This window comes from Anas acuta, chromosome 37 (genome assembly GCF_963932015.1).
Source record: "Anas acuta chromosome 37, bAnaAcu1.1, whole genome shotgun sequence".
NCBI classification, from domain to species: domain Eukaryota; kingdom Metazoa; phylum Chordata; class Aves; order Anseriformes; family Anatidae; genus Anas; species Anas acuta.
The window spans coordinates 1-63,458 of record NC_089015.1 but is presented as its reverse complement, the minus strand read 5'-3'; the positions used below and the strand labels follow the sequence as shown (position 1 = coordinate 63,458).

Here is a 63,458-nt window from a genome sequence, read left to right as displayed (position 1 = left end):
GGCCCCAGCCGGCCTCACCTGGGACCACCAGCCTCTGCTTATTGCTGCAGGGGAGGCATTTAAGGGCAGGCCCTTCTGTCTGCTGCTTGGACCTCAGTTGTGGTCCAGTGCCCTATGCTTCTCCCTGCACCTTTGGGTGCTGTGGGAGTGGCTGTGATGGTTGAAGAACTCCTTACTCTCATCTTTGGGTGCTCCAGGACAAGCAGTGGTTGGAGAACTCCTTACACACACCTTTGAGTGCTGTAGGAACTTGTGCTGGTTGGGAAACACCTAACCCACAACATCGAGTGTCCCAGGATAACACCCACATTGGAGAACTCACTGCCAACACCTTTGGGTGGTGTGGAGCCATGCACTGCTTGAAGTCCATGCCCATAGTCACTTCTGACTCCCTCTCCCCATAACGAAGTCCCTGTCCTGGTTCTCCCCAGAAGATTTCCCCCCGCTGTGGGCTGGAGTTGGCGCAGAGGGCTCCCTACCGGCTTTGGTCTCGATGCTGCTCTCGACGGAACTGCAGGTGGTGCCCGTGTATCCCGGGAGACACACACATTGGCCATTAACCCAAGTGCCTCCATTTTTGCAGATATCTGGAAAAGAGCAGGTGAGGTGGGGCTGGAAGGTGTGAGGAGAGGAACCTGCCCTGGAGGCAGCCAAGGGTGGGAGGGTGTGGTACCTGGGGTGGTAGAGCTGGTGGCTGGGCTTGTGGTGGCCTTGGTGGTGGTCATAGTGGTGGTTGTGGCTGGGCGCGTAGTGGTGGTGGTCGGCTTCGTAGTGGTGGTGGTGAGCATGGTGGTGGTAGTCGGGTGTGTAGTGGCAGTGGTCGGGTGAGTGGTGATCATCGTTGGGTGCGTGGTGGTTCTGGGGAGTGTGGTTGTGGTGGGGTGCGTAGTGGTGGTCAGCTGGTTGTTGGTGGTGGGGGGCATGGTAATGGTACTGTTTGGGTGGGTGTTGTTGGTAGTGGCTGTTTGTGTGGTGGTGGGGAGTGTGGTGGTGCTGATAGGCTGGGTGGTGGTGGTGGGGAGCTTGATGGTGGTCATGGGGTGTGTGATAGTAATAGTGGTGGTGGCTGGGTGCGTTTTGGTGGTGGGGAGTGTGGTGGTGTGGGTTGGCTGGGTGTTGGTGGTGTTGGCTTGCTGCGTGGAGGTGAGGAGCGTGGTGGTGGAGGTGGGGATTGTGGTGGTGGTGGTTGGGAGCATGGTGGTGAGGAGTGTGGTTGTTGTGGTGGAAAGTGCGGTGGTGATGGGGAGCGTGGTGGTGGTGCTGGTTGGCTGGGAGTTGGTGGCTGGGTGCGCGGTGGTGGTGGTCAGTGTGGTGGTGGGGAGAGTGCTGGTGGCAGTAGGAAGAGTGAAGGAGGTTGGAAGCATGGTGGTGGTAATTGGGTGTGTGGTGGTCAGAGCTGAGGATGAGGCAAAGGAGTCAGAAGTTGGGCTAGTAACGGAGGAGGTCGAGATCAAGGTGGTAATCAAGGTAGTAGGGCTCGAGGAGGTAGCAGAGGATGCTGGAGTGGAGGCTGCTGAGGAGGAGGTCGGGTTGGTGGTGGTTGTGGAGGAGCTGGAGGCTATGGCTGAGGATGTTGGAGTTGAGGCCGTGTGCGAGGATGTTGGAGTAGAGGCGGTGAGCGAGGAGGTTGAGGTGGAGGCCGTGTACGTGGAGGACGGGCTCGAGGGGGCGAGAGTGGTTTGCAGACTTGAGGAGGTTGCAGAGGATGTGGCTGTGGAGGCCGTGGGCGAGGTTGTTGGAGTGGAGGCGGTGACAGAGGAGGTGGAAGTCGAGGCGGTGGGCGAGGAGGCCGAGCTGGAGGCGGTGGGAGTGGAGGACGGTGTCGAGGCCGTGAGAGAAGATTGCGGAGTGGAGGCGGTGACTGAGGTGGAGGCTGTGGAAGCCGAGGCAGTGACCGAGGCGGTGAGAGGCGAGGTTGTTGGGGTGGAGGCCGGGCTCGAGGAGGTAGCAGAGGATGCTGGAGTGGAGGCTGCTGAGGAGGAGGTCGGGTTGGTGGTGGTTGTGGAGGAGCTGGAGGCTATGGCTGAGGATGTTGGAGTTGAGGCCGTGTGCGAGGATGTTGGAGTAGAGGCGGTGAGCGAGGAGGTTGAGGTGGAGGCCGTGTACGTGGAGGACGGGCTCGAGGGGGCGAGAGTGGTTTGCAGACTTGAGGAGGTTGCAGAGGATGTGGCTGTGGAGGCCGTGGGCGAGGTTGTTGGAGTGGAGGCGGTGACAGAGGAGGTGGAAGTCGAGGCGGTGGGCGAGGAGGCCGAGCTGGAGGCGGTGGGAGTGGAGGACGGTGTCGAGGCCGTGAGAGAAGATTGCGGAGTGGAGGCGGTGACTGAGGTGGAGGCTGTGGAAGCCGAGGCAGTGACCGAGGCGGTGAGAGGCGAGGTTGTTGGGGTGGAGGCCGGGCTCGAGGAGGTAGCAGAGGATGCTGGAGTGGAGGCTGCTGAGGAGGAGGTCGGGTTGGTGGTGGTTGTGGAGGAGCTGGAGGCTATGGCTGAGGATGTTGGAGTTGAGGCCGTGTGCGAGGATGTTGGAGTAGAGGCGGTGAGCGAGGAGGTTGAGGTGGAGGCCGTGTACGTGGAGGACGGGCTCGAGGGGGCGAGAGTGGTTTGCAGACTTGAGGAGGTTGCAGAGGATGTGGCTGTGGAGGCCGTGGGCGAGGTTGTTGGAGTGGAGGCGGTGACAGAGGAGGTGGAAGTCGAGGCGGTGGGCGAGGAGGCCGAGCTGGAGGCGGTGGGAGTGGAGGACGGTGTCGAGGCCGTGAGAGAAGATTGCGGAGTGGAGGCGGTTGCCGAGGAGATGGAGGTGGAGGCGGTGACTGAGGTGGAGGCTGTGGAAGCCGAGGCAGTGACCGAGGCGGTGAGAGGCGAGGTTGTTGGGGTGGAGGCCGGGCTCGAGGAGGTAGCAGAGGATGCTGGAGTGGAGGCTGCTGAGGAGGAGGTCGGGTTGGTGGTGGTTGTGGAGGAGCTGGAGGCTATGGCTGAGGATGTTGGAGTTGAGGCCGTGTGCGAGGATGTTGGAGTAGAGGCGGTGAGCGAGGAGGTTGAGGTGGAGGCCGTGTACGTGGAGGACGGGCTCGAGGGGGCGAGAGTGGTTTGCAGACTTGAGGAGGTTGCAGAGGATGTGGCTGTGGAGGCCGTGGGCGAGGTTGTTGGAGTGGAGGCGGTGACAGAGGAGGTGGAAGTCGAGGCGGTGGGCGAGGAGGCCGAGCTGGAGGCGGTGGGAGTGGAGGACGGTGTCGAGGCCGTGAGAGAAGATTGCGGAGTGGAGGCGGTTGCCGAGGAGATGGAGGTGGAGGCGGTGACTGAGGTGGAGGCTGTGGAAGCCGAGGCAGTGACCGAGGCGGTGAGAGGCGAGGTTGTTGGGGTGGAGGCCGGGCTCGAGGAGGTAGCAGAGGATGCTGGAGTGGAGGCTGCTGAGGAGGAGGTCGGGTTGGTGGTGGTTGTGGAGGAGCTGGAGGCTATGCCTGAGGATGTTGGAGTTGAGGCCGTGTGCGAGGATGTTGGAGTAGAGGCGGTGAGCGAGGAGGTTGAGGTGGAGGCCGTGTACGTGGAGGACGGGCTCGAGGGGGCGAGAGTGGTTTGCAGACTTGAGGAGGTTGCAGAGGATGTGGCTGTGGAGGCCGTGGGCGAGGTTGTTGGAGTGGAGGCGGTGACAGAGGAGGTGGAAGTCGAGGCGGTGGGCGAGGAGGCCGAGCTGGAGGCGGTGGGAGTGGAGGACGGTGTCGAGGCCGTGAGAGAAGATTGCGGAGTGGAGGCGGTTGCCGAGGAGATGGAGGTGGAGGCGGTGACTGAGGTGGAGGCTGTGGAAGCCGAGGCAGTGACCGAGGCGGTGAGAGGCGAGGTTGTTGGGGTGGAGGCCGGGCTCGAGGAGGTAGCAGAGGATGCTGGAGTGGAGGCTGCTGAGGAGGAGGTCGGGTTGGTGGTGGTTGTGGAGGAGCTGGAGGCTATGCCTGAGGATGTTGGAGTTGAGGCCGTATGCGAGGATGTTGGAGTAGAGGCGGTGAGCGAGGAGGTTGAGGTGGAGGCCGTGTACGTGGAGGACGGGCTCGAGGGGGCGAGAGTGGTTTGCAGACTTGAGGAGGTTGCAGAGGATGTGGCTGTGGAGGCCGTGGGCGAGGTTGTTGGAGTGGAGGCGGTGACAGAGGAGGTGGAAGTCGAGGCGGTGGGCGAGGAGGCCGAGCTGGAGGCGGTGGGAGTGGAGGACGGTGTCGAGGCCGTGAGAGAAGATTGCGGAGTGGAGGCGGTGACTGAGGTGGAGGCTGTGGAAGCCGAGGCAGTGACCGAGGCGGTGAGAGGCGAGGTTGTTGGGGTGGAGGCCGGGCTCGAGGAGGTAGCAGAGGATGCTGGAGTGGAGGCTGCTGAGGAGGAGGTCGGGTTGGTGGTGGTTGTGGAGGAGCTGGAGGCTATGCCTGAGGATGTTGGAGTTGAGGCCGTGTGCGAGGATGTTGGAGTAGAGGCGGTGAGCGAGGAGGTTGAGGTGGAGGCCGTGTACGTGGAGGACGGGCTCGAGGGGGCGAGAGTGGTTTGCAGACTTGAGGAGGTTGCAGAGGATGTGGCTGTGGAGGCCGTGGGCGAGGTTGTTGGAGTGGAGGCGGTGACAGAGGAGGTGGAAGTCGAGGCGGTGGGCGAGGAGGCCGAGCTGGAGGCGGTGGGAGTGGAGGACGGTGTCGAGGCCGTGAGAGAAGATTGCGGAGTGGAGGCGGTTGCCGAGGAGATGGAGGTGGAGGCGGTGACTGAGGTGGAGGCTGTGGAAGCCGAGGCAGTGACCGAGGCGGTGAGAGGCGAGGTTGTTGGGGTGGAGGCCGGGCTCGAGGAGGTAGCAGAGGATGCTGGAGTGGAGGCTGCTGAGGAGGAGGTCGGGTTGGTGGTGGTTGTGGAGGAGCTGGAGGCTATGGCTGAGGATGTTGGAGTTGAGGCCGTGTGCGAGGATGTTGGAGTAGAGGCGGTGAGCGAGGAGGTTGAGGTGGAGGCCGTGTACGTGGAGGACGGGCTCGAGGGGGCGAGAGTGGTTTGCAGACTTGAGGAGGTTGCAGAGGATGTGGCTGTGGAGGCCGTGGGCGAGGTTGTTGGAGTGGAGGCGGTGACAGAGGAGGTGGAAGTCGAGGCGGTGGGCGAGGAGGCCGAGCTGGAGGCGGTGGGAGTGGAGGACGGTGTCGAGGCCGTGAGAGAAGATTGCGGAGTGGAGGCGGTGACTGAGGTGGAGGCTGTGGAAGCCGAGGCAGTGACCGAGGCGGTGAGAGGCGAGGTTGTTGGGGTGGAGGCCGGGCTCGAGGAGGTAGCAGAGGATGCTGGAGTGGAGGCTGCTGAGGAGGAGGTCGGGTTGGTGGTGGTTGTGGAGGAGCTGGAGGCTATGCCTGAGGATGTTGGAGTTGAGGCCGTGTGCGAGGATGTTGGAGTAGAGGCGGTGAGCGAGGAGGTTGAGGTGGAGGCCGTGTACGTGGAGGACGGGCTCGAGGGGGCGAGAGTGGTTTGCAGACTTGAGGAGGTTGCAGAGGATGTGGCTGTGGAGGCCGTGGGCGAGGTTGTTGGAGTGGAGGCGGTGACAGAGGAGGTGGAAGTCGAGGCGGTGGGCGAGGAGGCCGAGCTGGAGGCGGTGGGAGTGGAGGACGGTGTCGAGGCCGTGAGAGAAGATTGCGGAGTGGAGGCGGTTGCCGAGGAGATGGAGGTGGAGGCGGTGACTGAGGTGGAGGCTGTGGAAGCCGAGGCAGTGACCGAGGCGGTGAGAGGCGAGGTTGTTGGGGTGGAGGCCGGGCTCGAGGAGGTAGCAGAGGATGCTGGAGTGGAGGCTGCTGAGGAGGAGGTCGGGTTGGTGGTGGTTGTGGAGGAGCTGGAGGCTATGGCTGAGGATGTTGGAGTTGAGGCCGTGTGCGAGGATGTTGGAGTAGAGGCGGTGAGCGAGGAGGTTGAGGTGGAGGCCGTGTACGTGGAGGACGGGCTCGAGGGGGCGAGAGTGGTTTGCAGACTTGAGGAGGTTGCAGAGGATGTGGCTGTGGAGGCCGTGGGCGAGGTTGTTGGAGTGGAGGCGGTGACAGAGGAGGTGGAAGTCGAGGCGGTGGGCGAGGAGGCCGAGCTGGAGGCGGTGGGAGTGGAGGACGGTGTCGAGGCCGTGAGAGAAGATTGCGGAGTGGAGGCGGTGACTGAGGTGGAGGCTGTGGAAGCCGAGGCAGTGACCGAGGCGGTGAGAGGCGAGGTTGTTGGGGTGGAGGCCGGGCTCGAGGAGGTAGCAGAGGATGCTGGAGTGGAGGCTGCTGAGGAGGAGGTCGGGTTGGTGGTGGTTGTGGAGGAGCTGGAGGCTATGCCTGAGGATGTTGGAGTTGAGGCCGTGTGCGAGGATGTTGGAGTAGAGGCGGTGAGCGAGGAGGTTGAGGTCGAGGCCGTGTACGTGGAGGACGGGCTCGAGGGGGCGAGAGTGGTTTGCAGACTTGAGGAGGTTGCAGAGGATGTGGCTGTGGAGGCCGTGGCCGAGGTTGTTGGAGTGGAGGCGGTGACAGAGGAGGTGGAAGTCGAGGCGGTGGGCGAGGAGGCCGAGCTGGAGGCGGTGGGAGTGGAGGACGGTGTCGAGGCCGTGAGAGAAGATTGCGGAGTGGAGGCGGTTGCCGAGGAGATGGAGGTGGAGGCGGTGACTGAGGTGGAGGCTGTGGAAGCCGAGGCAGTGACCGAGGCGGTGAGAGGCGAGGTTGTTGGGGTGGAGGCCGGGCTCGAGGAGGTAGCAGAGGATGCTGGAGTGGAGGCTGCTGAGGAGGAGGTCGGGTTGGTGGTGGTTGTGGAGGAGCTGGAGGCTATGCCTGAGGATGTTGGAGTTGAGGCCGTGTGCGAGGATGTTGGAGTAGAGGCGGTGAGCGAGGAGGTTGAGGTGGAGGCCGTGTACGTGGAGGACGGGCTCGAGGGGGCGAGAGTGGTTTGCAGACTTGAGGAGGTTGCAGAGGATGTGGCTGTGGAGGCCGTGGGCGAGGTTGTTGGAGTGGAGGCGGTGACAGAGGAGGTGGAAGTCGAGGCGGTGGGCGAGGAGGCCGAGCTGGAGGCGGTGGGAGTGGAGGACGGTGTCGAGGCCGTGAGAGAAGATTGCGGAGTGGAGGCGGTTGCCGAGGAGATGGAGGTGGAGGCGGTGACTGAGGTGGAGGCTGTGGAAGCCGAGGCAGTGACCCAGGCGGTGAGAGGCGAGGTTGTTGGGGTGGAGGCCGGGCTCGAGGAGGTAGCAGAGGATGCTGGAGTGGAGGCTGCTGAGGAGGAGGTCGGGTTGGTGGTGGTTGTGGAGGAGCTGGAGGCTATGGCTGAGGATGTTGGAGTTGAGGCCGTGTGCGAGGATGTTGGAGTAGAGGCGGTGAGCGAGGAGGTTGAGGTGGAGGCCGTGTACGTGGAGGACGGGCTCGAGGGGGCGAGAGTGGTTTGCAGACTTGAGGAGGTTGCAGAGGATGTGGCTGTGGAGGCCGTGGGCGAGGTTGTTGGAGTGGAGGCGGTGACAGAGGAGGTGGAAGTCGAGGCGGTGGGCGAGGAGGCCGAGCTGGAGGCGGTGGGAGTGGAGGACGGTGTCGAGGCCGTGAGAGAAGATTGCGGAGTGGAGGCGGTGACTGAGGTGGAGGCTGTGGAAGCCGAGGCAGTGACCGAGGCGGTGAGAGGCGAGGTTGTTGGGGTGGAGGCCGGGCTCGAGGAGGTAGCAGAGGATGCTGGAGTGGAGGCTGCTGAGGAGGAGGTCGGGTTGGTGGTGGTTGTGGAGGAGCTGGAGGCTATGCCTGAGGATGTTGGAGTTGAGGCCGTGTGCGAGGATGTTGGAGTAGAGGCGGTGAGCGAGGAGGTTGAGGTCGAGGCCGTGTACGTGGAGGACGGGCTCGAGGGGGCGAGAGTGGTTTGCAGACTTGAGGAGGTTGCAGAGGATGTGGCTGTGGAGGCCGTGGCCGAGGTTGTTGGAGTGGAGGCGGTGACAGAGGAGGTGGAAGTCGAGGCGGTGGGCGAGGAGGCCGAGCTGGAGGCGGTGGGAGTGGAGGACGGTGTCGAGGCCGTGAGAGAAGATTGCGGAGTGGAGGCGGTTGCCGAGGAGATGGAGGTGGAGGCGGTGACTGAGGTGGAGGCTGTGGAAGCCGAGGCAGTGACCGAGGCGGTGAGAGGCGAGGTTGTTGGGGTGGAGGCCGGGCTCGAGGAGGTAGCAGAGGATGCTGGAGTGGAGGCTGCTGAGGAGGAGGTCGGGTTGGTGGTGGTTGTGGAGGAGCTGGAGGCTATGCCTGAGGATGTTGGAGTTGAGGCCGTGTGCGAGGATGTTGGAGTAGAGGCGGTGAGCGAGGAGGTTGAGGTGGAGGCCGTGTACGTGGAGGACGGGCTCGAGGGGGCGAGAGTGGTTTGCAGACTTGAGGAGGTTGCAGAGGATGTGGCTGTGGAGGCCGTGGGCGAGGTTGTTGGAGTGGAGGCGGTGACAGAGGAGGTGGAAGTCGAGGCGGTGGGCGAGGAGGCCGAGCTGGAGGCGGTGGGAGTGGAGGACGGTGTCGAGGCCGTGAGAGAAGATTGCGGAGTGGAGGCGGTGACTGAGGTGGAGGCTGTGGAAGCCGAGGCAGTGACCGAGGCGGTGAGAGGCGAGGTTGTTGGGGTGGAGGCCGGGCTCGAGGAGGTAGCAGAGGATGCTGGAGTGGAGGCTGCTGAGGAGGAGGTCGGGTTGGTGGTGGTTGTGGAGGAGCTGGAGGCTATGCCTGAGGATGTTGGAGTTGAGGCCGTGTGCGAGGATGTTGGAGTAGAGGCGGTGAGCGAGGAGGTTGAGGTCGAGGTCGTGTACGTGGAGGACGGGCTCGAGGGGGCGAGAGTGGTTTGCAGACTTGAGGAGGTTGCAGAGGATGTGGCTGTGGAGGCCGTGGCCGAGGTTGTTGGAGTGGAGGCGGAAGTCGAGGCGGTGGGCGAGGAGGCCGAGCTGGAGGCGGTGGGAGTGGAGGACGGTGTCGAGGCCGTGAGAGAAGATTGCGGAGTGGAGGCGGTTGCCGAGGAGATGGAGGTGGAGGCGGTGACTGAGGTGGAGGCTGTGGAAGCCGAGGCAGTGACCGAGGCGGTGAGAGGCGAGGTTGTTGGGGTGGAGGCCGGGCTCGAGGAGGTAGCAGAGGATGCTGGAGTGGAGGCTGCTGAGGAGGAGGTCGGGTTGGTGGTGGTTGTGGAGGAGCTGGAGGCTATGCCTGAGGATGTTGGAGTTGAGGCCGTGTGCGAGGATGTTGGAGTAGAGGCGGTGAGCGAGGAGGTTGAGGTGGAGGCCGTGTACGTGGAGGACGGGCTCGAGGGGGCGAGAGTGGTTTGCAGACTTGAGGAGGTTGCAGAGGATGTGGCTGTGGAGGCCGTGGCCGAGGTTGTTGGAGTGGAGGCGGTGACAGAGGAGGTGGAAGTCGAGGCGGTGGGCGAGGAGGCCGAGCTGGAGGCGGTGGGAGTGGAGGACGGTGTCGAGGCCGTGAGAGAAGATTGCGGAGTGGAGGCGGTGACTGAGGTGGAGGCTGTGGAAGCCGAGGCAGTGACCGAGGCGGTGAGAGGCGAGGTTGTTGGGGTGGAGGCCGGGCTCGAGGAGGTAGCAGAGGATGCTGGAGTGGAGGCTGCTGAGGAGGAGGTCGGGTTGGTGGTGGTTGTGGAGGAGCTGGAGGCTATGCCTGAGGATGTTGGAGTTGAGGCCGTGTGCGAGGATGTTGGAGTAGAGGCGGTGAGCGAGGAGGTTGAGGTCGAGGTCGTGTACGTGGAGGACGGGCTCGAGGGGGCGAGAGTGGTTTGCAGACTTGAGGAGGTTGCAGAGGATGTGGCTGTGGAGGCCGTGGCCGAGGTTGTTGGAGTGGAGGCGGTGACAGAGGAGGTGGAAGTCGAGGCGGTGGGCGAGGAGGCCGAGCTGGAGGCGGTGGGAGTGGAGGACGGTGTCGAGGCCGTGAGAGAAGATTGCGGAGTGGAGGCGGTTGCCGAGGAGATGGAGGTGGAGGCGGTGACTGAGGTGGAGGCTGTGGAAGCCGAGGCAGTGACCGAGGCGGTGAGAGGCGAGGTTGTTGGGGTGGAGGCCGGGCTCGAGGAGGTAGCAGAGGATGCTGGAGTGGAGGCTGCTGAGGAGGAGGTCGGGTTGGTGGTGGTTGTGGAGGAGCTGGAGGCTATGCCTGAGGATGTTGGAGTTGAGGCCGTGTGCGAGGATGTTGGAGTAGAGGCGGTGAGCGAGGAGGTTGAGGTCGAGGCCGCGTACGTGGAGGACGGGCTCGAGGGGGCGAGAGTGGTTTGCAGACTTGAGGAGGTTGCAGAGGATGTGGCTGTGGAGGCCGTGGCCGAGGTTGTTGGAGTGGAGGCGGTGACAGAGGAGGTGGAAGTCGAGGCGGTGGGCGAGGAGGCCGAGCTGGAGGCGGTGGGAGTGGAGGACGGTGTCGAGGCCGTGAGAGAAGATTGCGGAGTGGAGGCGGTGACTGAGGTGGAGGCTGTGGAAGCCGAGGCAGTGACCGAGGCGGTGAGAGGCGAGGTTGTTGGGGTGGAGGCCGGGCTCGAGGAGGTAGCAGAGGATGCTGGAGTGGAGGCTGCTGAGGAGGAGGTCGGGTTGGTGGTGGTTGTGGAGGAGCTGGAGGCTATGCCTGAGGATGTTGGAGTTGAGGCCGTGTGCGAGGATGTTGGAGTAGAGGCGGTGAGCGAGGAGGTTGAGGTGGAGGCCGTGTACGTGGAGGACGGGCTCGAGGGGGCGAGAGTGGTTTGCAGACTTGAGGAGGTTGCAGAGGATGTGGCTGTGGAGGCCGTGGGCGAGGTTGTTGGAGTGGAGGCGGTGACAGAGGAGGTGGAAGTCGAGGCGGTGGGCGAGGAGGCCGAGCTGGAGGCGGTGGGAGTGGAGGACGGTGTCGAGGCCGTGAGAGAAGATTGCGGAGTGGAGGCGGTTGCCGAGGAGATGGAGGTGGAGGCGGTGACTGAGGTGGAGGCTGTGGAAGCCGAGGCAGTGACCGAGGCGGTGAGAGGCGAGGTTGTTGGGGTGGAGGCCGGGCTCGAGGAGGTAGCAGAGGATGCTGGAGTGGAGGCTGCTGAGGAGGAGGTCGGGTTGGTGGTGGTTGTGGAGGAGCTGGAGGCTATGGCTGAGGATGTTGGAGTTGAGGCCGTGTGCGAGGATGTTGGAGTAGAGGCGGTGAGCGAGGAGGTTGAGGTGGAGGCCGTGTACGTGGAGGACGGGCTCGAGGGGGCGAGAGTGGTTTGCAGACTTGAGGAGGTTGCAGAGGATGTGGCTGTGGAGGCCGTGGGCGAGGTTGTTGGAGTGGAGGCGGTGACAGAGGAGGTGGAAGTCGAGGCGGTGGGCGAGGAGGCCGAGCTGGAGGCGGTGGGAGTGGAGGACGGTGTCGAGGCCGTGAGAGAAGATTGCGGAGTGGAGGCGGTGACTGAGGTGGAGGCTGTGGAAGCCGAGGCAGTGACCGAGGCGGTGAGAGGCGAGGTTGTTGGGGTGGAGGCCGGGCTCGAGGAGGTAGCAGAGGATGCTGGAGTGGAGGCTGCTGAGGAGGAGGTCGGGTTGGTGGTGGTTGTGGAGGAGCTGGAGGCTATGCCTGAGGATGTTGGAGTTGAGGCCGTGTGCGAGGATGTTGGAGTAGAGGCGGTGAGCGAGGAGGTTGAGGTGGAGGCCGTGTACGTGGAGGACGGGCTCGAGGGGGCGAGAGTGGTTTGCAGACTTGAGGAGGTTGCAGAGGATGTGGCTGTGGAGGCCGTGGGCGAGGTTGTTGGAGTGGAGGCGGTGACAGAGGAGGTGGAAGTCGAGGCGGTGGGCGAGGAGGCCGAGCTGGAGGCGGTGGGAGTGGAGGACGGTGTCGAGGCCGTGAGAGAAGATTGCGGAGTGGAGGCGGTGACTGAGGTGGAGGCTGTGGAAGCCGAGGCAGTGACCGAGGCGGTGAGAGGCGAGGTTGTTGGGGTGGAGGCCGGGCTCGAGGAGGTAGCAGAGGATGCTGGAGTGGAGGCTGCTGAGGAGGAGGTCGGGTTGGTGGTGGTTGTGGAGGAGCTGGAGGCTATGCCTGAGGATGTTGGAGTTGAGGCCGTGTGCGAGGATGTTGGAGTAGAGGCGGTGAGCGAGGAGGTTGAGGTCGAGGTCGTGTACGTGGAGGACGGGCTCGAGGGGGCGAGAGTGGTTTGCAGACTTGAGGAGGTTGCAGAGGATGTGGCTGTGGAGGCCGTGGCCGAGGTTGTTGGAGTGGAGGCGGAAGTCGAGGCGGTGGGCGAGGAGGCCGAGCTGGAGGCGGTGGGAGTGGAGGACGGTGTCGAGGCCGTGAGAGAAGATTGCGGAGTGGAGGCGGTTGCCGAGGAGATGGAGGTGGAGGCGGTGACTGAGGTGGAGGCTGTGGAAGCCGAGGCAGTGACCGAAGCGGTGAGAGGCGAGGTTGTTGGGGTGGAGGCCGGGCTCGAGGAGGTAGCAGAGGATGCTGGAGTGGAGGCTGCTGAGGAGGAGGTCGGGTTGGTGGTGGTTGTGGAGGAGCTGGAGGCTATGCCTGAGGATGTTGGAGTTGAGGCCGTGTGCGAGGATGTTGGAGTAGAGGCGGTGAGCGAGGAGGTTGAGGTGGAGGCCGTGTACGTGGAGGACGGGCTCGAGGGGGCGAGAGTGGTTTGCAGACTTGAGGAGGTTGCAGAGGATGTGGCTGTGGAGGCCGTGGGCGAGGTTGTTGGAGTGGAGGCGGTGACAGAGGAGGTGGAAGTCGAGGCGGTGGGCGAGGAGGCCGAGCTGGAGGCGGTGGGAGTGGAGGACGGTGTCGAGGCCGTGAGAGAAGATTGCGGAGTGGAGGCGGTTGCCGAGGAGATGGAGGTGGAGGCGGTGACTGAGGTGGAGGCTGTGGAAGCCCAGGCAGTGACCGAGGCGGTGAGAGGCGAGGTTGTTGGGGTGGAGGCCGGGCTCGAGGAGGTAGCAGAGGATGCTGGAGTGGAGGCTGCTGAGGAGGAGGTCGGGTTGGTGGTGGTTGTGGAGGAGCTGGAGGCTATGCCTGAGGATGTTGGAGTTGAGGCCGTGTGCGAGGATGTTGGAGTAGAGGCGGTGAGCGAGGAGGTTGAGGTCGAGGTCGTGTACGTGGAGGACGGGCTCGAGGGGGCGAGAGTGGTTTGCAGACTTGAGGAGGTTGCAGAGGATGTGGCTGTAGAGGCCGTGGCCGAGGTTGTTGGAGTGGAGGCGGTGACAGAGGAGGTGGAAGTCGAGGCGGTGGGCGAGGAGGCCGAGCTGGAGGCGGTGGGAGTGGAGGACGGTGTCGAGGCCGTGAGAGAAGATTGCGGAGTGGAGGCGGTGACTGAGGTGGAGGCTGTGGAAGCCGAGGCAGTGACCGAGGCGGTGAGAGGCGAGGTTGTTGGGGTGGAGGCCGGGCTCGAGGAGGTAGCAGAGGATGCTGGAGTGGAGGCTGCTGAGGAGGAGGTCGGGTTGGTGGTGGTTGTGGAGGAGCTGGAGGCTATGCCTGAGGATGTTGGAGTTGAGGCCGTGTGCGAGGATGTTGGAGTAGAGGCGGTGAGCGAGGAGGTTGAGGTCGAGGCCGTGTACGTGGAGGACGGGCTCGAGGGGGCGAGAGTGGTTTGCAGACTTGAGGAGGTTGCGGAGGATGTGGCTGTGGAGGCCGTGGCCGAGGTTGTTGGAGTGGAGGCGGTGACAGAGGAGGTGGAAGTCGAGGCGGTGGGCGAGGAGGCCGAGCTGGAGGCGGTGGGAGTGGAGGACGGTGTCGAGGCCGTGAGAGAAGATTGCGGAGTGGAGGCGGTGACTGAGGTGGAGGCTGTGGAAGCCGAGGCAGTGACCGAGGCGGTGAGAGGCGAGGTTGTTGGGGTGGAGGCCGGGCTCGAGGAGGTAGCAGAGGATGCTGGAGTGGAGGCTGCTGAGGAGGAGGTCGGGTTGGTGGTGGTTGTGGAGGAGCTGGAGGCTATGCCTGAGGATGTTGGAGTTGAGGCCGTGTGCGAGGATGTTGGAGTAGAGGCGGTGAGCGAGGAGGTTGAGGTGGAGGCCGTGTACGTGGAGGACGGGCTCGAGGGGGCGAGAGTGGTTTGCAGACTTGAGGAGGTTGCAGAGGATGTGGCTGTGGAGGCCGTGGCCGAGGTTGTTGGAGTGGAGGCGGTGACAGAGGAGGTGGAAGTCGAGGCGGTGGGCGAGGAGGCCGAGCTGGAGGCGGTGGGAGTGGAGGACGGTGTCGAGGCCGTGAGAGAAGATTGCGGAGTGGAGGCGGTGACTGAGGTGGAGGCTGTGGAAGCCGAGGCAGTGACCGAGGCGGTGAGAGGCGAGGTTGTTGGGGTGGAGGCCGGGCTCGAGGAGGTAGCAGAGGATGCTGGAGTGGAGGCTGCTGAGGAGGAGGTCGGGTTGGTGGTGGTTGTGGAGGAGCTGGAGGCTATGCCTGAGGATGTTGGAGTTGAGGCCGTGTGCGAGGATGTTGGAGTAGAGGCGGTGAGCGAGGAGGTTGAGGTCGAGGCCGTGTACGTGGAGGACGGGCTCGAGGGGGCGAGAGTGGTTTGCAGACTTGAGGAGGTTGCAGAGGATGTGGCTGTGGAGGCCGTGGCCGAGGTTGTTGGAGTGGAGGCGGTGACAGAGGAGGTGGAAGTCGAGGCGGTGGGCGAGGAGGCCGAGCTGGAGGCGGTGGGAGTGGAGGACGGTGTCGAGGCCGTGAGAGAAGATTGCGGAGTGGAGGCGGTGACTGAGGTGGAGGCTGTGGAAGCCGAGGCAGTGACCGAGGCGGTGAGAGGCGAGGTTGTTGGGGTGGAGGCCGGGCTCGAGGAGGTAGCAGAGGATGCTGGAGTGGAGGCTGCTGAGGAGGAGGTCGGGTTGGTGGTGGTTGTGGAGGAGCTGGAGGCTATGCCTGAGGATGTTGGAGTTGAGGCCGTGTGCGAGGATGTTGGAGTAGAGGCGGTGAGCGAGGAGGTTGAGGTCGAGGCCGTGTACATGGAGGACGGGCTCGAGGGGGCGAGAGTGGTTTGCAGACTTGAGGAGGTTGCAGAGGATGTGGCTGTGGAGGCCGTGGCCGAGGTTGTTGGAGTGGAGGCGGTGACAGAGGAGGTGGAAGTCGAGGCGGTGGGCGAGGAGGCCGAGCTGGAGGCGGTGGGAGTGGAGGACGGTGTCGAGGCCGTGAGAGAAGATTGCGGAGTGGAGGCGGTGACTGAGGTGGAGGCTGTGGAAGCCGAGGCAGTGACCGAGGCGGTGAGAGGCGAGGTTGTTGGGGTGGAGGCCGGGCTCGAGGAGGTAGCAGAGGATGCTGGAGTGGAGGCTGCTGAGGAGGAGGTCGGGTTGGTGGTGGTTGTGGAGGAGCTGGAGGCTATGCCTGAGGATGTTGGAGTTGAGGCCGTGTGCGAGGATGTTGGAGTAGAGGCGGTGAGCGAGGAGGTTGAGGTCGAGGCCGTGTACGTGGAGGACGGGCTCGAGGGGGCGAGAGTGGTTTGCAGACTTGAGGAGGTTGCAGAGGATGTGGCTGTGGAGGCCGTGGCCGAGGTTGTTGGAGTGGAGGCGGTGACAGAGGAGGTGGAAGTCGAGGCGGTGGGCGAGGAGGCCGAGCTGGAGGCGGTGGGAGTGGAGGACGGTGTCGAGGCCGTGAGAGAAGATTGCGGAGTGGAGGCGGTGACTGAGGTGGAGGCTGTGGAAGCCGAGGCAGTGACCGAGGCGGTGAGAGGCGAGGTTGTTGGGGTGGAGGCTGGGCTCGAGGAGGTAGCAGAGGATGCTGGAGTGGAGGCTGCTGAGGAGGAGGTCGGGTTGGTGGTGGTTGTGGAGGAGCTGGAGGCTATGCCTGAGGATGTTGGAGTTGAGGCCGTGTGCGAGGATGTTGGAGTAGAGGCGGTGAGCGAGGAGGTTGAGGTCGAGGCCGTGTACGTGGAGGACGGGCTCGAGGGGGCGAGAGTGGTTTGCAGACTTGAGGAGGTTGCAGAGGATGTGGCTGTGGAGGCCGTGGCCGAGGTTGTTGGAGTGGAGGCGGTGACAGAGGAGGTGGAAGTCGAGGCGGTGGGCGAGGAGGCCGAGCTGGAGGCGGTGGGAGTGGAGGACGGTGTCGAGGCCGTGAGAGAAGATTGCGGAGTGGAGGCGGTGACTGAGGTGGAGGCTGTGGAAGCCGAGGCAGTGACCGAGGCGGTGAGAGGCGAGGTTGTTGGGGTGGAGGCCGGGCTCGAGGAGGTAGCAGAGGATGCTGGAGTGGAGGCTGCTGAGGAGGAGGTCGGGTTGGTGGTGGTTGTGGAGGAGCTGGAGGCTATGCCTGAGGATGTTGGAGTTGAGGCCGTGTGCGAGGATGTTGGAGTAGAGGCGGTGAGCGAGGAGGTTGAGGTGGAGGCCGTGTACGTGGAGGACGGGCTCGAGGGGGCGAGAGTGGTTTGCAGACTTGAGGAGGTTGCAGAGGATGTGGCTGTGGAGGCCGTGGCCGAGGTTGTTGGAGTGGAGGCGGTGACAGAGGAGGTGGAAGTCGAGGCGGTGGGCGAGGAGGCCGAGCTGGAGGCGGTGGGAGTGGAGGACGGTGTCGAGGCCGTGAGAGAAGATTGCGGAGTGGAGGCGGTGACTGAGGTGGAGGCTGTGGAAGCCGAGGCAGTGACCGAGGCGGTGAGAGGCGAGGTTGTTGGGGTGGAGGCCGGGCTCGAGGAGGTAGCAGAGGATGCTGGAGTGGAGGCTGCTGAGGAGGAGGTCGGGTTGGTGGTGGTTGTGGAGGAGCTGGAGGCTATGCCTGAGGATGTTGGAGTTGAGGCCGTGTGCGAGGATGTTGGAGTAGAGGCGGTGAGCGAGGAGGTTGAGGTGGAGGCCGTGTACGTGGAGGACGGGCTCGAGGGGGCGAGAGTGGTTTGCAGACTTGAGGAGGTTGCAGAGGATGTGGCTGTGGAGGCCGTGGCCGAGGTTGTTGGAGTGGAGGCGGTGACAGAGGAGGTGGAAGTCGAGGCGGTGGGCGAGGAGGCCGAGCTGGAGGCGGTGGGAGTGGAGGACGGTGTCGAGGCCGTGAGAGAAGATTGCGGAGTGGAGGCGGTGACTGAGGTGGAGGCTGTGGAAGCCGAGGCAGTGACCGAGGCGGTGAGAGGCGAGGTTGTTGGGGTGGAGGCCGGGCTCGAGGAGGTAGCAGAGGATGCTGGAGTGGAGGCTGCTGAGGAGGAGGTCGGGTTGGTGGTGGTTGTGGAGGAGCTGGAGGCTATGCCTGAGGATGTTGGAGTTGAGGCCGTGTGCGAGGATGTTGGAGTAGAGGCGGTGAGCGAGGAGGTTGAGGTGGAGGCCGTGTACGTGGAGGACGGGCTCGAGGGGGCGAGAGTGGTTTGCAGACTTGAGGAGGTTGCAGAGGATGTGGCTGTGGAGGCCGTGGGCGAGGTTGTTGGAGTGGAGGCGGTGACAGAGGAGGTGGAAGTCGAGGCGGTGGGCGAGGAGGCCGAGCTGGAGGCGGTGGGAGTGGAGGACGGTGTCGAGGCCGTGAGAGAAGATTGCGGAGTGGAGGCGGTGACTGAGGTGGAGGCTGTGGAAGCCGAGGCAGTGACCGAGGCGGTGAGAGGCGAGGTTGTTGGGGTGGAGGCTGGGCTCGAGGAGGTAGCAGAGGATGCTGGAGTGGAGGCTGCTGAGGAGGAGGTCGGGTTGGTGGTGGTTGTGGAGGAGCTGGAGGCTATGCCTGAGGATGTTGGAGTTGAGGCCGTGTGCGAGGATGTTGGAGTAGAGGCGGTGAGCGAGGAGGTTGAGGTCGAGGCCGTGTACGTGGAGGACGGGCTCGAGGGGGCGAGAGTGGTTTGCAGACTTGAGGAGGTTGCAGAGGATGTGGCTGTGGAGGCCGTGGCCGAGGTTGTTGGAGTGGAGGCGGTGACAGAGGAGGTGGAAGTCGAGGCGGTGGGCGAGGAGGCCGAGCTGGAGGCGGTGGGAGTGGAGGACGGTGTCGAGGCCGTGAGAGAAGATTGCGGAGTGGAGGCGGTGACTGAGGTGGAGGCTGTGGAAGCCGAGGCAGTGACCGAGGCGGTGAGAGGCGAGGTTGTTGGGGTGGAGGCCGGGCTCGAGGAGGTAGCAGAGGATGCTGGAGTGGAGGCTGCTGAGGAGGAGGTCGGGTTGGTGGTGGTTGTGGAGGAGCTGGAGGCTATGCCTGAGGATGTTGGAGTTGAGGCCGTGTGCGAGGATGTTGGAGTAGAGGCGGTGAGCGAGGAGGTTGAGGTCGAGGCCGTGTACGTGGAGGACGGGCTCGAGGGGGCGAGAGTGGTTTGCAGACTTGAGGAGGTTGCAGAGGATGTGGCTGTGGAGGCCGTGGCCGAGGTTGTTGGAGTGGAGGCGGTGACAGAGGAGGTGGAAGTCGAGGCGGTGGGCGAGGAGGCCGAGCTGGAGGCGGTGGGAGTGGAGGACGGTGTCGAGGCCGTGAGAGAAGATTGCGGAGTGGAGGCGGTGACTGAGGTGGAGGCTGTGGAAGCCGAGGCAGTGACCGAGGCGGTGAGAGGCGAGGTTGTTGGGGTGGAGGCCGGGCTCGAGGAGGTAGCAGAGGATGCTGGAGTGGAGGCTGCTGAGGAGGAGGTCGGGTTGGTGGTGGTTGTGGAGGAGCTGGAGGCTATGCCTGAGGATGTTGGAGTTGAGGCCGTGTGCGAGGATGTTGGAGTAGAGGCGGTGAGCGAGGAGGTTGAGGTCGAGGCCGTGTACGTGGAGGACGGGCTCGAGGGGGCGAGAGTGGTTTGCAGACTTGAGGAGGTTGCAGAGGATGTGGCTGTGGAGGCCGTGGCCGAGGTTGTTGGAGTGGAGGCGGTGACAGAGGAGGTGGAAGTCGAGGCGGTGGGCGAGGAGGCCGAGCTGGAGGCGGTGGGAGTGGAGGACGGTGTCGAGGCCGTGAGAGAAGATTGCGGAGTGGAGGCGGTGACTGAGGTGGAGGCTGTGGAAGCCGAGGCAGTGACCGAGGCGGTGAGAGGCGAGGTTGTTGGGGTGGAGGCCGGGCTCGAGGAGGTAGCAGAGGATGCTGGAGTGGAGGCTGCTGAGGAGGAGGTCGGGTTGGTGGTGGTTGTGGAGGAGCTGGAGGCTATGCCTGAGGATGTTGGAGTTGAGGCCGTGTGCGAGGATGTTGGAGTAGAGGCGGTGAGCGAGGAGGTTGAGGTCGAGGCCGTGTACGTGGAGGACGGGCTCGAGGGGGCGAGAGTGGTTTGCAGACTTGAGGAGGTTGCAGAGGATGTGGCTGTGGAGGCCGTGGCCGAGGTTGTTGGAGTGGAGGCGGTGACAGAGGAGGTGGAAGTCGAGGCGGTGGGCGAGGAGGCCGAGCTGGAGGCGGTGGGAGTGGAGGACGGTGTCGAGGCCGTGAGAGAAGATTGCGGAGTGGAGGCGGTTGCCGAGGAGATGGAGGTGGAGGCGGTGACTGAGGTGGAGGCTGTGGAAGCCGAGGCAGTGACCGAGGCGGTGAGAGGCGAGGTTGTTGGGATGGAGGCCGGGCTCGAGGAGGTAGCAGAGGATGCTGGAGTGGAGGCTGCTGAGGAGGAGGTCGGGTTGGTGGTGGTTGTGGAGGAGCTGGAGGCTATGCCTGAGGATGTTGGAGTTGAGGCCGTGTGCGAGGATGTTGGAGTAGAGGCGGTGAGCGAGGAGGTTGAGGTCGAGGCCGTGTACGTGGAGGACGGGCTCGAGGGGGCGAGAGTGGTTTGCAGACTTGAGGAGGTTGCAGAGGATGTGGCTGTGGAGGCCGTGGCCGAGGTTGTTGGAGTGGAGGCGGTGACAGAGGAGGTGGAAGTCGAGGCGGTGGGCGAGGAGGCCGAGCTGGAGGCGGTGGGAGTGGAGGACGGTGTCGAGGCCGTGAGAGAAGTTTGCGGAGTGGAGGCGGTTGCCGAGGAGATGGAGGTGGAGGCTGTGGAAGCCGAGGCAGTGACCGAGGCGGTTAGAGGCGAGGTTGTTGGGGTGGAGGCCGGGCTCGAGGAGGTAGCAGAGGATGCTGGAGTGGAGGCTGCTGAGGAGGAGGTCGGGTTGGTGGTGGTTGTGGAGGAGCTGGAGGCTATGCCTGAGGATGTTGGAGTTGAGGCCGTGTGCGAGGATGTTGGAGTAGAGGCGGTGAGCGAGGAGGTTGAGGTTGAGGCCGTGTACGTGGAGGACGGGCTCGAGGGGGCGAGAGTGGTTTGCAGACTTGAGGAGGTTGCAGAGGATGTGGCTGTGGAGGCCGTGGCCGAGGTTGTTGGAGTGGAGGCGGTGACAGAGGAGGTGGAAGTCGAGGCGGTGGGCGAGGAGGCCGAGCTGGAGGCGGTGGGAGTGGAGGACGGTGTCGAGGCCGTGAGAGAAGATTGCGGAGTGGAGGCGGTTGCCGAGGAGATGGAGGTGGAGGCGGTGACTGAGGTGGAGGCTGTGGAAGCCGAGGCAGTGACCGAGGCGGTGAGAGGTGAGGTTGTTGGGGTGGAGGCCGGGCTCGAGGAGGTAGCAGAGGATGCTGGAGTGGAGGCTGCTGAGGAGGAGGTCGGGTTGGTGGTGGTTGTGGAGGAGCTGGAGGCTATGCCTGAGGATGTTGGAGTTGAGGCCGTGTGCGAGGATGTTGGAGTAGAGGCGGTGAGCGAGGAGGTTGAGGTCGAGGCCGTGTACGTGGAGGACGGGCTCGAGGGGGCGAGAGTGGTTTGCAGACTTGAGGAGGTTGCAGAGGATGTGGCTGTGGAGGCCGTGGCCGAGGTTGTTGGAGTGGAGGCGGTGACAGAGGAGGTGGAAGTCGAGGCGGTGGGCGAGGAGGCCGAGCTGGAGGCGGTGGGAGTGGAGGACGGTGTCGAGGCCGTGAGAGAAGATTGCGGAGTGGAGGCGGTGACTGAGGTGGAGGCTGTGGAAGCCGAGGCAGTGACCGAGGCGGTGAGAGGCGAGGTTGTTGGGGTGGAGGCCGGGCTCGAGGAGGTAGCAGAGGATGCTGGAGTGGAGGCTGCTGAGGAGGAGGTCGGGTTGGTGGTGGTTGTGGAGGAGCTGGAGGCTATGCCTGAGGATGTTGGAGTTGAGGCCGTGTGCGAGGATGTTGGTGTAGAGGCGGTGAGCGAGGAGGTTGAGGTCGAGGCCGTGTACGTGGAGGACGGGCTCGAGGGGGCGAGAGTGGTTTGCAGACTTGAGGAGGTTGCAGAGGATGTGGCTGTGGAGGCCGTGGGCGAGGTTGTTGGAGTGGAGGCGGTGACAGAGGAGGTAGAAGTCGAAGCGGTGGGCGAGGAGGCCGAGCTGGATGCGGTGGGAGTGGAGGACGGTGTCGAGGCCGTGAGAGAAGATTGCGGAGTGGAGGCGGTTGCCGAGGAGATGGAGGTGGAGGCGGTGACTGAGGTGGAGGCTGTGGAAGCCGAGGCAGTGACCGAGGCGGTGAGAGGCGAGGTTGTTGGGGTGGAGGCCGGGCTCGAGGAGGTAGCAGAGGATGCTGGAGTGGAGGCTGCTGAGGAGGAGGTCGGGTTGGTGGTGGTTGTGGAGGAGCTGGAGGCTATGCCTGAGGATGTTGGAGTTGAGGCCGTGTGCGAGGATGTTGGAGTAGAGGCGGTGAGCGAGGAGGTTGAGGTGGAGGCCGTGTACGTGGAGGACGGGCTCGAGGGGGCGAGAGTGGTTTGCAGACTTGAGGAGGTTGCAGAGGATGTGGCTGTGGAGGCCGTGGGCGAGGTTGTTGGAGTGGAGGCGGTGACAGAGGAGGTGGAAGTCGAGGCGGTGGGCGAGGAGGCCGAGCTGGAGGCGGTGGGAGTGGAGGACGGTGTCGAGGCCGTGAGAGAAGATTGCGGAGTGGAGGCGGTTGCCGAGGAGATGGAGGTGGAGGCGGTGACTGAGGTGGAGGCTGTGGAAGCCGAGGCAGTGACCGAGGCGGTGAGAGGTGAGGTTGTTGGGGTGGAGGCCGGGCTCGAGGAGGTAGCAGAGGATGCTGGAGTGGAGGCTGCTGAGGAGGAGGTCGGGTTGGTGGTGGTTGTGGAGGAGCTGGAGGCTATGCCTGAGGATGTTGGAGTTGAGGCCGTGTGCGAGGATGTTGGAGTAGAGGCGGTGAGCGAGGAGGTTGAGGTCGAGGCCGTGTACGTGGAGGACGGGCTCGAGGGGGCGAGAGTGGTTTGCAGACTTGAGGAGGTTGCAGAGGATGTGGCTGTGGAGGCCGTGGCCGAGGTTGTTGGAGTGGAGGCGGTGACAGAGGAGGTGGAAGTCGAGGCGGTGGGCGAGGAGGCCGAGCTGGAGGCGGTGGGAGTGGAGGACGGTGTCGAGGCCGTGAGAGAAGATTGCGGAGTGGAGGCGGTGACTGAGGTGGAGGCTGTGGAAGCCGAGGCAGTGACCGAGGCGGTGAGAGGCGAGGTTGTTGGGGTGGAGGCCGGGCTCGAGGAGGTAGCAGAGGATGCTGGAGTGGAGGCTGCTGAGGAGGAGGTCGGGTTGGTGGTGGTTGTGGAGGAGCTGGAGGCTATGCCTGAGGATGTTGGAGTTGAGGCCGTGTGCGAGGATGTTGGAGTAGAGGCGGTGAGCGAGGAGGTTGAGGTCGAGGCCGTGTACGTGGAGGACGGGCTCGAGGGGGCGAGAGTGGTTTGCAGACTTGAGGAGGTTGCAGAGGATGTGGCTGTGGAGGCCGTGGCCGAGGTTGTTGGAGTGGAGGCGGTGACAGAGGAGGTGGAAGTCGAGGCGGTGGGCGAGGAGGCCGAGCTGGAGGCGGTGGGAGTGGAGGACGGTGTCGAGGCCGTGAGAGAAGTTTGCGGAGTGGAGGCGGTTGCCGAGGAGATGGAGGTGGAGGCTGTGGAAGCCGAGGCAGTGACCGAGGCGGTTAGAGGCGAGGTTGTTGGGGTGGAGGCCGGGCTCGAGGAGGTAGCAGAGGATGCTGGAGTGGAGGCTGCTGAGGAGGAGGTCGGGTTGGTGGTGGTTGTGGAGGAGCTGGAGGCTATGCCTGAGGATGTTGGAGTTGAGGCCGTGTGCGAGGATGTTGGAGTAGAGGCGGTGAGCGAGGAGGTTGAGGTTGAGGCCGTGTACGTGGAGGACGGGCTCGAGGGGGCGAGAGTGGTTTGCAGACTTGAGGAGGTTGCAGAGGATGTGGCTGTGGAGGCCGTGGCCGAGGTTGTTGGAGTGGAGGCGGTGACAGAGGAGGTGGAAGTCGAGGCGGTGGGCGAGGAGGCCAAGCTGGAGGCGGTGGGAGTGGAGGACGGTGTCGAGGCCGTGAGAGAAGATTGCGGAGTGGAGGCGGTTGCCGAGGAGATGGAGGTGGAGGCTGTGGAAGCCGAGGCAGTGACCGAGGCGGTGAGAGGCGAGGTTGTTGGGGTGGAGGCCGGGCTCGAGGAGGTAGCAGAGGATGCTGGAGTGGAGGCTGCTGAGGAGGAGGTCGGGTTGGTGGTGGTTGTGGAGGAGCTGGAGGCTATGCCTGAGGATGTTGGAGTTGAGGCCGTGTGCGAGGATGTTGGAGTAGAGGCGGTGAGCGAGGAGGTTGAGGTGGAGGCCGTGTACGTGGAGGACGGGCTCGAGGGGGCGAGAGTGGTTTGCAGACTTGAGGAGGTTGCAGAGGATGTGGCTGTGGAGGCCGTGGGCGAGGTTGTTGGAGTGGAGGCGGTGACAGAGGAGGTGGAAGTCGAGGCGGTGGGCGAGGAGGCCGAGCTGGAGGCGGTGGGAGTGGAGGACGGTGTCGAGGCCGTGAGAGAAGATTGCGGAGTGGAGGCGGTGACTGAGGTGGAGGCTGTGGAAGCCGAGGCAGTGACCGAGGCGGTGAGAGGCGAGGTTGTTGGGGTGGAGGCCGGGCTCGAGGAGGTAGCAGAGGATGCTGGAGTGGAGGCTGCTGAGGAGGAGGTCGGGTTGGTGGTGGTTGTGGAGGAGCTGGAGGCTATGCCTGAGGATGTTGGAGTTGAGGCCGTGTGCGAGGATGTTGGAGTAGAGGCGGTGAGCGAGGAGGTTGAGGTCGAGGCCGTGTACGTGGAGGACGGGCTCGAGGGGGCGAGAGTGGTTTGCAGACTTGAGGAGGTTGCAGAGGATGTGGCTGTGGAGGCCGTGGCCGAGGTTGTTGGAGTGGAGGCGGTGACAGAGGAGGTGGAAGTCGAGGCGGTGGGCGAGGAGGCCGAGCTGGAGGCGGTGGGAGTGGAGGACGGTGTCGAGGCCGTGAGAGAAGATTGCGGAGTGGAGGCGGTGACTGAGGTGGAGGCTGTGGAAGCCGAGGCAGTGACCGAGGCGGTGAGAGGCGAGGTTGTTGGGGTGGAGGCCGGGCTCGAGGAGGTAGCAGAGGATGCTGGAGTGGAGGCTGCTGAGGAGGAGGTCGGGTTGGTGGTGGTTGTGGAGGAGCTGGAGGCTATGCCTGAGGATGTTGGAGTTGAGGCCGTGTGCGAGGATGTTGGAGTAGAGGCGGTGAGCGAGGAGGTTGAGGTGGAGGCCGTGTACGTGGAGGACGGGCTCGAGGGGGCGAGAGTGGTTTGCAGACTTGAGGAGGTTGCAGAGGATGTGGCTGTGGAGGCCGTGGCCGAGGTTGTTGGAGTGGAGGCGGTGACAGAGGAGGTGGAAGTCGAGGCGGTGGGCGAGGAGGCCGAGCTGGAGGCGGTGGGAGTGGAGGACGGTGTCGAGGCCGTGAGAGAAGATTGCGGAGTGGAGGCGGTGACTGAGGTGGAGGCTGTGGAAGCCGAGGCAGTGACCGAGGCGGTGAGAGGAGAGGTTGTTGGGGTGGAGGCCGGGCTCGAGGAGGTAGCAGAGGATGCTGGAGTGGAGGCTACTGAGGAGGAGGTCGGGTTGGTGGTGGTTGTGGAGGAGCTGGAGGCTATGCCTGAGGATGTTGGAGTTGAGGCCGTGTGCGAGGATGTTGGAGTAGAGGCGGTGAGCGAGGAGGTTGAGGTTGAGGCCGTGTACGTGGAGGACGGGCTCGAGGGGGCGAGAGTGGTTTGCAGACTTGAGGAGGTTGCAGAGGATGTGGCTGTGGAGGCCGTGGCCGAGGTTGTTGGAGTGGAGGCGGTGACAGAGGAGGTGGAAGTCGAGGCGGTGGGCGAGGAGGCCGAGCTGGAGGCGGTGGGAGTGGAGGACGGTGTCGAGGCCGTGAGAGAAGATTGCGGAGTGGAGGCGGTGACTGAGGTGGAGGCTGTGGAAGCCGAGGCAGTGACCGAGGCGGTGAGAGGCGAGGTTGTTGGGGTGGAGGCCGGGCTCGAGGAGGTAGCAGAGGATGCTGGAGTGGAGGCTGCTGAGGAGGAGGTCGGGTTGGTGGTGGTTGTGGAGGAGCTGGAGGCTATGCCTGAGGATGTTGGAGTTGAGGCCGTGTGCGAGGATGTTGGAGTAGAGGCGGTGAGCGAGGAGGTTGAGGTGGAGGCCGTGTACGTGGAGGACGGGCTCGAGGGGGCGAGAGTGGTTTGCAGACTTGAGGAGGTTGCAGAGGATGTGGCTGTGGAGGCCGTGGCCGAGGTTGTTGGAGTGGAGGCGGTGACAGAGGAGGTGGAAGTCGAGGCGGTGGGCGAGGAGGCCGAGCTGGAGGCGGTGGGAGTGGAGGACGGTGTCGAGGCCGTGAGAGAAGATTGCGGAGTGGAGGCGGTGACTGAGGTGGAGGCTGTGGAAGCCGAGGCAGTGACCGAGGCGGTGAGAGGCGAGGTTGTTGGGGTGGAGGCCGGGCTCGAGGAGGTAGCAGAGGATGCTGGAGTGGAGGCTGCTGAGGAGGAGGTCGGGTTGGTGGTGGTTGTGGAGGAGCTGGAGGCTATGCCTGAGGATGTTGGAGTTGAGGCCGTGTGCGAGGATGTTGGAGTAGAGGCGGTGAGCGAGGAGGTTGAGGTGGAGGCCGTGTACGTGGAGGACGGGCTCGAGGGGGCGAGAGTGGTTTGCAGACTTGAGGAGGTTGCAGAGGATGTGGCTGTGGAGGCCGTGGCCGAGGTTGTTGGAGTGGAGGCGGTGACAGAGGAGGTGGAAGTCGAGGCGGTGGGCGAGGAGGCCGAGCTGGAGGCGGTGGGAGTGGAGGACGGTGTCGAGGCCGTGAGAGAAGATTGCGGAGTGGAGGCGGTGACTGAGGTGGAGGCTGTGGAAGCCGAGGCAGTGACCGAGGCGGTGAGAGGCGAGGTTGTTGGGGTGGAGGCCGGGCTCGAGGAGGTAGCAGAGGATGCTGGAGTGGAGGCTGCTGAGGAGGAGGTCGGGTTGGTGGTGGTTGTGGAGGAGCTGGAGGCTATGCCTGAGGATGTTGGAGTTGAGGCCGTGTGCGAGGATGTTGGAGTAGAGGCGGTGAGCGAGGAGGTTGAGGTCGAGGCCGTGTACGTGGAGGACGGGCTCGAGGGGGCGAGAGTGGTTTGCAGACTTGAGGAGGTTGCAGAGGATGTGGCTGTGGAGGCCGTGGCCGAGGTTGTTGGAGTGGAGGCGGTGACAGAGGAGGTGGAAGTCGAGGCGGTGGGCGAGGAGGCCGAGCTGGAGGCGGTGGGAGTGGAGGACGGTGTCGAGGCCGTGAGAGAAGATTGCGGAGTGGAGGCGGTGACTGAGGTGGAGGCTGTGGAAGCCGAGGCAGTGACCGAGGCGGTGAGAGGCGAGGTTGTTGGGGTGGAGGCCGGGCTCGAGGAGGTAGCAGAGGATGCTGGAGTGGAGGCTGCTGAGGAGGAGGTCGGGTTGGTGGTGGTTGTGGAGGAGCTGGAGGCTATGCCTGAGGATGTTGGAGTTGAGGCCGTGTGCGAGGATGTTGGAGTAGAGGCGGTGAGCGAGGAGGTTGAGGTCGAGGCCGTGTACGTGGAGGACGGGCTCGAGGGGGCGAGAGTGGTTTGCAGACTTGAGGAGGTTGCAGAGGATGTGGCTGTGGAGGCCGTGGGCGAGGTTGTTGGAGTGGAGGCGGTGACAGAGGAGGTGGAAGTCGAGGCGGTGGGCGAGGAGGCCGAGCTGGAGGCGGTGGGAGTGGAGGACGGTGTCGAGGCCGTGAGAGAAGATTGCGGAGTGGAGGCGGTTGCCGAGGAGATGGAGGTGGAGGCGGTGACTGAGGTGGAGGCTGTGGAAGCCGAGGCAGTGACCGAGGCGGTGAGAGGCGAGGTTGTTGGGGTGGAGGCCGGGCTCGAGGAGGTAGCAGAGGATGCTGGAGTGGAGGCTGCTGAGGAGGAGGTCGGGTTGGTGGTGGTTGTGGAGGAGCTGGAGGCTATGCCTGAGGATGTTGGAGTTGAGGCCGTGTGCGAGGATGTTGGAGTAGAGGCGGTGAGCGAGGAGGTTGAGGTCGAGGCCGTGTACGTGGAGGACGGGCTCGAGGGGGCGAGAGTGGTTTGCAGACTTGAGGAGGTTGCAGAGGATGTGGCTGTGGAGGCCGTGGCCGAGGTTGTTGGAGTGGAGGCGGTGACAGAGGAGGTGGAAGTCGAGGCGGTGGGCGAGGAGGCCGAGCTGGAGGCGGTGGGAGTGGAGGACGGTGTCGAGGCCGTGAGAGAAGATTGCGGAGTGGAGGCGGTGACTGAGGTGGAGGCTGTGGAAGCCGAGGCAGTGACCGAGGCGGTGAGAGGCGAGGTTGTTGGGGTGGAGGCCGGGCTCGAGGAGGTAGCAGAGGATGCTGGAGTGGAGGCTGCTGAGGAGGAGGTCGGGTTGGTGGTGGTTGTGGAGGAGCTGGAGGCTATGCCTGAGGATGTTGGAGTTGAGGCCGTGTGCGAGGATGTTGGAGTAGAGGCGGTGAGCGAGGAGGTTGAGGTTGAGGCCGTGTACGTGGAGGACGGGCTCGAGGGGGCGAGAGTGGTTTGCAGACTTGAGGAGGTTGCAGAGGATGTGGCTGTAGAGGCCGTGGCCGAGGTTGTTGGAGTGGAGGCGGTGACAGAGGAGGTGGAAGTCGAGGCGGTGGGCGAGGAGGCCGAGCTGGAGGCGGTGGGAGTGGAGGACGGTGTCGAGGCCGTGAGAGAAGATTGCGGAGTGGAGGCGGTGACTGAGGTGGAGGCTGTGGAAGCCGAGGCAGTGACCGAGGCGGTGAGAGGCGAGGTTGTTGGGGTGGAGGCCGGGCTCGAGGAGGTAGCAGAGGATGCTGGAGTGGAGGCTGCTGAGGAGGAGGTCGGGTTGGTGGTGGTTGTGGAGGAGCTGGAGGCTATGCCTGAGGATGTTGGAGTTGAGGCCGTGTGCGAGGATGTTGGAGTAGAGGCGGTGAGCGAGGAGGTTGAGGTCGAGGCCGTGTACGTGGAGGACGGGCTCGAGGGGGCGAGAGTGGTTTGCAGACTTGAGGAGGTTGCAGAGGATGTGGCTGTGGAGGCCGTGGCCGAGGTTGTTGGAGTGGAGGCGGTGACAGAGGAGGTGGAAGTCGAGGCGGTGGGCGAGGAGGCCGAGCTGGAGGCGGTGGGAGTGGAGGACGGTGTCGAGGCCGTGAGAGAAGATTGCGGAGTGGAGGCGGTGACTGAGGTGGAGGCTGTGGAAGCCGAGGCAGTGACCGAGGCGGTGAGAGGCGAGGTTGTTGGGGTGGAGGCCGGGCTCGAGGAGGTAGCAGAGGATGCTGGAGTGGAGGCTGCTGAGGAGGAGGTCGGGTTGGTGGTGGTTGTGGAGGAGCTGGAGGCTATGCCTGAGGATGTTGGAGTTGAGGCCGTGTGCGAGGATGTTGGAGTAGAGGCGGTGAGCGAGGAGGTTGAGGTCGAGGCCGTATACGTGGAGGACGGGCTCGAGGGGGCGAGAGTGGTTTGCAGACTTGAGGAGGTTGCAGAGGATGTGGCTGTAGAGGCCGTGGCCGAGGTTGTTGGAGTGGAGGCGGTGACAGAGGAGGTGGAAGTCGAGGCGGTGGGCGAGGAGGCCGAGCTGGAGGCGGTGGGAGTGGAGGACGGTGTCGAGGCCGTGAGAGAAGATTGCGGAGTGGAGGCGGTGACTGAGGTGGAGGCTGTGGAAGCCGAGGCAGTGACCGAGGCGGTGAGAGGCGAGGTTGTTGGGGTGGAGGCCGGGCTCGAGGAGGTAGCAGAGGATGCTGGAGTGGAGGCTGCTGAGGAGGAGGTCGGGTTGGTGGTGGTTGTGGAGGAGCTGGAGGCTATGCCTGAGGATGTTGGAGTTGAGGCCGTGTGCGAGGATGTTGGAGTAGAGGCGGTGAGCGAGGAGGTTGAGGTCGAGGCCTTGTACGTGGAGGACGGGCTCGAGGGGGCGAGAGTGGTTTGCAGACTTGAGGAGGTTGCAGAGGATGTGGCTGTGGAGGCCGTGGCCGAGGTTGTTGGAGTGGAGGCGGTGACAGAGGAGGTGGAAGTCGAGGCGGTGGGCGAGGAGGCCGAGCTGGAGGCGGTGGGAGTGGAGGACGGTGTCGAGGCCGTGAGAGAAGATTGCGGAGTGGAGGCGGTGACTGAGGTGGAGGCTGTGGAAGCCGAGGCAGTGACCGAGGCGGTGAGAGGCGAGGTTGTTGGGGTGGAGGCCGGGCTCGAGGAGGTAGCAGAGGATGCTGGAGTGGAGGCTGCTGAGGAGGAGGTCGGGTTGGTGGTGGTTGTGGAGGAGCTGGAGGCTATGCCTGAGGATGTTGGAGTTGAGGCCGTGTGCGAGGATGTTGGAGTAGAGGCGGTGAGCGAGGAGGTTGAGGTCGAGGCCGTGTACGTGGAGGACGGGCTCGAGGGGGCGAGAGTGGTTTGCAGACTTGAGGAGGTTGCAGAGGATGTGGCTGTGGAGGCCGTGGCCGAGGTTGTTGGAGTGGAGGCGGTGACAGAGGAGGTGGAAGTCGAGGCGGTGGGCGAGGAGGCCGAGCTGGAGGCGGTGGGAGTGGAGGACGGTGTCGAGGCCGTGAGAGAAGATTGCGGAGTGGAGGCGGTGACTGAGGTGGAGGCTGTGGAAGCCGAGGCAGTGACCGAGGCGGTGAGAGGCGAGGTTGTTGGGGTGGAGGCCGGGCTCGAGGAGGTAGCAGAGGATGCTGGAGTGGAGGCTGCTGAGGAGGAGGTCGGGTTGGTGGTGGTTGTGGAGGAGCTGGAGGCTATGCCTGAGGATGTTGGAGTTGAGGCCGTGTGCGAGGATGTTGGAGTAGAGGCGGTGAGCGAGGAGGTTGAGGTGGAGGCCGTGTACGTGGAGGACGGGCTCGAGGGGGCGAGAGTGGTTTGCAGACTTGAGGAGGTTGCAGAGGATGTGGCTGTGGAGGCCGTGGCCGAGGTTGTTGGAGTGGAGGCGGTGACAGAGGAGGTGGAAGTCGAGGCGGTGGGCGAGGAGGCCGAGCTGGAGGCGGTGGGAGTGGAGGACGGTGTCGAGGCCGTGAGAGAAGATTGCGGAGTGGAGGCGGTTGCCGAGGAGATGGAGGTGGAGGCGGTGACTGAGGTGGAGGCTGTGGAAGCCGAGGCAGTGACCGAGGCGGTGAGAGGCGAGGTTGTTGGGATGGAGGCCGGGCTCGAGGAGGTAGCAGAGGATGCTGGAGTGGAGGCTGCTGAGGAGGAGGTCGGGTTGGTGGTGGTTGTGGAGGAGCTGGAGGCTATGGCTGAGGATGTTGGAGTTGAGGCCGTGTGCGAGGATGTTGGAGTAGAGGCGGTGAGCGAGGAGGTTGAGGTCGAGGCCGTGTACGTGGAGGACGGGCTCGAGGGGGCGAGAGTGGTTTGCAGACTTGAGGAGGTTGCAGAGGATGTGGCTGTGGAGGCCGTGGCCGAGGTTGTTGGAGTGGAGGCGGTGACAGAGGAGGTGGAAGTCGAGGCGGTGGGCGAGGAGGCCGAGCTGGAGGCGGTGGGAGTGGAGGACGGTGTCGAGGCCGTGAGAGAAGTTTGCGGAGTGGAGGCGGTTGCCGAGGAGATGGAGGTGGAGGCTGTGGAAGCCGAGGCAGTGACCGAGGCGGTTAGAGGCGAGGTTGTTGGGGTGGAGGCCGGGCTCGAGGAGGTAGCAGAGGATGCTGGAGTGGAGGCTGCTGAGGAGGAGGTCGGGTTGGTGGTGGTTGTGGAGGAGCTGGAGGCTATGCCTGAGGATGTTGGAGTTGAGGCCGTGTGCGAGGATGTTGGAGTAGAGGCGGTGAGCGAGGAGGTTGAGGTCGAGGCCGTGTACGTGGAGGACGGGCTCGAGGGGGCGAGAGTGGTTTGCAGACTTGAGGAGGTTGCAGAGGATGTGGCTGTGGAGGCCGTGGCCGAGGTTGTTGGAGTGGAGGCGGTGACAGAGGAGGTGGAAGTCGAGGCGGTGGGCGAGGAGGCCGAGCTGGAGGCGGTGGGAGTGGAGGACGGTGTCGAGGCCGTGAGAGAAGATTGCGGAGTGGAGGCGGTGACTGAGGTGGAGGCTGTGGAAGCCGAGGCAGTGACCGAGGCGGTGAGAGGCGAGGTTGTTGGGGTGGAGGCCGGGCTCGAGGAGGTAGCAGAGGATGCTGGAGTGGAGGCTGCTGAGGAGGAGGTCGGGTTGGTGGTGGTTGTGGAGGAGCTGGAGGCTATGCCTGAGGATGTTGGAGTTGAGGCCGTGTGCGAGGATGTTGGAGTAGAGGCGGTGAGCGAGGAGGTTGAGGTCGAGGCCGTGTACGTGGAGGACGGGCTCGAGGGGGCGAGAGTGGTTTGCAGACTTGAGGAGGTTGCAGAGGATGTGGCTGTGGAGGCCGTGGCCGAGGTTGTTGGAGTGGAGGCGGTGACAGAGGAGGTGGAAGTCGAGGCGGTGGGCGAGGAGGCCGAGCTGGAGGCGGTGGGAGTGGAGGACGGTGTCGAGGCCGTGAGAGAAGATTGCGGAGTGGAGGCGGTTGCCGAGGAGATGGAGGTGGAGGCGGTGACTGAGGTGGAGGCTGTGGAAGCCGAGGCAGTGACCGAGGCGGTGAGAGGCGAGGTTGTTGGGGTGGAGGCCGGGCTCGAGGAGGTAGCAGAGGATGCTGGAGTGGAGGCTGCTGAGGAGGAGGTCGGGTTGGTGGTGGTTGTGGAGGAGCTGGAGGCTATGCCTGAGGATGTTGGAGTTGAGGCCGTGTGCGAGGATGTTGGAGTAGAGGCGGTGAGCGAGGAGGTTGAGGTCGAGGCCGTGTACGTGGAGGACGGGCTCGAGGGGGCGAGAGTGGTTTGCAGACTTGAGGAGGTTGCAGAGGATGTGGCTGTAGAGGCCGTGGCCGAGGTTGTTGGAGTGGAGGCGGTGACAGAGGAGGTGGAAGTCGAGGCGGTGGGCGAGGAGGCCGAGCTGGAGGCGGTGGGAGTGGAGGACGGTGTCGAGGCCGTGAGAGAAGATTGCGGAGTGGAGGCGGTGACTGAGGTGGAGGCTGTGGAAGCCGAGGCAGTGACCGAGGCGGTGAGAGGCGAGGTTGTTGGGGTGGAGGCCGGGCTCGAGGAGGTAGCAGAGGATGCTGGAGTGGAGGCTGCTGAGGAGGAGGTCGGGTTGGTGGTGGTTGTGGAGGAGCTGGAGGCTATGCCTGAGGATGTTGGAGTTGAGGCCGTGTGCGAGGATGTTGGAGTAGAGGCGGTGAGCGAGGAGGTTGAGGTCGAGGCCTTGTACGTGGAGGACGGGCTCGAGGGGGCGAGAGTGGTTTGCAGACTTGAGGAGGTTGCAGAGGATGTGGCTGTGGAGGCCGTGGCCGAGGTTGTTGGAGTGGAGGCGGTGACAGAGGAGGTGGAAGTCGAGGCGGTGGGCGAGGAGGCCGAGCTGGAGGCGGTGGGAGTGGAGGACGGTGTCGAGGCCGTGAGAGAAGATTGCGGAGTGGAGGCGGTGACTGAGGTGGAGGCTGTGGAAGCCGAGGCAGTGACCGAGGCGGTGAGAGGCGAGGTTGTTGGGGTGGAGGCCGGGCTCGAGGAGGTAGCAGAGGATGCTGGAGTGGAGGCTGCTGAGGAGGAGGTCGGGTTGGTGGTGGTTGTGGAGGAGCTGGAGGCTATGCCTGAGGATGTTGGAGTTGAGGCCGTGTGCGAGGATGTTGGAGTAGAGGCGGTGAGCGAGGAGGTTGAGGTCGAGGCCGTGTACGTGGAGGACGGGCTCGAGGGGGCGAGAGTGGTTTGCAGACTTGAGGAGGTTGCAGAGGATGTGGCTGTGGAGGCCGTGGCCGAGGTTGTTGGAGTGGAGGCGGTGACAGAGGAGGTGGAAGTCGAGGCGGTGGGCGAGGAGGCCGAGCTGGAGGCGGTGGGAGTGGAGGACGGTGTCGAGGCCGTGAGAGAAGATTGCGGAGTGGAGGCGGTGACTGAGGTGGAGGCTGTGGAAGCCGAGGCAGTGACCGAGGCGGTGAGAGGCGAGGTTGTTGGGGTGGAGGCCGGGCTCGAGGAGGTAGCAGAGGATGCTGGAGTGGAGGCTGCTGAGGAGGAGGTCGGGTTGGTGGTGGTTGTGGAGGAGCTGGAGGCTATGCCTGAGGATGTTGGAGTTGAGGCCGTGTGCGAGGATGTTGGAGTAGAGGCGGTGAGCGAGGAGGTTGAGGTCGAGGCCGTGTACGTGGAGGACGGGCTCGAGGGGGCGAGAGTGGTTTGCAGACTTGAGGAGGTTGCAGAGGATGTGGCTGTGGAGGCCGTGGCCGAGGTTGTTGGAGTGGAGGCGGTGACAGAGGAGGTGGAAGTCGAGGCGGTGGGCGAGGAGGCCGAGCTGGAGGCGGTGGGAGTGGAGGACGGTGTCGAGGCCGTGAGAGAAGATTGCGGAGTGGAGGCGGTTGCCGAGGAGATGGAGGTGGAGGCTGTGGAAGCCGAGGCAGTGACCGAGGCGGTTAGAGGCGAGGTTGTTGGGGTGGAGGCCGGGCTCGAGGAGGTAGCAGAGGATGCTGGAGTGGAGGCTGCTGAGGAGGAGGTCGGGTTGGTGGTGGTTGTGGAGGAGCTGGAGGCTATGCCTGAGGATGTTGGAGTTGAGGCCGTGTGCGAGGATGTTGGAGTAGAGGCGGTGAGCGAGGAGGTTGAGGTCGAGGCCGTGTACGTGGAGGACGGGCTCGAGGGGGCGAGAGTGGTTTGCAGACTTGAGGAGGTTGCAGAGGATGTGGCTGTGGAGGCCGTGGCCGAGGTTGTTGGAGTGGAGGCGGTGACAGAGGAGGTGGAAGTCGAGGCGGTGGGCGAGGAGGCCGAGCTGGAGGCGGTGGGAGTGGAGGACGGTGTCGAGGCCGTGAGAGAAGATTGCGGAGTGGAGGCGGTGACTGAGGTGGAGGCTGTGGAAGCCGAGGCAGTGACCGAGGCGGTGAGAGGCGAGGTTGTTGGGGTGGAGGCCGGGCTCGAGGAGGTAGCAGAGGATGCTGGAGTGGAGGCTGCTGAGGAGGAGGTCGGGTTGGTGGTGGTTGTGGAGGAGCTGGAGGCTATGCCTGAGGATGTTGGAGTTGAGGCCGTGTGCGAGGATGTTGGAGTAGAGGCGGTGAGCGAGGAGGTTGAGGTGGAGGCCGTGTACGTGGAGGACGGGCTCGAGGGGGCGAGAGTGGTTTGCAGACTTGAGGAGGTTGCAGAGGATGTGGCTGTGGAGGCCGTGGCCGAGGTTGTTGGAGTGGAGGCGGTGACAGAGGAGGTGGAAGTCGAGGCGGTGGGCGAGGAGGCCGAGCTGGAGGCGGTGGGAGTGGAGGACGGTGTCGAGGCCGTGAGAGAAGTTTGCGGAGTGGAGGCGGTTGCCGAGGAGATGGAGGTGGAGGCTGTGGAAGCCGAGGCAGTGACCGAGGCGGTTAGAGGCGAGGTTGTTGGGGTGGAGGCCGGGCTCGAGGAGGTAGCAGAGGATGCTGGAGTGGAGGCTGCTGAGGAGGAGGTCGGGTTGGTGGTGGTTGTGGAGGAGCTGGAGGCTATGCCTGAGGATGTTGGAGTTGAGGCCGTGTGCGAGGATGTTGGAGTAGAGGCGGTGAGCGAGGAGGTTGAGGTCGAGGCCGTGTACGTGGAGGACGGGCTCGAGGGGGCGAGAGTGGTTTGCAGACTTGAGGAGGTTGCAGAGGATGTGGCTGTGGAGGCCGTGGCCGAGGTTGTTGGAGTGGAGGCGGTGACAGAGGAGGTGGAAGTCGAGGCGGTGGGCGAGGAGGCCGAGCTGGAGGCGGTGGGAGTGGAGGACGGTGTCGAGGCCGTGAGAGAAGTTTGCGGAGTGGAGGCGGTTGCCGAGGAGATGGAGGTGGAGGCGGTGACTGAGGTGGAGGCTGTGGAAGCCGAGGCAGTGACCGAGGCGGTGAGAGGCGAGGTTGTTGGGGTGGAGGCCGGGCTCGAGGAGGTAGCAGAGGATGCTGGAGTGGAGGCTGCTGAGGAGGAGGTCGGGTTGGTGGTGGTTGTGGAGGAGCTGGAGGCTATGCCTGAGGATGTTGGAGTTGAGGCCGTGTGCGAGGATGTTGGAGTAGAGGCGGTGAGCGAGGAGGTTGAGGTCGAGGCCGTGTACGTGGAGGACGGGCTCGAGGGGGCGAGAGTGGTTTGCAGACTTGAGGAGGTTGCAGAGGATGTGGCTGTGGAGGCCGTGGCCGAGGTTGTTGGAGTGGAGGCGGTGACAGAGGAGGTGGAAGTCGAGGCGGTGGGCGAGGAGGCCGAGCTGGAGGCGGTGGGAGTGGAGGACGGTGTCGAGGCCGTGAGAGAAGATTGCGGAGTGGAGGCGGTGACTGAGGTGGAGGCTGTGGAAGCCGAGGCAGTGACCGAGGCGGTGAGAGGCGAGGTTGTTGGGGTGGAGGCCGGGCTCGAGGAGGTAGCAGAGGATGCTGGAGTGGAGGCTGCTGAGGAGGAGGTCGGGTTGGTGGTGGTTGTGGAGGAGCTGGAGGCTATGCCTGAGGATGTTGGAGTTGAGGCCGTGTGCGAGGATGTTGGTGTAGAGGCGGTGAGCGAGGAGGTTGAGGTCGAGGCCGTGTACGTGGAGGACGGGCTCGAGGGGGCGAGAGTGGTTTGCAGACTTGAGGAGGTTGCAGAGGATGTGGCTGTGGAGGCCGTGGCCGAGGTTGTTGGAGTGGAGGCGGTGACAGAGGAGGTGGAAGTCGAGGCGGTGGGCGAGGAGGCTGAGCTGGAGGCGGTGTGAATGAGGGAGTATATGGATGTGTCTTTTTTGGCGTTGATTGTGTCTGGAGCTGATTTTGTGGAGGTCAACGTCGTTATTGTTGTTGTTGTGGTGCCTGCGGACACAATGTTTTGCTCAGCCACGTGTCCTCCCTGGCAGTCCCAGTTCGTTGGAACTGTTTAATAACATTCCCCGTCCCTTCCCTTCTCTAGAAGCCTCGTTATCACGCCTTTATCTCCTGATTATGGAGTCCTGTGATCCATTCCCCTCCCCACGCCACCTCGCGCCCGCTTTTCCGCTTCGTGTCCTTCAGCCTCTCCTGTGCCCTTGCCCCCACCCCTCTCCCACCCTTTTCCTCAGCTCTCACTTTCAGCCCACGCCTTCCTCGTGCCCGATGGCACATCCCTCACGTGTGCACGCCGTATCAGGGCAAGGTCACACGTGTGCAAGGACACGTGTGCAACGCTGGAGCCTCGCACGGGGACGAGGCTGGCCAGGAGCATCAATTTTGGGCCTCCGCTCCCCCTTGTCACGGCTGTCATCCTGCACCGAGGAGCCGTGGGGTGTCACCATCCCTGTCACTCTCCGGAGTCCCATCCCTGTCAATGTCCGTGTCCCCGTCCCTGTCCCCGTCCCCATCCCTGCCTCTGTCCCCGTTCCTGTCCTCATTCCCATCCCTGTCCCCATCCTTGCCCTGTCCCCATCCCTGTCCTCATCCCTGTCCCCACATCCCTGTCCCCATCCCTGTCCCTGTCTGGGGTCCCATCCCTGTCAATGTCCGTGTCCCTGTCCCTGTCCCTGTCCCTGTCCCCATCCCTGCCTGTGTCCCCGTTCCTGTCCTCATTCCCATCCCTGTCCCCATCCTTGCCCTGTCCCCATCCCTGTCCTCATCCCTGTCCCCACATCCCTGTCCCCATCCCTGTCCCTGTCTGGGGTCCCATCCCTGTCAATGTCCGTGTCCCTGTCCCTGTCCCTGTCCCTGTCCCCATCCCTGCCTGTGTCCCCGTTCCTGTCCTCATTCCCATCCCTGTCCCCATCCTTGCCCTGTTCCCATTCCTGTTCCTGTCTCTGTCTCCATCCCTGTCCCCATCCCTGTCCCCACATCCCTGTCCCCATCCCTGTCCCTCTCTGGGGTCCCATCCCTGTCAATGTCCGTGTCCCCGTCCCTGTCCCCGTCCCCATCCCTGCCTGTGTCCCCGTTCCTGTCCTCATTCCCATCCCTGTCTCCATCGTTGCCCTGTTCCCATTCCCGTTCCCCTCCCTGTCTCCATCCCTGTCCCCACATCCCTGTCCCCATCCCTGTCCCCACATCCCTGTCCCCATCCCTGTCCCTCTCTGGGGTCCCATCCCTGTCAATGTCCGTGTCCCCATCCCTGTCCCTGTCCCCATCCCTGTCTCTGTCCCCGTTCCTGTCCTCATTCCCATCCCTATCCTCATCCTTGCCCTGTTCCCATTCCTGTTCCTGTCTCTGTCCCCATCCCTGTCCCCATCCCTGTCCCCATCCCTGTCCCCATCCCTGTCTCCATCCTTGCCTCTATCTCCATCCCCAATGTCCCCGTCCCCATCCCCAGTGTCTCCATCCCCAGTGTCCCCATCCCCACCAGCACGGTGCCACCTCGGGCCCTGGAGGCCAATTCCCCCCGAACCTCCCCAACGCACCCCCGAGCACCCCAAGGAGATGCCCTAGGAAATTCCCCCCCTCCTGCCCCCCACATTTGCATTTCGGTGCCCCCCCAGCCGGGCTCCACTCACCCGCCACATCCCTGCAGAGGAGGAGGAAGAGGAGGACGAAGAGGAGGAGGAAGGCCCAGGTGCAAACCCCCATCTTGGTGCCCCCCAGCCCTGCGGTGCTGCTAGCAGCATCCCAGTGCAGAGTTATGCCAGGGGCATCAGTGGCGGTGGGGAACTTTGCCCCTCTGCGGGGAGGAGCCACGCGTCCCCGCCTGGGGCTGCCCCGGGGAGGGCGGTTCTTGGGGGCGTGCAGCCGTGCCCAGACCCCTCATGGGCACCACGACCCCCGAGCAGACCCCCCACACCCTCCCCGTTATCACCACCATCACCACCGCCACCACCACCCTGGGGGGCACGGCGGCGTCACGGGGAGGGGGCGTTCGCCCCGTTCAAGGTGAATCTGACCCAAACTGGGGAGCAGGGGCTGTGGGGTCTGGTGGCCCACGGTGCTGGTGGGGACCCCCCCAAGGAGGACCCAGCTGGACCCCAGAGGCTGCAGCCCCCAGGGGGCTGGGATTAGGCAGTTCCCATTTCCACCTTCGTGTAGCTGGCATGGGGCCCCGGGAAGGTGCGGCCGCGCCAGGCGAGGTGGCACCAGCAGAATATTTATTGCCTTTTGGGATGGGCACATGCAAAACCAGGCGTCCCCCCCCTCTATGAGCCGGGCTCTGCAAACAGAGGCGTTTCCTCTTCATCAATGAGCAAACAAACGCGCCCCAGACCCGCCAAGCCCATTAGCAGTCACGTCTACACCATCCTGGCCAGCTTCCAGCTGTGTTGGAATTCTCCCAGATCAATTCCAGCCTTGGATGGGTCTTTACAGATTAATTCCAACCACGTTTGGGTCTTGTGAGATTGTTTACAGCCTTGGCTGGGTCTTTCCAGATTAATTCTAACCATGTTTGGGTCTTCTGAGATCATTTCCAGCCTTGGCTGGGTCTTTCAAGATCGATTCCAACCATGGCTGGGTTTACTGAGATCATTTTCAGCCTTGGCTGGGTCTTTCCAGATTAATTCCAACCATGTTTGGGTCTTGTGAGATTGTTTACAGCCTTGGCTGGGTCTTTCCAGATTAATTCTAGCCATGTTTAGATTTTCTGAGATCGTTTTCAGCCCCAGCTGGGTCTTTCCAAATCGATTCCAACCCTGATTGGGTCTTCCCAGCTCAATTCCAGCCCCGGTTGGGTCTTCCCAGCTCAGTTCCAGCCCCGGTTGGGTCTTCCCAGCTCAATTCCAGCCCTCCCAACCATGACCCAAGCCCCCAGCCCAAGCATGCCCTTGGCTGTGCTCTCCCAACCCCAGCTGCCCACATTATTTTTCAGAAGACAACAAAAATACGTTAATAAATATAATTAAATATATTTCCACAGGGACGAGGCTCGTCCTGCTCTGGCCCAGGCGAAGCTCCGCAAGCAAGGATGGGACCTTGGTGCTATTGTGTCCTCTCCAGCGAGGGGTCCCCAAGGCCATGGGAGACCCCTCTTCTCTCACAGAAGAACCAGATCCAGCCTGTTTTTGCCCCAAAAATGAGAAATGCTGAGAGCAGGACGTTTTCCCACATGGCGAGGTCAGCGGTTGCTGCCACCCAAACCGAGGGTCCTGTGTGGTGGGCGATGGAGGGCATCGAGGTGGTCTTGGCCCCTCCTCAAGCTGGTTTTGGGGGCCACTTCGCAGCTCACAGGGACACCACACCTTCTGCTTGCCCCTGTGAAGAGGGAAGGAGCATTGAGGCCAGCTCCAGGGTGGCCTGGAGAAGTTGTGGAGGCCCCGTTGCAAATCTTCAAGACCAGGTTTGGCTTCGGGGCTTCAAGGAACCCGATGTGGTGTGAGACATCCCTGGATGGCTTGGACTGGGTGAGCTTCAAGGCTTCCTTCCATCCCGTCCCAACTCATCCCATCCCAACTCGTCCCATCCCATCCCAACTCGTCACGTCCCAACTCGTCCAGTCATTGCGTCCCATCCCATCCCAACTCATCCCGTCCCAACTCATCCCATCCCAACTCCTCCAGTCATTGCGTCCCATCCCATCCCAACTCATCCCGTCCCAACTCATCCCATCCCAACTCCTCCAGTCATTGCGTCCCATCCCATCCCAACTCATCCTGTCCCAATTCGTCCCATCCCAACTCCTCCAGTCATTGCGTCCCATCCCATCCCAACTCATCCCGTCCCAACTCATCCAGTCATTGCGTCCCATCCCATCCCAACCCATCCCACCCCACAGCTCTACCACAGCCACCGTCTTGGGCACCCACCAGCGCAGGAGGGTCCGCCACCTCCGCGTTGATCCTATAGGAGCTGTGTGCGTAGGGACCTGGATGGGGAGAAGACTCCAGTGAGGTTCCATCAAGGGTGAGGGGCTTCTCCCCGTGAAGGGTCTGGGTTTGCCCCCACCGGGTCTCACCTTGACGTGGCGTCGAGCCTCTGCCGTTGACGTGGTAGATGCCGGTGGCACGAGCGTTGCGCTTGCCTTCTGGCCAGCTGTTGTCCTCGCTGTGGAGCAAGGCCATGGGGTGGGATGGGGCCGAACCCTCCCCCCCCATGGGGAAAAGCTGCCCCCTCCCCCAAACTGAGGCCAAGGGGCACTTCTGAGGGTGCTGGACCTCCTCTCTGGACCTCCCCTGGCTGCCCACCCTGCTCCCCTCACCTGGTGCTGGGCGTTTTTCTCTTCCCCTGGGCCAAGCAGATGGAGAGGATGATGGAGAGGACGAGGAGGATGAGGAGGGTCAGCCCCAGCCCCAGCCCCACGCCCAGCCCCAGCCCCAGTTTGCTGATGTGGGTCTGGCAGCGATCACCGGAGGAGAGGAACCAGGGCACGTCAGGGCAGCTGTGGGAGAAGACACGGCATGGGAAGGGTCCTGGACACCCGGATCCGGCCCCGGGTGGTCATCGGGGGTCAGGATCCTTCAGGAGTCCCGCTGGGTTCCCAGGATCCTTCCCAGAGGTGGGGAGAAGAAGCCAGCCCCATGTCCATGGGTTGGGGTCAAGGATTGGGGTTTGGGGGTCAAGGATTGGGGTTTTGGAGGACAAGGAATGGGTTTTGGGGTCAAAAGTTGGGGGTTGGAGGTCAAGGGTTGGGTGTGGGGGTCAAAAGTTGGGATTTGGAAGTCAAGGGTTGGGTGTGGAGGGCAAGGATTGGGTTTGGGGGACAGAAGTTGGGATTTGTAGAGCAAGGGTTGAGTTTTGGGGGACAAGGATTGGATTTTGGGGGTCAGAAGTTGGGATCTGAAGATTAATGATTGGATTTTGGAGGGCAAGGGTTGGGGTTTGGGGTTGAAAAGCTGGAATTTGGGTTCAAGGATTGGGGATGGGGTTTGTAGCATGGGATAGGGCTTGGGGTGGGAGTAAGGGCTGGGTCCCAACGCTGCGACCAGAACCAGATTTGGGTTGGGACGGGGCTGGGTTCAACACCAGACCCTGGCTATCGGGCAGCGTTGGGCAGCTTGGGACCGACAGGAGGGGCAAAATCTGGGGCGAAAGACCAAGATTTGGGGGCAAGGTCGGGCGGGCAGCGCTCACAAGCAGCGGGGCCCGTCCAGCGTCACCCGGCACAGCCCGGTGCCGCAGTCGATGGTGCCGGGGACGTTGAGGGTGCAGTTGGTGACGCAGAGGAGGCTGTTCTTCACCCAGTAGGGGTAGTAGAACTGGCTGAAGTTGGCCGGCGAGTACTTGCGGCAGAGCTCTACAGGGGGACGGTGACACCCATCAGACCCCGTCCCCGTCCCGCTCCCCACCACCGCCCCCCTGCCCGCGCTCACCGGTGGCGTTGAGCTCCGGCGTGGCGGCGAAAGCCCTCCGGGAGGCGACCGCGCCGAAGCAGAGCCCTCCTGTAAGGGATTGGGGGGGTCACCACAGCCACCCCTTGGTGCAAGAAATGGGGTGAGGGGGCCCGACCCTACGCCCCCCAGCACCCACCCGCTCCCTCGGTGCAGTTTTGGGGCTGGATGGCGGCGTTGGAGGCCTCCAGCAGCTCCCGAGTCCTCTGGCCGAGGCTGGCGTTGGCTTGGTCCCCGGCTGGAGGCTGCAGCAGGACTTTGTAGTTCACCACCACGCTGCCTGCCCTGGGGGGCACGAAGGGTGGGGGGTGAGGGACACGGGGGGGGGGGGGGGGCTCCTCGTCCGTTCCCATCCCCGTGCTCTTCATCCCTTTCTTCATCCCCTTCTTCATCCCCTACTTCAGGCCCTTCATCATCGCCAGGCCCTTCTTCATCCCCATCCCATTCTTCATCCCCATCCCATTCTTCATCCCCAGCCTCATCTTCATCCCCATGTCCTTCTTTATCCCCATCTTCCTCCTCAGCCTCATCTTCATCCCCAGGCCCTTCTTCATCCCCATGCTGCCCTTCTTCATCCTCACGCCCTTAATCTCCATCTTCATCCCTGTCCCCAACCTCATTTTCATCCCAAGTCCTTCTTCACCCCCATCCCTATCTTCATCTTCATCCCCATCTTCAGGCCCTTCATCATCCCCAGGCCCTTCTTCATCCTCATCCCCATCTTCATCTCCAACCTCATCTTCATCCCCATGTCCTTCTTTATCCCCATCTTCCTCCTCAGCCTCATCTTCCTCCTCAGCCTCATCTTCATCCCCATGCTGCCCTTCTTCATCTTCATGCCCTTAATCTCCATCTTCATCCCTGTCCCCAACCTCATCTTCATCCCAAGTCCTTCTTGACCCCCATCCCTATCTTCATCTTCATCCCCATCTTCAGGCCCTTCTTCATCCTCATCCCATTCTTCATCCCCAGCCTAATCTTCATCCCCATGTCCTTCTTTATCCCCACTTTCCTCCTCAGCCTCATCTTCATCCCCCTGCTGCCCTTCATCCCCATGCCCTTCATCGCCATCTTCATCCCTGTCCCCAACCTCATCTTCATCCCAAGTCCTTCTTCACCCCGATCCCTATCTTCATCTTCATCCCCATCTTCAGGCCCTTCATCATCCCCAGGCCCTTCTTCATCCTCATCCCATTCTTCATCCCCAGCCTCATCTTCATCTCCAACCTCATCTTCATCCCCATGTCCTTCTTTATCCCCACCTTCCTCCTCAGCCTCATCTTCATCCCCCTGCTGCCCTTCATCCCCATGCCCTTCATCGCCATCTTCATCCCTGTCCCTAACCTCATCTTCATCCCAAGTCCTTCTTGACCCCCATCCCTATCTTCATCTTCATCCCCATCTTCAGGCCCTTCTTCATCCTCATCCCTATCTTCATCCCCAGCCTCATCTTCATCCCCATGCCCTTCATCGCCATCTTCATCCCTGTCCCCAACCTCATCTTCATCCCAAGTCCTCCACCCCCATCCCTATCTTCATCCCCATCCCCATGCCCTTCATCCTCATCTTCCTCCCCATCCCGTCCCGTCCCGTCCTGTCCCGTCCTCGCCTTGGCCACAAACTCACGTCAGAGCCAGCACCCGGGTGCCGCGGTAGCCGGAGACGTTCCGGTAGACGCGATCCATCTGGGGAGGGGGAGACACGTTGTCACCCGTCGCGACACGGGGCTGCCGTGGTGACACCGTCGCGGTGCCGGGGCACTCACCGTGCGGCTGAACTCATCGGCGAAGCTGCGGAAGGCGGCGGACGAGGGGTCCCCCATGTCCCCGGAGAAGCGGCGGTTGGTGACGCGCGCCATCAGCGCCACGCTGGGACCCAGCTCTTGGGGAGGAAGAGGAGGAGGAAGAGGAGGAGGTTGGTGAGGTCCCACGGCGCGTCCCCAAGGTTAGGGGGGACAACGGGGACATCCCCGTCCTGCCTCACCCGCTGTGATGTTGATGGTCGAGGCCCCAAACTGGCAGTGGGCTCCGTCCACGTTGGGGGGACACAGGCAAACGGTCCCAGTCCAGTACCCCCCGTTCAGACAGGGGTCTGTGGGGAGAGGGGGGGGGGGGCGTGAGTACTCCCCCTGCACCCCCCTTTTCGCACAGCCACCTCCCACCCGGCACAGTTGCTGGAGTTGGAACGGGGAGAAAAGGCAACGCCAACGGCCTTGGGCTTGGAGCGGCCTCCGTCGAGGTCCACGGTGCCACCGACCTCCACGGGGGGGCCTCCAAATCTCCTGAGGGAGCCCCGGGGAGCCGAAGGGCCACCAACCTGCGGTGGTAGGGACGGTGGTGGTGGTGGTGGTGGTGGTCCTCCTGGTGCTCCTCGGCGTGGCCTTGGTGGTAGGGCGAGCGGTGGTCATGGTGGTCGCGGCGGTGGTGGCGGCGGTGGTGGCGGCGGCGGTGGCGGTGGTGGCACCTTGCCTCTCGCACCGGGGCCCTTCGAAGCCCGGGGGGCAATAGCACTCGGTGCCCACGGCCGTGCCCCCGTGCTGGCAGGCGGTGGCCTCGTCGCGGACTTCGCAGCGGCGTCCCGACAGCCCCGGGGGGCAGAGGCAGCGGTCGCCCACGGCGGTGCTGCCGTTGGCGCAGCGGGCGCCGGGCTCCGGCCTCTCGCAGGTGAGGCCGCTGAAGCCGGGCGGGCAGAGGCACTCGGTGCGGTTGGCCACGCCGCCGTTGAGGCAGGAGACTGCGAAGGGGAAGGCCGGGTGGGCGACCTCCTCCTCCTCCTCATCTTCATCCCCCCCAGGAGGTGTCGTTCCCCCCCCCCCCTCCTCCTCTTCCTCTTCCTCTTCCTCCTCCCCACTTTTCCCCTCCCGGCTCTTGGAAGCCCCCTGGGGTGCCCGGTGGGTGGCCTCCATCTGGCCTCCCTCCCCAGGAGGCCCCCACCCAGGGACACCCCGTTCCGTCCCCTCCTCCTCCTCCTCCTCCGTCCGCCCCGCAAGACCCCAGGTTCCTCCTGACCAAGGGCAGGAGACCCCAACCCCCCCCAAGGAGACCCTCCCCCCCGAGCCCCAACCACGGGGTGCTGCACCCACTTCCATCCTCTCCTCCTTCTTCCTCCCCTTAAGAAGAACCCAACACCCCAAGGACCCCAAAACCCAAAGAACCCCACACCCCAAGGACCTCCCACCCCAAGGACCCCAAAACCCCAAAGACTCTCCTGACCCCAAGGACCTCCCATCCCAAGGACCCAATGCCCCAAGGACCCCAAAACCCCAAGGACCCCAAAACCCCAAGGACCCAATGCCCCAAGGGTCCAATGCCCCAAGAAACCCCCATCCCAAGGGCCCCAACACCCCAAGGACCCCCACCCCAAGGACCCAATGTCCCAAGGACCCTCCCCACCCCAAGGACCCCCCAACCCCAAGGACCTTCCCCACCCCAAGGACCCAATGTCCCAAGGACCCTCCCCACTCCAAGGACTCCCCAGCCCAAAGCCCTTCCCCACCCCAAGGACCCCCACCCCAAGGACCCCCCACCCCAAGACACCCACTGGCCGGAGGGCTGGACCCATGTGGCAGGAAGAGGCAGATCATGGCCGTGACAGTGCTGTTGGTGACAGCGGTGACACGGTGGTGCTGGGATGGGGCGGGGGTGTCCCCGTGGTGGCCGTCATGTTGGTGGGGGCGGTCGGGGGGGTGACATTGCTTTTGGGGGGGGGTCGTGAGCGTTGCGTTGACTTCCCCACGCGTCGTTGCGTTGCTTTCCAAGGGCGTTGGCTCCGTGGTTTCACTTTCTGGGGGGGCCGTGAGCGTCGTGTTGCTTTCTGGGGGGGCCAGAACCGTGACATCGCTTCCCGGGGGGGACACGAGTGTTGTGTTTCTCCCTGGGGGGGGTCACAAGCGTTGCGTTGACTTCCCCGTGTGTTGGCGGCGCGGTCGTTGCGTTGCTTTCCAAGGGCGTTGGCACCGTGGTTTCGCTTTCAGGGGGGGCCAGAAGCGTGGTGTTGCCTCCTGGGGGGGTCACGAGTGTCGTGTTGCTTTCTGGGGGGGTCCACGACCGTGACGTTACTTTCGGGGGGGGGGCAGAAGTGTTGTATCCTTGCTGGGGGGGTCACGAGCGTTGCATTGACTTCCCCACGCATTGTTGTATTGTTTTCCAAGGTCGTTGGCTCCGTGGTTTCGCTTTCAGGGGGGGCCGTGAGCATCGTGTTGCTTTCAGGGGGGGCCGTTACCGTTGTGTTGCTTTCTGGGGGGGGCAGGAGCATTGTATTCCTTGCTGGGGGGGTCACGAGCGTTGTGTTGACTTCTCCACGCGTCGTTGCGTTGCTTTCCAAGGTTGTTGGCTCCGTGGTTTCGCTTTCTGGGGGGGGCGTGAGCGTCGTGTTGCTTCCCGGGGGGTCACAAGTGTGATGTTGCTTCCCGGGGGGGCCGTGGATGTCATGTTGCTTCCCGGGGGGGTCCCGAGCGTTGCGTTGACTCCCCCCCCCTCTTGGCGTCGTGGTCGCGCCGTCGCTTTCCCGGCGCATCATCGCCGTCCCGTTGCTCGCTGGGGGGGTCGCGAGGGTGGCGTTTTCCCCGGGGGGGGGCCGTGACCGGGGTCTCACTTCCCCCTAACGTCCCCCCCCCCCACTGTCACCGTCACCCCCCTCATCTCATCCGTGGTGGCGGTGGCACTGAAACACTCGCAGCGGGGCCCCCCACGTCCCCGGGGGGGCATCGGCAGGCGCCCCCCCCCAGGGTCCCCCCGTTGAGGCAAGAGGTGGGGGGCTCGGGGAACTGGCACCTGGCCCCCCCGAAACCGGGGGGGCAGACGCAGGAGGTCCCGAAGGCCGTGCCCCCGTTGCGGCAGGCGCCCGAGGGGTCGGGGAGCTCGCAGAGGGGCCCCCCCAAGCCGGGGGGGCACAGGCACTTGGTGCCCACCGGGGTGCCCCCCCCGCGGCAGGCCCTGGTGGGCTCGGGGGTCTCGCAGCGGGTGCCGTTGAAGCCGGGGGGGCAGGCGCAGGACTCCCCCACCGCCGTGCCGCCGTTCTGGCAGGGGGCTACAAGGAGGGGGGGGGCAGCGTGTGAGACCCCCGGGGGGGGGCATAGAGCGGCTGTGAACCCCCCCCCCAAATGCACCTCAGAGGGTGGGGACCCCCCCCTTAAATCTGGCCGGGACCCCCCCCACCCAAGGGGTCCACTAAATGAGGAACCCCTTTAGCCAGGACCCCCCCTTACCCATAAATACCCCTTACCCAAGACCCCCCCTTACCCGAAAGACCCCCCCCCTTTATTTAAACCTCCCCCCTTACCCCAAAGACCCCCCCCTTTACCTAAAGACCCCCCCTTACCCAAGAATCCCCCTACCCAATGACCCCCTTACCCAAAGACCCCCCCCACCCAAGAATCCCCTTTACCCAGGACCCCCCCTTACCCGAAACCCCCTTACCCAAGACCCCCCCCTTACCCAAAAATCCTCATTACCCAAGCCCCCCCCACCCAAATACCCCCCTTACCCTCAAATCCCCTTACCCCAAGACCCCCCCCAAACACCCCCTTACCCCAAATTCCCTTACTCACCCCCCCCTTATCCAAAGACCCCCCCCAAAATCCCCTTACTCACCCCCTCCTCTTACACAAAGACCCCCCCCCCAAATTTCCCACCCCCCAACCCCCCCCAGCGCCCCCCACTCACCCGAGGGCTCCACAACGGGGACGAAGAGGAGGAGGAGGAGGAGGAGGAGGGGGAGGAAGAGGAGGCAGCGGAGCAGCATCGTGCCGGGGGGGGGGCCCTTCGCCTGCCGTCGCCGCCGGGGGGGGGCTGCGTCTCGCCCCCCCTTTTATCGGGGAGCCCAGGGGTGGGCGGGGGCCGGCCCCGATAAGATTGGGACAAGAGGCGGCGCCTCCCGGGGCGGTGCCCCCCCCCCACGCCTTGGCCCCAAATCTGACCCCCCCCCATTACGTGTCCCCATCCCCCCCCCCCCGTGGCTGTTGAGTCACCGGGAGGGGGGCGGGAGGGTTTCGTGAGTGGCCCGGTCCCCCCCCCAAAAAAAAAGTCCCTGTATCCCCCCAAAAAAGTCCTTGCCCCCCCCCAAAAAAAAGTTCCTTGTGCCCCCCAAAAGTCCCTGTCCCCCCCCCAAAATGTCCCTGTCCCTCCAAAAAAGCCCCCCTCCCCCGTAAAAAATGATCCTGCCCCCCCCCTCCATCTCCTCGGGGTATCCCAGTGTGTCCCAGTATAACCCAGTACATGCCCCCCCCCCCCAGGACTGAGCCACAGGGGTTGCCTCCCGCCCCCCCCCCCGAGTTACTGGGGACCCCCCCCAACCTGCTTCCCCCCCCCCCCCCCAAATTCCCAAAGACCCCAAATTCCCAAGAACCCCTCCCAAATTCGGTGCACCCCCCACCTCCTCCCCCTCCCCTCAAGGTGCTGGGACCCCCTAAATAACCCCCCCCACCCCCAAATATTCCCCCCCCCCCCCCAAATTTCTCCCCCCCCTATTTTGGGTGTGCTCTGATTTAGGGCCCAGGACCCACCCCTGATTAACGGAGCCAATTAGCCAGGACTAACGAGAGCAATTAATTTATTACAGGCTGGGGGGGGGCAAATAAATAATAAATAGAGGGAGGGGAGCGGGGGGGGGGGGGCCCTGGGCACGGCCCGCGTGCCGGGGGCCCAGCCCGTGGCGGGGGGGGGGGGGGGGGCAGAGCCGTGGGGGGGGGGGTCTCCGCGCTGTGGAGGGGTCCTCACGGCGGGGGTCTCAGCGAGGGTCTGGCGATCTGCATCTGGGGGGGGGAAATAAAGGAGGGGAGGGGGTTAGAGGGGTCTGGGGGGGGGGCTGAGGGGTGGGGGGGTCAGGTCTGAGGGAGGGGGGGGGGCACCCACCGGGATGTCGGTGTTCACAACGTCCAGCGAGGGCGTGAAGCTCCGTACAGTGCCGCCTGTTGAGGATATTGGGGGGGGGGGGGGGTGAGCAGCTGTGGACCCCCCCCCCACAGATGCTGACCCCCCCCCCCCATCCTCCCCAGAGCCCCCCCCGGACCTGTGTTGGCGCCGTTGTTGATGAAGAGGAAGCCGTCGGGTGACGTCCAGGTGCAGCCGTCTTCCTCGTACCAGCTGTCCCCAGCGCTGGACGCAGCGTTCCTGGGGGGGCAGCGCCAGGGGGCTCAGAGGGGGGCGGAGGGATGGGGGGAGGGGGGCTGTGCCCCCCCCCCCAGCATGGCCAGGTGTCCACCATCAACCCCACACCGAAGCAGAAGACCCCAAGGGTACGTACCCACCACACAAGATGCTTTGAGGGAAAGACCCCCAACTCAACCCAATTTAACCCAATCCAACCCAATTCAACCCAACTCAACCCAACTTAACCCAATCCAACCCAATTCAACCCAACTTAACCCAATCCAACCCCATTCAACCCCACTTAACCCAACTCAACCCCAACTCAACCCAACTTAACCCAATCCAACCCAATTCAACCCAATTCAACCCAACTCAACCCAACTCAACCCAACTAACCCAATCCAACCCAACTCAACCCAACTTAACCCAACTTAACCCAATCCAACCCAATTCAACCCAATTCAACCCAACTTAACCCAATCCAACTCAATTCAACCCAACTCACCCCAACTTAACCCAATCCAACCCCAACCAACCCAACTTAACCCCCAACTTAACCCAATCCAACCCAATTCAACCCCCACTAACCCAATCCAACCCAACTCAACCCCAACTAACCCAACTTAACCCAATCCAACCCAATCAACCCAATTCAACCCAACTTAACCCAATCCAACCCAATTCAACCCCAACTCAACCCAACTTAACTCAATTCAACCCAACTCAACCCAATCCAACCCAATCCAACCCAATTCAACCCAACTCAACCCAACTAAACTCAATTCAACCCAACTCAACCCAATTCAACCCAACTCAACCCAACTTAACCCAATCCAACCCAATTCAACCCAACTTAACCCAATCCAACCCAATTCAACCCAACTTAACCCAACTCAACCCAATCCAACCCAACTTAACCCAATCCAACCCAATTCAACCCAATTCAACCCAACTCAACCCAACTCAACCCAACTTAACCCAATCCAACCCAACTCAACCCAACTTAACCCAACTTAACCCAATCCAACCCAATTCAACCCAATCAACCCAACTTAACCCAATCCAACTCAATTCAACCCAACTCAACCCAACTTAACCCAATCCAACCCAACTCAACCCAACTTAACCCAACTTAACCCAATCCAACCCAATTCAACCCAACTTAACCCAATCCAACCCAATTCAACCCAACTTAACCCAATCCAACCCAATTCAACCCAACTCAACCCAACTCAACCCAACTTAACCCAATCCAACCCAATCAACCCAACTCAACTCAACTCAACCCAACTCACCTCACTCAACCCAACTTAACCCAATCCACCCAATTCAACCCAACTTAACCCAACTTAACCCAATCCAACCCAATTCAACCCAACTTAACCCAATCCAACCCAACTCAACCCAACTCAACCCAATCCAACCCAATTCAACCCAATTAAACCCAACTCAACCCAACTTAACCCAATCCAACCCAATTCAACCCAACTTAACCCAATCCAACCCAATTCAACCCAATTAAACCCAATCAACCCAATCCAACCCAATCCAACTCAACTCAACCCAACTTAACCCAATCCAACCAATTCAACCCAATTTAACCCAATCCAACCCAATTCAACCCAACTCAACCCAACTTAACCCAATCCAACCCAATCCAACCCAATCCAACCCAATCAACCCAACTCAACCCAACTCAACCCAATCCAACCCCAATTCAACCCAACTTAACCCAACTTAACCCAATCCAACTCAACTCAACCCAACTCAACCCAATTCAACTCAACTCAACCCAACTCAACTCAATCCAACCCAGTTCAACCCAACTCAACCCAACTCAACCCAATCCAACCCAGTTCAACCAACTCAACCCAACTTAACCCAATCCAACCCAATCCAACCCAACTCAACCCAACTTAACCCAACTCAACCCAACTCAACCCAACTCAACTCAATCCAACCCAATTCAACCCGACTTAACCCAATCCAACCCAATTCAACCCAACTCAACCCAATTTAACCCAATTTAACCCAATCCAACCCAATTCAACCCAATCCAACCCAATTCAACCCAACTCAACCCAACTTAACCCAATCCAACCCAATTCAACCCAACTTAACCCAATCCAACCCAATTCAACCCAACTTAACCCAATCCAACCCAATCCAACCCAACTCAACCCAACTTAACCCAATCCAACCCAATTCAACCCAATTCAACCCAACTTAACCCAATCCAACCCAATTCAACCCAACTTAACCCAATCCAACCCAATCCAACCCAACTCAACCCAACTCAACCCAACTTAACCCAATCCAACCCAATTCAACCCAACTCAACCCAACTTAACCCAATCCAACCCAATCCAACCCAATTCAACCCAACTCAACCCAACTTAACCCAATCCGACCCAATCCAACCCAATTCAACCCAACTCAACCCAACTTAACCCAATCCAACCCAATTCAACCCAACTCAACCCAACTTAACCCAATCCAACCCAATTCAACCCAACTTAACCCAATCCAACCCAATTCAACCCAACTTAACCCAATCCAACCCAATTCAACCCAACTTAACCCAACTCAACCCAACTCAACTCAACTCAACCCAATTCAACCCAACTCAACTCAACTTAACTCAGCCCAACCCAATCCAACCCAACTCAACCCAACTCAACCCAACTTAACCCAACTCAACTCAATCCAACCCAATTCAACCCAACTCAACTCAACCAATCCAACCAACCCAACTCAACCCGACCCCAACTCAGCGAACCATCCCAACCTAACCCAACCCAACCATTCCTGCCCCTCTACCTTTTCCTCCTCTTCGCCAGCAGCACGATAAAGACGATGCAGGCGATGAGCAGCACCGCGATCACCACCCCCAGCCCGGTGGCCACCTTGCTGATGCGCCCGGAGCACCGGCTGCCCGTGTACCAGTAGAGCGACTCATCCCAGCAGCTATGGAGACAAGGAAAGGTCAGACCCAGTGGTCCCACATGGTCGGGGGGGCCCACAGGGGGACGCGTGGTGGCACTCACAAGCACTGTGGCCCGGCACGGGTGACGTGGCACAGGCCGTGGTTGCAGTTGATGGTGCCGGGCGTGTTGGCCGTGCAGTTGGTGACGCAGTAGAGGGTGTTGCTCATGTTCACCGCGTAGTAGTAGTCCTGGTAGCCGATGGGGGCCTGCTGCTGGCACAGTGCTGAGGAGGGGGCACGGGGGAGTCAAATGGGGTGGTGGTGTGCGTAGGGGCTGGTGGGGTGCATGGGGGGCTCAGGGGGCATGTAGGTGGCGGGTGGGACTTATGGGGGTGGGTGGGGTGCCTAGAGGGTGGTGGGCTTTATAGGGGGCTAGTGGGGCTTGTAGCGGACTGGTGGGGCTCATGTAGGGTGGTGGGCTTTATGGGGGGCTGGTGGGGCTCATAAGGGGCTGGTGGGGTTCATGGGGGTCTTTTGGGCTTCATGCGGCTCATTGGGGTCTCTTGGGGATCATTGGGGTTGAGTAAAGTGCGTAGGGTCTGGTGGGCTTCATGGGGGTCTTTTGGGGGCTCATGGGGCTTGTGAGGCTCATAGGGGCTGGTGGGCTTCAAGGGGGTCTCATGGGGCGCGTAGGGGATGGCGGGCTGCATAGGAGACTCGGGGGGGTGCATGGGGGTCCATGGGGGCACCCCGGCCTCACCGTCAAGCGTAGGGGACTCCGTCATGTTCTTGACGACGGGGCTTTCCGACACCACGAGGCAGACGACGGCTGTGGGGGGAGAGAGGCTGTCAGGGACCCTTCTTCAGGGCCTCCCTTGGGGGTCGGGGGGCGAGGGGGGAGGACGGGGCACCCACAGGTGTCGTGCGTGCAGTTGCCCTGGCTTTCGGCAGTCTCCTTAAGCTTCTGCACCAGCTCCTCCGTCTTGTTCTGGAACTCCTCGCTCAGGTCGGGGCTGGCAACGGTGCTGAAGATGACCTCGTGGTCCACCTCGAGGCCGGTGCCCTCGGGGAGGATCACGGGGGCTCTGCGCACCCGGGCTCCCCGCCTGCTGGAAGCTGCGGGCCTGATGCTGAGGATCTTCACGCCCTGGTAGCCGGGCACGGAGCCGTAGATCTTGGCCATCTGCCAGGGTGAGGGGTGCCGTGAGGACGTGTCCATTGTGGCCCGGCCTCCCCTTGCCCAACCCGGCCTCCCCTCGTGCTCCCTGGTCCTCACCTCCTGCCGAAAATGCCTGGCGAATTTCTCGTAGGCCTCCGAGCGGGGGTCCTGCAGCTCCTCCGTGTAGTTGAAGTTGGTGACGGTCACCACCAGCTCCACGTTGGCCACGATCGTCCCCTCCTCGACGGCTGCGGGAGGCAGGAGAGGGGTGAGCGCGGGGAGGCCGGGGGGAGGCCGCGGGCTGGGGGGGGGGGGCACACTTACAGATGTCGGTGGGGATGGAGGCGGTGGAGTACTCGCACAATGGGCCGTAGAAGTCCAAGAGGCAGAGGCACTTGTTACCATCGTAGGTGCCTCCGTTCTGGCACAACACTGCGGGGAGAGTGGAGGTCAGGGGGGGCATCAGGGGGCACCCAGGGGTGGGGGTCCCGCGAGGAGAGCCCGGGGAAAAGGGGAAGAAGTGGAGGCATGGGAGGAGGGATGGAGGAGGGAGGAAGGCGAGAGGAGGGAGGACGGGGGAGAGGTGGAGGCTGACCTGCAGGAGTGGTGGTGGTGGTGGTGGTGGTGGTGGTGGTGGCTGGGGTGGTGGCGGTGGAAGTGACACCAGTGGAGGTGGTTTCAGTGGTGGTAGGTGGAGAAGACGTTAATCCAGACGTGGTGGAGGCCGTTGTGGTCACAGGCGTGGAGGTGAGGCCTGTGGAGGTGCCTGGAGTTGTACTGGAGGCTGTGGTGGTCTCAGAAGACGTGGTCGAGGCTGATGTGGAGGTCAGAGGAGTGGAAGTGAGTCCTGAGGAGGTCCCTAGAGTCGTTGAGGAGACCGTGGAGGTCGCGGAAGAGGTGGTGGAGGCCACAGTGGAGGTCCCCAAAGTGGAGGTGAGGCCGGTGGATGTTGCTGGAGTTGTGCTGGAGATGGTGGAGGTCTCAGCTGAGGTCGTGGAGGATGATGTGGTGGTCACTGGTGTGGTTGAGGAGACTGTGGAGGTCTCGGAGGAGGTGGTAGAGGCTGTTGTGGAGGACACAGCCGTGGATGTGAGGCCAGTGGAGGTGCCTGGAGTTGTACTGGAGGCCGTGGAGGTCTCAGCTGAGGTGGTGGAGGCCACGGTGGAGGTCAAAGGAGTGGAGGTGAGGCCTGAGGAGGTCCCTGGAGTGGTTGAGAAGGCCGTGGAGGTCTCAGCTGAGGTGGTGGAGGCCACACTTGTGGTCAAAAGAGTGGAGGAAGAAGCAGTGGAGGTCTCTGAGGAGGTGGTGGAGGCCACGGTCGAGGTCCATGCTGTGGTGAGCCCTGTGGAGGTCAATGGTGTGGTTGAGGAGGCCGTGGAGGTCTCTTGGGAGATAGTAGAGGCAGATGTGGAGGTCAAGGGTGTGGAGGTGAGGCCTGTGGATGTTCCTGCAGATGTTGTGGACGCTGTGGAGGTCTCTGATGAGGTGGAGGAGGCCAGAGTTGAGGTCCATGCTGTGGAGGTGAGGCCTGAGGAGGTCCCTGCAGTGGTTGAGGAGACCGAGGAGGTCTCGGAAGAGGTGGTGGAGGCTGCTGTGGAGGTCACCGGTGTGGAGGTCAGGCCTGTGGAGGTGCCTCGGGTGGTTGAAGAGGCCGTGGAGGTCTCAGAAGAGGTGGTGGTGGCCACAGTGGAGGTCACAGGTGTGGAGGTGAGGCCTGAGGAGGTTCCTAGAGTTGTACTGGAAGCTGTGGAGGTCTCAGCTGAGGTGGTGGAGGCCACAGTAGAGGTCAAAGGAATGGAGGTGAGTCCTGAGGAGGTCCCTGGAGTCGTTGAGGAGGCCATGGAGGTCTCTGAAGAGGTGGTGGAGGCCACTGTGGAGGTCACAGGCGTGGAGGTGAGGCCTGTGGATGTTCCTGCTGTAGTTGAGGAGGCCGTGGAGGTCTCTTGGGTGGTGGTAGAGGCTGTTGTGGAGATCACAGATGTGGAGGTGGGGCCTGTGGAGGTCTCTTGAGTTGTATTGGAGGCCGTGGAGGTCTCAGCTGAGGTGGTGGAGGCTGCTGTGGAGGTCATGGGGGTTGTAGTAAGGCCTGTGGAGGTCCCTTGAGTGGTTGAGGAGGCCGTGGAGGTCTCAGCTGAGGTGGTGGAGGCCACAGTTGTGGTCAGAAGAGTGGAGGAAGAAGCAGTGGAGGTCTCTGAGGAGGTGGTGGAGGCCACGGTCGAGGTCACTGCTGTGGAGGTGAGGCCTGTGGAGGTCAATGCTGTGCTTGAAGAGACTGTGGAGGTTTCAGAGGATGTGGTGGAGTCTGTGGAGGTCTCCTGGGAGGTGGTGGAGGTTATTGTGGAGGTCACTGGAGTGGTGGTGAGGCCTGTGGTGGTCCCTGGAGCTGTACTGGAGGCCGTGGAGGTCTCAGCTGAGGTGTTGGAGGCTGCTGTGGAGGTCTCGGGGGTTGTAGTGAGTTTTGTGGAGGTCCCAGGAGTGGTTGAGTAGAAAGTGGAGGTCTCTGAGGAGGAGGTGGATGCCATGGTAGAGGTCCCTGGAGTGGAGGTGAGACCTGTGGAGGTTCCTGGAGCTGTACTGGAGGCTGTGGTGGTCTCAGCTGACGTGGTGGAGGCCACAGTGGAGGTCATGGAGGTTGTACTGAGTCCTGTGGAGGTTCCTGGAGTGGTTGAGGACACAGTGGAGTTCTCTGAGGAGGTGGTGGAGGCTGTGGTAGTGGACCCCGGAGTAGAGGTCAGGCCTGTGGAGGTTCCTGCTGTTGTACTGGAAGCGGTGGAGGTCTCAACTGAGGTGGTGGAGGCTGCTGTGGAGGTCACGACGGTTGATGTGAGTCCTGTGGAGGTCCCTGGAGTGGTTGAGGAGGCCGTGGAGGTCTCTTGGGAGGTGGTGGAGGCCATTGTGGAGGTCACAGGTGTGGAGGTGAGGCCTGAGGAGGTGCCTGGAGTGGTTGAGGAGACCGAGGAGGTCTCTGAAGAGGTGGTGGAGGCCACAGTGGAGGTCCCCAAAGTGGAGGTGAGGCCTGTGGATGTTGCTGGAGTTGTGCTGGAGACAGTGGAGGTCTCACCAGAGGTTGTGGAGGATGATGTGGAGGTCACCAGAGTGGAGGTGAGGCCAGTGGAAGTGCCTGGAGTTGTGCTGGAGGCCATGGGGGTCTCAGAAGTTGTGGTCGAGGCCGATGTGGAGGTCAAAGGAGTGGAAGTGAGGCCTGTGGAGGTCCCTGGAGTGGTTGAGGAGGCCATGGAGGTCTCTTGGGTGGTGGTAGAGGCTGTTGTGGAGATCACAGATGTGGAGGTGGGGCCTGTGGAGGTCTCTTGAGTTGTATTGGAGGCCGTGGAGGTCTCAGCTGAGGTGGTGGAGGCTGCTGTGGAGGTCATGGGGGTTGTAGTAAGGCCTGTGGAGGTCCCAGCAGTGGTTGAGTAGAAAGTGGAGGTCTCTGAGGACGTGGTGGATGCCGTGGTAGAGGTCCCTGTAGTGGAGGTGAGGCCTGAGGAGGTTCCCAGAGTTGTACTGGAGGCTGTGGTGGTCTCAGATGACGTGGTGGAGGACAATGTGGAGGTCATGAGTGTTGTAGTGAGGTCTGTGGAGGTTCCCGGAGATGTTGAGGATGCTACGGAGGTCTCTGAGGTGGTTGTGGAGGCCGTGGTAGAGGTCCCTGGAGTGGTGGTGAGGCCCGTGGAGGTCAATTGTGTGGTTGAAGAGACTGTGGAGGTTTCTGAGGATGTGGTGGAGGCGACTGTGGAGGTCACAGGCGTGGAGGTGATGCCTGTGGAGGTTCCTGGAGATGTTGAGGAGGCCGTGGAGGTCTCAGCTGAGGTGGTTGAGGCCACACTTGTGGTAAAAAGAGTGGAGGAAGAAGCAGTGGAGGTCTCTGAGGAGGTGGTGGAGGCCACAGTCGAGGTCCATGCTGTGGAGGTGAGGGCTGTGGAGGTCAATGGTGTGCTTGAAGAGACTGTGGAGGTTTCAGAGGATGTGGTGGAGTCCGTGGAGGTCTCCTGGGAGGTGGTGGAGGTTATTGTGGAGGTCACTGGAGTGGTGGTGAGGCCTGTGGTGGTCCCTGGAGCTGTACTGGAGGCCGTGGAGGTCTCAGCTGAGGTGGTGGAGGCTGCTGTGGAGGTCATGGGGGTTGTAGTAAGGCCTGTGGAGGTCCCAGCAGTGGTTGAGTAGAAAGTGGAGGTCTCTGAGGACGTGGTGGATGCCGTGGTAGAGGTCCCTGGAGTGGAGGTGAGGCCTGAGGAGGTTCCCGGAGTTGTACTGGAGGCTGTGGTGGTCTCAGATGACGTGGTGGAGGACAATGTGGAGGTCATGAGTGTTGTAGTGAGGTCTGTGGAGGTTCCCGGAGATGTTGAGGATGCTGCGGAGGTCTCTGAGGTGGTTGTGGAGGCCGTGGTAGAGGTCCCTGGAGTAGTGGAGAGGCCCATGGAGGTCAATGGTGTGGTTGAAGAGACTGTGGAGGTTTCTGAGGACGTGGTAGAGGCCACTGTGGAGGTCACGGGCGTGGAGGTGAGGCTGGTGGATGTTGCTGGAGTTGTGCTGGAGATGGTGGAGGTCTCACCGGAGGTGGTGGAGGCAGCTGTGGAGGTCAAAGGAGTGGAGGTGAGGCCAGTGGAGGTTTCTGAAGTGGTTGAGGATGCAGTCGAGGTCTCTGGGGAGGTGATGGAGGCCAGAGTTGAGGTCCGTGCTGTGGAGGTGAGGCCTGAGGAGGTCCCTGGAGTGGTTGAGGAGACCGAGGAGGTCTCTTCAGAGGTGGTGGAGGCCTCTGTGGAGGACACAGCTATGGAGGTCAGGCCTGTGGAGGTGCCTGGGGTGGTTGAAGAGGCCGTTGATGTCTCAGAAGAGGTGGTGGAGGCCACAGTCGAGGTCACAGGCATGGAGGTGACGCCTGAGGAGGTTCCTGAAGTTGTACTGGAGGCTGTGGAGGTCTCAGCTGAGGTGGTGGAGGCAGATGTGGAGGTCAGAGGAGTGGAGGTGAGTCCTGAGGAGGTCCCAGCAGTGGTTGAGGAGACTGAGGAGGTCTCGGAAGAGGTGGTGGAGGCCATGGTAGAGGTCACAGCTGTGGATGTGAGGCCAGTGGAGGTGCCGGGAGTTGTACTGGAGGCAGTGGAGCTCTCTGAGGAGGTGGTGGAGAACATTGTGGAGGTCACAGGGGTTGTAGTAAGGCCAGTGGAGGTTCCTGGAGTGGTTGAGGAGGCCGTGGAGGTCTCGGAAGAAGTGGTGGAGGCCACAGTGGAGGTCAGTGGTGTGGAGGTCAAACCTGTGGAGGTTCCTTGACTTGAACTGGTGGTTGTGGAGGTCTCAGCTGAGGTGGTGGAGGCTGCTGTGGAGGTCATGAGTGTTGTAGTGAGGCCTGTAGAGGTGCCTGGAGTGGTTGAGGAGGCCGTGGAGGTCTCTGAGGAGGTGGTGGAGGCTGTGGTAGTGGTCCCTGGAGTGGAGGTGAGGCCTGTGGATGTGCCTGGAGTTGTACTGGAGGCCATGGAGGTCTCAGCTGAGGTGGTGGAGGCCACACTTGTGGTCAAAAGAGTGGAGGAAGAAGCAGTGGAGGTCTCTGAGGAGGTGGTGGAGGCTACAGTTGAGCTGACTGGTGTGGAGGTGAGACCTGTGGAGGTCCCTGGACCGGTTGAGGAGGCCGTGGATGTCTCTTGAGTGGTGGTGGAGGCCACGGTCGAGGTCTCTGCTGTGGAGGTGAGGCCTGTGGAGGTCAACGGTGTGGTTGAGGAGGCCATGGAGGTCTCTTGGGAGGTGGTGGAGGCCGTTGTGGAGGTCACAGGTGTGGAGGTCAGGCCTGTGGAGGTGCCTGGAGTTGTGCTGGGCGTCATGGAGGTCTCAGAAGATGTGGTCGAGGCCGATGTGGAGGTCAAAGCAGTGGAAGTGAGGCCTGTGGAGGTGTCTAGTGTGGTTGAGGAGGCTGTGGAGGTCTCTGAGGAGGTGGTGGAGGCCACAGTCGAGGTCGAAAGAGTGGAGGTGAAGCCTGTGGTGGTACCTGGAGATGTTGAGAAGATTGTGGAGGTCTCGGAAGAGGTGGTGGAGGCAGATGTGGAGGTCAGGGTTGTGGAGGTGAGGTCTGTGGAGGTTTCTGGAGTAGAGGTGGAGGCCGTGGTGGTCTCAGATGAGGTTGTAGAGGCCACTGTGGAGGTCACAGGTGTGGAGCTGATGCCTGTGGAGGTCCCTGGAGTAGTTGATGATGATGTGGAAGTCTGTGGGGACGTGGTGGAGGCCGCTGTGGAGCTCATGGGTGTGGAGGTCAGGCCTGTGGAGGTTCCTGGAGTTGTACTGGAAGCTGTGGAGGCCGCTGTGGAGGTCACAGGCGTGGAGGTGAGGCCTGTGGATGTTGCTGGAGTTGTGCTGGAGATGGTGGAGGTCTCACCAGAGGTCGTGGAGGATGATGTGGTGGTCAATGGAGTGGTTGAGGAGACCGTGGAGGTCTCGGAAGAGGTGGTGGAGGCCATGATAGAGGTCACAGATGAGGATGTGAGGCCAGTGGAGGTGCTGGGTGTTGTACTGGAGGCTGTGGAGCTCTCTGAGGAGGCGGTGGAGAACATTGTGGAGGTCACAGGGGTTGTAGTAAGGCCAGTGGAGGTTCCTGGAGTGGTTGAGGATGCAGTGGAGGTCTCAGCTGAGGTGGTGGAGGCTGTGCTAGAGGTCCCAGGAGTGGAAGTGAGGCCTGTGGATGTTCCTGGAGACGTTGAGGAGGCCGTGGAGGTCTCTTCAGAGGTGGTGGAGGCCACTGTGGAGGTCACAGGTGTGGATGTGAGGCCTGTGGAGGTTCCTGGAGTTGTACTGGAGGATGTGGAGGTCTCAGCTGACGTGGTGGAGGCAGATGTGGAAGTCAAAGGTGTGGAAGTGAGGCCTGTGGAGGTTCCTGGAGTGGTTGAGGATGCAGTGGAGGTCTCTGAGGAGGTGGTGGAGGCCATGGTAGAGGTCCCTGGAGTGGAGGTCAGCCCTGTGGAGGTCTCTGGACCGGTTGAGGAGGCCGTGGATGTCTCTTGAGTGGTGGTGGAGGCCACGGTCGAGGTCTCTGCTGTGGAGGTGGGGCCTGAGGTGGTGCCTGGAGTGGTTGAGGACACTGTGGAGGTCTGTGGGGAGTTTGTAGAGGCTGTTGTGGAGGTCTCCAGAGTGGAGGTGGGTCCAGGGGAGGTTCCTGGAGTTGTGCTGGTGGCCGTGGAGGTCTCTTGGGAGGTCGTAGAGGCCACAGTTGAGGTCAGGATTGTCGAAGTGAGGCCTGTGGAGGTCTCTGGAGTAGAGGTGGAGGCCGTGGAAGTCTCAGAAGAGGTGGTGGAGGCCGCTGTGGAGGTCACACCTGAGGATGTGAGGCCAGTGGAGGTGCCAGGAGTTGTACTGGAGGCTGTGGAGCTCTCTGAGGAGGTGGTGGAGGCAATTGTGGAGGTCAAAGGAGTGGTTGTGAGGCCTGTGGTGGTCCCTGGAATTGTACTGGAGGCCGTGGAGGTCTCAGCTGAGGTGGTGGAGGCCACACTTGTGGTCAAAGGAGTGGAGGAAGAAGCAGTGGAGGTCTCTGAGGAGGCGGTGGAGGCCACGGTCGAGGTCACTGGTGTGGAGGTCAAGCCTGTGGAGGTCAACGATGTGGTTGAGGAGGCTGTGGATGTCTGTGGGGAGGTTGAAGAGGCCATTGTAGAGGTCTCTGGTGTGAAGGTGGAGGCTGTGGCGGTCTCAGATGAGGTTGTGGAGGCCACTGTGGAGGTCAGAGGTGTGGAGCTGATGCCTGTGGAGGTCCCTGGAGTAGTTGAGGAGGCTGTGGAGGTCTCTTGGGAGGTGGTAGAGGCAGATGTGGAGGTCAAGAGTGTGGAGGTGAGGCCTGTGGAGGGGCCTGGAGTTGTACTGGAGGACACGGAGGTCTCAGCTGACGTGGTGGAGGCAGATGTGGAAGTGAAAGGTGTGGAGGTGAGGCCTGTGGAGGTTTCTGGAGATGTTGAGGACGCAGTGAAGGTCTCTGAGGAGGTGGTGGAGGCCGTGGTAGAGATCCCTGGAGTGGAGGTGACGGCTGTGGGGGTAACTGCAGTGGTTGAGGAGGCCGTGGATGTCTCTTGAGTGGTGGTGGAGGCCACGGTCGAGGTCTCTGCTGTGGAGGTGAGGCCTGAGGTGGTGCCTGGAGTGGTTGAGGAGGCCGTGGAGGTCTGTGGGGAGGTGGTGGAGGCCGTTGTGGAGGTCTCCAGAGTGGAGGTGGGTCCAGGGGAGGTTCCTGGAGTTGTGCTGGTGGAGTTGGTGGTCTCATATGAGGTTGTAGAGGCCACTGTGGAGGTCACAGGTGTGGAGCTGAAGCTTGTGGAGGTTCCTGGAGTGGTTGAGGATGCAGTGGAGGTCTCAGAAGAAGTGGTGGAGGCCACAGTGGAGGTCACTGGTGTGGAGGTCAAACCTGTGGAGGTTCCTTGACTTGAACTGGTGGTTGTGGAGGTCTCAGCTGAGGTGGTGGAGGCTGCTGTGGAGGTCATGAGAGTTGTAGTGAGGCCTGTGGAGGTGCCTGGAGAGGTTGAGGAGGCTGTGGAGGTCTCTGAAGAGGTGGTGGAGGCCACTGTGGAGGTCACTGGTGTGGATGTGAGGCCAGTGGAGGTTCCTGGAGTTGTACTGGAGGACGTGGAAGTCTCAGCTGAAGTGGTGGAGGCCACACTTGTGGTCAAAAGAGTGGAGGAAGAAGCAGTGGAGGTCTCTGAGGAGGTGGTGGAGGCCACAGTCGAGGTCACCACAGATGAAGTGAGGCCTGTGGAGGTCTCTGGAGTAGAGGTGGAGGTCATGGAGGTCTCTTGTGAGGTGGTGGAGGCCGCTGCGGAGCTCATGGCTGTGGTGGTGAGGCCTGTGGAGATCCCTGGGGTGGACGTAAAGGCTGTGGAGGTCTCAGCTGACGTGGTTGAGGCCAAAGTTGAGGTCCATGATGTGGAGGTGAGGCCTGAGGTGGTCCCCGGAGTTGTTGAGGAGACCGAGGAGGTCTCGGAAGAGGTGGTGGAGGCCGCTGTGGAGGACACAGCTGTGGAGGTCAGGCCTGTGGAGGTGCCTGGAGCTGTACTGGAGGCTGTGGAGCTCTCTGAGGAGGTGGTGGAGGCTGTTGTGGAGGTTATGGGTGTAGAGGTGAGGCCTGTGGAGGTTCCTGGAGTGGTTGAGGACGCAGTGGAGGTCTCTGGGGAGGTGGTGGAGGCCACAGTCGAGGTCAAAGGAGTGGAGGTGAGGACTGAAGAGGTGCCTGGAGTGGTTGAGGAGAACGTGGAGGTCTCTTCAGACGTGGTGGAGGCCACTGTGGAGGTCACAGTTGTGGAGGTGAGGCCTGTGGAGGTTCCTGAGTTTGTAGTGGAGGCCGTGGAGGTCTCAACTGAAGTGGTGGAGGCCACACTTGTGGTCAAAAGAGTGGAGGAAGAAGCAGTGGAGGTCTCTGAGGAGGTGGTGGAGGCTACAGTCGAGCTGACTGGTGTGGAGGTGAGACCTGTGGAGGTCCCTGGACCGGTTGAGGAGGCCGTGGATGTCTCTTGAGTGGTGGTGGAGGCCACGGTCGAGGTCTCTGCTGTGGAGGTGAGGCCTGAGGAGGTGCCTGGAGTGGTTGAGGAGGCTGTGGAGGTCTGTGGGGAGGTGGTGGAGGCCGTTGTGGAGGTCTCCAGAGTGGAGGTGGAACCAGGGGAGGTTCCTGGAGTTGTGCTGGTGGCCGTGGAAGTCTCTTGGGAGGTCGTAGAGGCCACAGTTGAGGTCAGGATTGTTGGAGTGAGGCCTGTGGAGGTCTCTGAGGAGGTGGTGGAGGCCATGGTAGAGGTCCCTGGAGTGGTGGTGAGGCCTGTGGACATGCCTGGAGTGGTTGAGGAGGCTGTGGAGCTCTCTGAGGAGGTGGTGGAGGCCACAGTGGAGGTCAAAGGAGTGGAGGTGAGGCCTGTGGTGGTACCTGGAGCAGAAGTGGAGGCCGTGGAGGTCTCTGAGAAGATGGTGGAGGCCGCTGTGGAGGACACAGCCGTGGATGTGAGGCCTGTGGAGGTGCCTGGAGTTGTACTGGAGGACGTGGAGGTCTCAGCTGAGATGGTGGAGGCCACACTTGTGGTCAAAAGAGTGGAGGAAGAAGCAGTGGAGGTCTCTGAGGAGGTGGTGGAGGCCACTGTGGAGGTCACAGTTGTGGAGGTGAGGACTGTGGAGGTTCCTGGGGTTGTACTGGAGGCTGTGGAGGTCTCAGCTGAGGTGGTGGAGGCCACAGTTGAGGTCAGTGTAGCTGAAGTCGGGCCTGTGGTGGTCCCTGAAGTGGAGGTTGAGGATGTGGAGGTCTCACCAGAGGAGGTGGAGGCAGATGTGGAGGTCACAGTTGTGGAGGTGAGGTCTGCGGAGGTTCCTGGAGTAGAAGTGGAGGCCGTGGAGGTCTCAGCTGAAGTGGTGGAGGCCACAGTTGTGGTCAAAAGAGTGGAGGACAAAGCCGTGGAGGTCTCTGAGGATGTGGTGGAGGCCGTTGTGGAGGTCTCCGGAGTGGAGGTGGAACCAGGGGAGGTTCCTGGAGTTGTGCTGGTGGCCGTGGAGGTCTCTTGGGAGGTCGTAGAGGCCACAGTCGAGGTCAGGATTGTTGAAGTGAGGCCTGTGGAGGTCTCTGGAGTAGAGGTGGAGGCCGTGGAGGTCTCGGATGAGGTTGTAGAGGCTCCTGTGGAGGTCACAGGTGTGGAGGTGAGGCCTGTGGAGGTGCCTGGAGATGCTGAGGACACTGAGGAGGTCCCTGAGGAGGTGGTGGAGGCCGTGGTAGAGCTCCCTGGAGTGGAGGTCAGGCCTGTGGTGGTTCCTGGAGTAGAAGTGGAGGCCGTGGAGGTCTCTGAGGAGGTGGTGGAGGCCACAGTCGAGGTCATCGTAGTTGAACTCGAGCCTGTGGTGGTCCCTGAAGTGGAGGCTGAGGCCATGGAGGTCTCTTGGGAGGTGGTGGAGGCCGTTGTGTAGGTCACTGGTGTGGAGGTGAGGCCTGAGGAGGTCCCTGGAGTAGAAGTGGAGGCCGTGGAGGTCTCGGCTGAAGTGGTGGAGGCCACAGTTGTGGTCAAAAGAGTGGAGGACAAAGCCGTGGAGGTCTCTGAGGAGGTGGTGGAGGCCGTTGTGGAGGTCTCCGGAGTGGAGGTGGGGCCAGGGGAGGTTCCTGGAGTTGTGCTGGTGGCCATGGAGGTCTCTGGGAGGTCGTAGAGGCCACAGTCAAGGTCAGGATTGTTGAAGTGAGGCCTGTGGAGGTCTCTGGAGTAGTGGTGGAGGCTGTGAAGGTCTCAGCTGAGGTGGTGGAGGCTGCTGGAGAGGTCATCGTAGTTGAAATCAGGCCTGAAGTGGTCCCTGAAGTGGAGGCTGAGGCCGTGGAGGTCTCTTGGGAGGTGGTGGAGGCAGATGTGGAGGTCACTGGTGTGGAGGTGAAGGCTGTGGA

General features: G+C 62.6%; 5 protein-coding genes across 5 annotated transcripts in view; 2 read left to right on the top strand and 3 right to left on the bottom strand.

Moving 5' to 3' along the window:
* LOC137846682 (platelet binding protein GspB-like) overlaps positions 1 to 30,416 on the bottom strand; it is a gene marked incomplete at its 5' end in the record, with an annotated part of 32,767 nt that extends 2,351 nt beyond the window's left edge. The window contains 27 exons of the mRNA XM_068664754.1: positions 674 to 1,564; positions 1,648 to 1,711; positions 1,881 to 1,940; positions 2,430 to 3,304; positions 3,455 to 3,857; positions 4,830 to 4,980; positions 5,345 to 5,574; positions 6,234 to 6,687; positions 6,776 to 7,408; positions 7,721 to 7,950; positions 8,613 to 9,048; positions 9,679 to 9,998; positions 10,485 to 11,148; positions 11,945 to 12,751; positions 12,902 to 13,131; positions 18,816 to 20,308; positions 20,768 to 21,165; positions 21,254 to 21,834; positions 22,146 to 22,984; positions 24,053 to 24,199; positions 25,889 to 26,285; positions 26,505 to 26,745; positions 27,322 to 27,522; positions 27,835 to 27,968; positions 29,151 to 29,330; positions 29,535 to 30,123; positions 30,217 to 30,416. Of these exons, the coding sequence (XP_068520855.1) occupies positions 674 to 1,564; positions 1,648 to 1,711; positions 1,881 to 1,940; positions 2,430 to 3,304; positions 3,455 to 3,857; positions 4,830 to 4,980; positions 5,345 to 5,574; positions 6,234 to 6,687; positions 6,776 to 7,408; positions 7,721 to 7,950; positions 8,613 to 9,048; positions 9,679 to 9,998; positions 10,485 to 11,148; positions 11,945 to 12,751; positions 12,902 to 13,131; positions 18,816 to 20,308; positions 20,768 to 21,165; positions 21,254 to 21,834; positions 22,146 to 22,984; positions 24,053 to 24,199; positions 25,889 to 26,285; positions 26,505 to 26,745; positions 27,322 to 27,522; positions 27,835 to 27,968; positions 29,151 to 29,330; positions 29,535 to 30,123; positions 30,217 to 30,416 (11,848 nt within the window). The remainder of the gene's footprint in view (positions 1 to 673; positions 1,565 to 1,647; positions 1,712 to 1,880; positions 1,941 to 2,429; positions 3,305 to 3,454; positions 3,858 to 4,829; positions 4,981 to 5,344; positions 5,575 to 6,233; positions 6,688 to 6,775; positions 7,409 to 7,720; positions 7,951 to 8,612; positions 9,049 to 9,678; positions 9,999 to 10,484; positions 11,149 to 11,944; positions 12,752 to 12,901; positions 13,132 to 18,815; positions 20,309 to 20,767; positions 21,166 to 21,253; positions 21,835 to 22,145; positions 22,985 to 24,052; positions 24,200 to 25,888; positions 26,286 to 26,504; positions 26,746 to 27,321; positions 27,523 to 27,834; positions 27,969 to 29,150; positions 29,331 to 29,534; positions 30,124 to 30,216) is intronic.
* A 7,349-nt stretch (positions 30,417 to 37,765) lies between these two features.
* On the bottom strand, positions 37,766 to 46,927 carry LOC137846676 (mucin-3A-like). The gene is made up of 13 exons (XM_068664747.1): positions 46,599 to 46,927; positions 44,476 to 45,963; positions 43,252 to 43,668; positions 42,919 to 43,026; positions 42,701 to 42,816; positions 42,562 to 42,620; positions 41,075 to 41,220; positions 40,918 to 40,986; positions 40,679 to 40,841; positions 39,807 to 39,986; positions 39,564 to 39,652; positions 39,415 to 39,473; positions 37,766 to 38,863 (listed from the first exon to the last, which is right to left on the bottom strand). Exons 2-13 carry the CDS (start codon positions 44,516 to 44,518, stop codon positions 38,834 to 38,836), a joined length of 1,479 nt encoding a protein of 492 aa, XP_068520848.1. The 5' UTR covers positions 44,519 to 45,963; positions 46,599 to 46,927; the 3' UTR covers positions 37,766 to 38,833.
* A 547-nt stretch (positions 46,928 to 47,474) lies between these two features.
* On the bottom strand, positions 47,475 to 52,571 carry LOC137846681 (mucin-3A-like). The gene is made up of 9 exons (XM_068664753.1): positions 52,433 to 52,571; positions 52,226 to 52,356; positions 51,865 to 52,132; positions 51,710 to 51,778; positions 51,071 to 51,233; positions 50,844 to 50,990; positions 47,944 to 48,044; positions 47,787 to 47,842; positions 47,475 to 47,686 (listed from the first exon to the last, which is right to left on the bottom strand). The coding sequence occupies exons 1-9, from the start codon at positions 52,569 to 52,571 to the stop codon at positions 47,648 to 47,650; spliced, it is 1,113 nt and encodes a 370-aa protein (XP_068520854.1). The 3' UTR covers positions 47,475 to 47,647.
* Positions 52,572 to 52,636: 65 nt separating this feature from the next.
* Positions 52,637 to 63,256, top strand: LOC137846680 (calphotin-like). The gene is made up of 14 exons (XM_068664752.1): positions 52,637 to 52,691; positions 52,848 to 53,161; positions 53,255 to 53,410; positions 53,594 to 54,001; positions 55,118 to 55,318; positions 55,784 to 55,981; positions 57,035 to 57,241; positions 57,770 to 57,862; positions 59,207 to 59,557; positions 60,521 to 60,790; positions 61,598 to 61,825; positions 61,919 to 62,695; positions 62,882 to 62,974; positions 63,131 to 63,256. The coding sequence occupies exons 1-14, from the start codon at positions 52,637 to 52,639 to the stop codon at positions 63,227 to 63,229; spliced, it is 3,450 nt and encodes a 1,149-aa protein (XP_068520853.1). The 3' UTR covers positions 63,230 to 63,256.
* LOC137846679 (uncharacterized) lies at positions 57,244 to 59,466 on the top strand. Its single transcript, XM_068664751.1, has 3 exons — positions 57,244 to 57,334; positions 58,400 to 59,221; positions 59,345 to 59,466. Exon 2 carries the CDS (start codon positions 58,451 to 58,453, stop codon positions 59,087 to 59,089), a length of 639 nt encoding a protein of 212 aa, XP_068520852.1. The 5' UTR covers positions 57,244 to 57,334; positions 58,400 to 58,450; the 3' UTR covers positions 59,090 to 59,221; positions 59,345 to 59,466.
* Positions 63,257 to 63,458: the final 202 nt, after the last annotated feature.

What these genes read in the sequence shown, in the direction of transcription:
- LOC137846679 (XM_068664751.1), top strand. Translation starts at nt 58,451, where the DNA reads ATGGTGGAGGTCTCACCAGAGGTCGTGGAGGATGATGTGGTGGTCAAT.
- LOC137846676 (XM_068664747.1), bottom strand. Translation starts at nt 44,518, where the DNA reads ATGATCTGCCTCTTCCTGCCACATGGGTCCAGCCCTCCGGCCA. An exon ending in TGGGTCCAGCCCTCCGGCCA is followed by an intron (nt 43,669 to 44,475) that starts GTGGGTGTCTTG and finishes TCCCCTTCGCAG; the next exon opens with TCTCCTGCCTCAACGGCGGC. An exon ending in CACCGTCCCTACCACCGCAG is followed by an intron (nt 43,027 to 43,251) that starts GTTGGTGGCCCT and finishes CTCTCCCCACAG; the next exon opens with ACCCCTGTCTGAACGGGGGG.
- LOC137846680 (XM_068664752.1), top strand. Translation starts at nt 52,637, where the DNA reads ATGGGAGGAGGGATGGAGGAGGGAGGAAGGCGAGAGGAGGGAGGACGG. An exon ending in CAGTGGAGGTCTCTGAGGAG is followed by an intron (nt 55,982 to 57,034) that starts GTGGTGGAGGCC and finishes GTCTCAGCTGAG; the next exon opens with GTGGTGGAGGCAGATGTGGA. An exon ending in CTGTGGAGGTCTCTGAGGAG is followed by an intron (nt 61,826 to 61,918) that starts GTGGTGGAGGCC and finishes CTCTCTGAGGAG; the next exon opens with GTGGTGGAGGCCACAGTGGA.
- LOC137846681 (XM_068664753.1), bottom strand. Translation starts at nt 52,571, where the DNA reads ATGCCCCCCCTGACCTCCACTCTCCCCGCAGTGTTGTGCCAGAACGGA. An exon ending in CCAGGCATTTTCGGCAGGAG is followed by an intron (nt 52,133 to 52,225) that starts GTGAGGACCAGG and finishes TCACCCTGGCAG; the next exon opens with ATGGCCAAGATCTACGGCTC. An exon ending in CGTGCCGGGCCACAGTGCTT is followed by an intron (nt 50,991 to 51,070) that starts GTGAGTGCCACC and finishes TTGTCTCCATAG; the next exon opens with CTGCTGGGATGAGTCGCTCT.